Here is a 72,089-nt window from a genome sequence, read left to right as displayed (position 1 = left end):
GTATTTAAGATATCAATTGCAGAGATGAAATATTAATATGTAATCTTGTTTGGATAAGTTTCAAAGACATTCATTCAGAAAACAACTTTGTTTATGTGTTGATGGTTGGACTGCTGTCTGCTAATGAAGCCAGGAAGTGTGTGAAAATTCAGAGATAATAAAAGGTACTAACACTAATTGTAATTTTATGTTTAAATACAGCAGAGAAGGAGCTCATCAACAAGTGCTTAAAGAGTAGTTTATATAGATTTAAGTATTTCTGTGTATTATAAGGAATGAATATATCCAGGCACCTCATTAGCCCAGGAACTCCAAAATGAAAAACTTATTAGACTGAGATTGGCTTAAATAAGAGATATAAATACTTTATATTAAAATATTTGTCCTTAAGAATAAAAAAAGTAGATGGGCTGCTCAAGCACTTATTCACAGTTATGTTACAATGTTGTCATTTTAGATAGTGAGAAAGCAAAATAAAAAAATTCTTAATATAAAAATGTATTTCTTAATTTTATTTTTATTTTAATTTTTAAAAAATTGTTATAATTGATTTACGTTTCTTCAATTTCCCTTGTACAGCAAAGTGAGACAGTCATACATATACGTACATTCCTTTTTTAATACTATCTTAAATTTATGCATGATCGGTCAATTTTTAGGAACCACGATTGACTTCATAGAGCTAATGCATTCAAAAGTCCTAATAGTAAAACTTACCCAGTAACACAGTAACCCATCCCATACACAAAAGGGATGTCAGGATGGGGAAGACCAAGAATTTTAGGACATTTCAGGAAACTTAAGAAGAAAGGAGGTGATACATATTTCTGTGAAAACTAGTAGAGAGCATATTGTGCTTTAGAGACTTTAGAGAGTAAATATATTTCCTTCCTATAACGCTTTCAGCAAAGCTAATTGAAAAGGCTTCTTGGGTGAATCTACTCTATCACTGCACCTCTGAAAATAATCACACCAGCTTTATTTTGTAATCAAGAATGACTTTTGAGAGTAGTTTGATCAGAAGTAAGTAGATTTTAAAGTACAAAAATCTGTGATTCAGTGTAATAATCTGCATTGTCTAGGTTCTAGAGCACACTCTTCCATGTTTTTTCAACTTTAGCACCAAGCCACTGTGCAACCCTGAATAATTCAACTCATGTCATTATGATTCATTTTTTATCTTTTTTAACAATAAAACTATAGTTTTTAAAACTCTATGTTCTATAAAATGTATGAATCAGTAAAATTAAGCTTTTTTCAGTATTTTATTTTCAACTCAAAATATAAACATAGGAAAAAAGAAGTCTGAAATAAAGTTGACGAATATTGACTTCAAGAGATGGTTATATGTAACTCATTTTGAAATTTTGGCAGCATTTGTATGGTTTTATTCATCATATAGAATATATGTAGCTGCAGTCTAAATCGAACAGCAGATAATATGGTTGGTCCTTGCAAGTGAATTCTCTTAGGTAGGAACAATTTTGTATTGAGAGTGAAACATAAATTGCATTACATTTGGAGACTTTGGGAGACCATTTTATAATATAGTATGTGTGCTTATTGTGAAGTCAAGTGAAAATGTATTAAAATCATTTTACATGTAACAGAATATTAAAAATGAGTAAGCTATAAACACCAAAATAACTTTATATGTGTTTTAAGAATCATTCTTTTATTTTTTGTCTTTTTGTCTTTTTAGGGCTGTACCAGTGGCATATGGAGGTTCCCAGGCTAGGGGTCTAATCAGAGCTACAATTAAGAAACATTCTTAAAACATACATTCTTGACCTCCTACCACATATATAGAATCCCAATTTTAATGGCTTAATTTTGTATGCGTGTGCATGTATGTGACCCATTCTTTTATTTATTTATTTTGTCTTTTTGAGGCTGCACCCATTACATCATGGGACCACTTATACTATTTGAGAAACCTTGAGCAGATTCATGAAATCTACAAGCAGTGAGGTTTATAGATATTCAGGCATAGGTTCCACATTAAGTGAACCATTCAGAAATTCACTGAGGATGCAGACTATTATAACTTGGTTTAAATAACAATTGACCATAAAGGTTTCATTTTAGATTTCATGAAGAATGAGTCAAATAATGTGTGAGTTCCCCGTCGTGGCGCAGTGGTTAACGAATCCAACTAGGAACCATGAGGTTGCGGGTTCGATCCCTGGCCTTGCTCAGTGGGTTAAGAATCCTCAGTGGGTGTTGTCGTGAGCTGTGGTGTAGGTTGCAGATGCGGCTCGGATCCCTGCGTTGCTGTGGCTCCGGCATAGGCCAGGGCTACAGCTCCGATTGGACCCCTAGCCTGGGAACCTCCATATGCTACAGGAAGCGACCCAAGAATTGACAAAAAAGACAAAAAAACAAAAAAAAAAAAAAAAAAAACTTTAAAAGATTTCTTGGATAATACTTAGCCTTCAAATATTTGCATTTTCAAATTTTAATCTCTGGCTTAAAAAGCAAGGTAACTTTTTAAATTGATAAGTTCATCTTTTAAGAGCTATAACACTTTTAAAAAATACACATTACTTAAATAAAAATATAATTTATAGTTTTATACTTAACTCACTTGCTTTTCTATCTGCTCTTAGGAAGAATAATATGAATGACTCATGGAAAATTATAATGAAACATCAACTGATTTCATCTTATTGGGGTTGTTTCCCCCTTCAAGAATTGGCCTGTTTCTTTTTATTCTCATTGTTCTCATTTTTCTAGTGGCTCTATTTGGAAACCTTTTCATGATCCTTCTCATCTTTCTAGACATCCATCTTCATACACCCATGTATTATCTACTTAGTCAGCTCTCTTTCATTGACCTAAACTACATCTCCACTATTGTCCCCAAAATGGCCTACAATTTCCTTTTTGGAAACAGGTCCATTTCCTTCATTGGATGTGGGGTTCAGAGCTTCTTCTTCTTGACTTTAGGAGGCGCAGAAACATTGCTCTTGACATCAATGTCTTATGATCGTTATGTAGCCATTTGCTTTCCTCTTCACTATCCCATCAGAATCAGCAGAAGACTGTGTGTGTTGATGATAATAGGATCTTGGATAATGGGCTCTATCAATTCCTGTGCCCATACCATATATGCTCTCCACATCCCTTATTGCCGATCCAGGGCCATCAATCATTTCTTCTGTGATGTCCCAGCCATGTTGACTCTGGCGTGCATGGACACCTGGGTTTATGAGTACACAGTGTTTGTGAGCACCACTCTATTCCTTTTGTTACCTTTCATTGTTATCTTATGTTCCTATGGCCATGTTCTCCTTGCTGTCCATCGCATGCAGTCAGTGGAAGGAAGGAAGAAAGCTTATGCAACCTGCAGCACCCACCTCACTGTGGTGACCTTCTACTATGTGCCATTTGCTTACACTTATCTACGCCCAAGATCCCTTCGATCTCCAGTAGAAGACAAGGTTCTGGCTGTGTTCTACACCATGCTGACCCCAATGCTGAACCCTGTTATCTATAGCCTGAGAAACAAGGAAGTAATGGGGGCCCTGAGAAGATTAATTCAGAGAATTGGCTCAGTGAAAATGTAGGCAAACTTTTTGGTAAGAATTAGTTCTTGAGTATAAATCCTGTCATCAGTGTACAGTAATTTAAAACATTACTTTATTATTAAATTTAAGAAGTAAAAATTAATCTGTAGAAGAAAATCATCCATGTCTAGAAAATATTTTCTTTTAAATATATATGTTTAAAGCTTCATTCTTTTTCTGTAGTGTATTTTCACCCATTAATTTCAAATGCATTTCTCTTTTGCTGATATGTTGTCAAGGAACATGCTTCTTTGTCGTGTAGTAATGAAACTGGGATCTGTCTAAATGAAGTTTTCATTCAGTATGAGTTCCATTATTTTCAATTTATTTTCTTATATGTTTTAAACAAAAAAGTGATGTTTTCTGAACATCTAGATCAAATTAAAAGTAAGAAGACCCCACATTCTTCTCATAGTAGACTCATAATTTGTTGGAAAAAATTACTCTTTTTAATTTTGGGAACTTATGTTTGAGATCTTTAGCTGCAACTTCATCTGTGATTCTGAAGTCCTTATACTATATTTATTTTAGAGTGCTGAATCCTAGACATGTGATTTAATATCAGCTATATCTGAGGAGCAATAAGAACTCAGAAGTAACAACAGAGATCAAGTCATTTGTGAAGTGATTTATAAGATGAGTAGGTCAAAATTTAATCTAATTATTGAGGATTAGAAATATCAAAACACTGATGCAAACACTCCCCATTCTTAGAAAATACTCAGTTTATTTCCAAGCAGTCACTACAGCTCTAGTATTAGATAATGCATCTCAGATGAGATTTTATTCTCACTCACTATATTTCATCGTTCTGCTGCAATGTGTTGGGAAAGTCAACTTTTATGAACCAATTTTAGTGTTCATTTTATGGCTTAGTCATTTTCATAAACAGTCCATCACTATATTCAATAAATATCTATCAGCTCAAGTGAATTTCCTGGGTGAAGTATTATACTGTCAATGAATGATCAGTGCAGAAATGTACTTCTCAGGTGTGGCGGGGACAGAGCAAGGTCATGTCCCACTCAAATTGCATGGTATAGCAAAAATAAAAACCTCAGTCCTCTTGTTCAGTGTGATATTTGGTGCTCAAATATAGTCCTTTTCTTCAAAATTAGTTTCTTAGTTATGAAATGCATTATAATTTACAAATACCATTTTGTGTCAATTTTATATATATATATATAAGTATACGTTATTATACATTTATTTATTATGAAGCTTGAGATTTCACCAGATTTATTTGCATCAAAATTTGTACTTTTAGAAATTATATTTCTATCAATGTAATTGAAGAATAATTTCAGAAACAGGAGCTAAATGCTCAGTTGCAATTAATTTTTGATCATTTTTAATTTTTTTTGGTCTTTTTTTGCCTTTTCTGGAGCCACTTCCTGCGGCATATGGAGGTTCCCAGGCTAGGGGTCTATCATTTTTAATTTTGAAAGGAATTTTCCTGCTTATGCTGCTTATGTTCCTGGAACTATTAGGAATGTTTATAGATTGTGAAAACATTGGACTGAATTTTTGCCAATTATATCAAAATATGAATTTTAGTGCAGATAGAGCTGGTGATGTTCAAGATTTTTTTTTTTTTTTTGTCTTTTTGCCATTTCTTGGGCCGCTCCCACAGCATATGGAGGTTCCCAGACTAGGGGTCTAATCGGAGCTGTAGCTGCCAACCTACGCCAGAGCCACAGCAACGCAGGATCCGAGCCGCGTCTGCGACCTACACCACAGCTCAGGGCAGTGCCGGATTGTTAACCCACTGAGCAAGGGCAGGGATCAAACCCGCAACCTTATGGTTCCTAGTTGGATTCGTTAACCACTGCGCCACGACGGGAACTCCGTTCAAGAATTATTTTTATGAAAATGTTTATCATATAAGTCTGTTTCATCCCATTGATTCATACAAATCCATTTCATGTAAATCTGAATTAATTTTAAATACAAATTTAATCAATGGCACTCTATTCCCCTCAAATTTCTGATAATTTGTGAACTTTGTTTCAAATATCTGTTCACTCATTTATCACTATATCATCAATTATGTGGTAAATTGATGTTAAATTTTTTGTTAAAAATTATAAATTTACTTGAAATAATTTTTCTTGTCCATCAGTGATTTTCAAAATAATTTTGTCTTTATAAAATCTTAATTTATTTTTATAAGACTATGAAAATTTGCTGTACAATGCTGAAATTGTTTTTAAAACCATAGATTTTGGAGTCTCTGATGAATGCTAATCATTCCCTAGTATGCTTTGTTGAAATTACCATTTTTTACTCTTATTTTGTAATAATTTACTGAAAAAAATTTACTGCCAAACTCCCTAATATTTCCCGTCCTTGCATGCTGGTGAAATAGTTAATAACTTTATAGATTACACAATATTGGGTTATGGGTTGAAGGGTATTTTATTCCAAACCCAGCCATAGGTCATTTCTTCTTCCAGGCAAAGATTCTTCTCTGTCCGAGGCAGTGACTATTTCTACCATTGTTGATGCATCTGCAACTGCTATTTTCATCACCACCACCAATCTGTGCTTAATTCCAACCCAGACAGTTCCTTGGGGTCCTGTGGTGCCCTGAACACAGATATGTGTGTTATCATGGGGATACCAGAACTGTTGCTCCAAATGCATGCTGCCTGAGATCCACATGAGCAATTTTTGCTTCTTGCTCAAAACTGCATGATAATTCTGCCACCCCATATAGCTCCTTGCTCAAAGGCATACTCAAAGATAAAAAATTAACAATTTCAAGATATTGATACCAATACAGACCTATTTGAATGACTCTCAGCAAGCAAATGATGAGACCCAGAAGTTTGTAGAAGATAAATTATTCATTCACAAGGCAGACAAGTGAGGAAATGTTGAAAAAGTTTCAGCTCTACCTTCCCAAAGGCAAGGGGAATAGATATATTTATAGTATAAAGAAATAGGGTGGTTCTAGACTTGGAGAAAGGATATTGAATTTAGGGAAAATGTATGTTATTGGAGTTCTGAGCATGTTTACCTTGGTTACATGATTCTTCATGGAAACATAGTCAAAAATGAAAGTGCTTAGACGTGCACTATTCTGTGGGTGGAATTTTTCCATTTTCTTATGTCAAAAGTCCTTCATCAGATGAGAAGCCTGACTCAAGTTTAGGGTCAGTGGTCCTAACCTAGTTTGGCTGGCTTGAACAGAGCAGAGGCATTATCTACAATGGTGGTAATGAAGTTACATTATATTGGCTATGTGAAACAGAGAGAGTATGCAATTAAAGATAAGAATTAGCAGCTAAAGCAGATATAATTAGTAGAGGCAGGTTACATGCAGAGGCATTGTTAGCAAGCTGTATCCTTAACGGCTATTTTATAAGACGCACTCAAGTATTGTGTTAAGGCACCAGCTTCTGTTAAATCTATGGCGTATATTTTCAATGGAAAAAAATAGAGTAAGACAAGCACAGATCCTTTCTGAAGGTTAGAGCCTGTGCAAGTACACATGCTCTATGCCCTGAAAAAGGTAGAAAGAGTTAATAGAAAGGGAATGGCATTGTGCAAACCAGATAAATGATGATAATATCTATGTTTTTTGTCAGTTATCATTAGAAGTAATCTAAGGAAGTGTGGAATTGAGTAGGGATACCCATTCTAGACCCCATATCCAATTCAGGTAGTGAATAATAGAGGGAATCAGGAGATATAGATATATATATACAGCTAACCCTGACACACCATGGCATAAGGTGACCAAACTGTATCTCTGGATTTAGTTTGCTTAAAAGCAAGAAGGGAACACTTTACCCCAAATATCAGTAAATACTGTAGGAAGTGAAAAACATTTTTTTTATCTGCACACCTAGGTTTTATCTGAGATATCCCCTGTAACAAAAGTCAGTTTAATTGGAAAAAAAGAAAAATAATAATAACATGTATACCCCCTGTATACATGAGATAGATCCAGGGAAATAAGTAAATCTAGTTATGATTCCAAAATGCAATTCTGACATTGGAAATTATGCCACTTATAAAAATCATAGTAGAACTCATGGTGTGCTGCATTCTCTCAAGAGATTTAACTCTCTTTTCACAGCTCCTCACCATCAAGCAACTGATCTCCTTAAGAGTAGAATGTCAAAATGGAATGAGGAAGAAAACTAAGTAAAAAAAATGTGATACTGAAGTTGTGATCTGAGAATACTTTGGAGATTCAGCAAAAGCAGACAAACAAAAACAAAACACACACAGGAGAAACCATCACGATATATTCATATCAAAAAGAGGATCAATCAAAGTTGCAAGAACCATAGAGTATTAGCTGGAAATGGCATGGATATCTTATAATTTTGATTACACCTTTAAGTTAGCTGATTACATCTCATGAAACAGTGGGGAAAGTATTAAAAAGAAGACAAGGGACCCCAAATATAGTCCTTGTGTTAAATCCATGTCAGCAAAATGAGACTTAATACTAATTGAATTGCAGTACCAATCTCTCCAAATAGCTGTATTTTTAACTTGTCAGTTTAGAATTTGCTAGTCAGCACTAATCAGATCATCTGCTTCATATACCCCCAGATTTCCCCAAAGGAAGTTGATCTTGTTGAAACAATCCACTCTGCTGGAACACCTTTCTTGTCCAGACTTCTTTGTCTATAAAATTCTTCCATTTTGTACAGCTTCTTGAAGCTCTTACTACTTTACAGATAGGATTCTGTCCAATTCATAAAGTGTTGAGTAAATCCAATTAGATCTTCTAATTTACTCAGTTAAATTTTTTTTCACAGTCTGAACTGGCATGTGCAATCTGATTCTTACAGCTGGAATTCTGATTTGAAATCAACAGACAAAAATATATTCCCATTGAAATGAAAAGTAAATATATTTAAAGAGATTGAGTGGTCCACAAAATTTCCAGAGACATGGAAGAATTAGATTTAAGGTCTGCATAACATGAACCAAATACCCAAAGTGGTCCTAACTGTAAGTTTTGTGAAGACACCATCAGAACAGAAGGAAGATAAGTGGTATTATCTTTGAACACAGGACTATCAGATCAAGTGATCTTATGGCAAAATGCATAATTTTGAGGAAGTATTGAAGAAAGACAGGTTTAAGAATTTGGTCTAGGAAGAAATTGGATACGTGGCTGGTTGTTAAAAACTCACCAGAGACAAACACATTGGAAAGGTTGTAGTATAAAATAAATAAATTACTATTCTGTATGTAAGGCTTATGATGGTAAAGTATGTACTCTTTAAGAAGTAGGCAGCATAAGTTACCAAGAGCCAGTGTTGTAGAGAATCGAATGTACAGTTTAAGTGGGACACAGATGGTAGCAGACAAGGTAAAATGTTTGTGAGGGTACAGTAATGTACCAGGAACAATATTGAATTATAAGTTTTGTCCCAAAGACCACGATTCACTGCAAGAGCAGGAAACCACACCTGCCTCTGAAGGAGATGCCTACAGATTAGTCAGGGATTGTGTGCATTTTTAAAAAAGCAATGACTCATGACAGTAGAACCTTAGTTGCAAGTAAGTGAGTGTAACTTAATGGACAGGAAGAAGTGTACAAACATATCATTTATATTGTCACATACTTTGGCAGACCATTGTGATTCACAAACAACTCAGAATTTTATTTACATAAAAGATAATTTTTATTGGAAGAAAACTGTTGGTCTCAGAAGCCTATTTCAACCCTTGCTTCCAGGGTGGATGTATGAACCTTTCTTTTCCCCACTGGAGACTTTTAACTCTCTAGAATAAAATTCAATTCTTTGCTTTAGCTCACAGGAAAAAGCCTAAGCCACATATGACTAGATTAAGAAATGTATTTATGTTGCAACAGAAGAAAGAGTGGGGGAAAAACTGTAATTGCAATGTATACATGTAAGGATAACCTGACCCCCTTGCTGTACAGTGGGAAAATAAAAAAAAAAGAAAAAAATGTATTTACGCTTACAAAAAGTGATGGCTGATTTGTGTTTTTTATTGATGTAGAATTGATTTAAAATATTGTGTTACTTTCAGGTAAAAAGCAAAATCATTGTGCATGTATGCAACATCTTTATCCTCTTATCTGTTGAGGGATAATTTGCTTTTGTGTCTTGATTATTGTAATGTATTGCTATGAACATTTGGGTTCACGCAACTTTTAAAGTTAGAGTTGTCCCTTTTCCAGATATATCCCAGGAGTGAGACTGCTGGATCGTATGATAACTCTATTTTTAGATATTTAAGGAATCACGATACTGTTTTCCATAGTGGCTGTACCAATTTACATTCCCACAAACAGTGTAGGAAGTTTTCCTTTTTGCCACACCCTCTCTGGCATTGGTTATTTGTAGAATTTTCAATAATGTTCATTCTGAACTGGATGAGGTGATACCTCATTGTTGTTTTGACATGCATTTCTTTAATAACTAGCAATGTCGAGCATGTTTTCCTATTGGCATCTGTATATCATCCTTGTAGAAATATATGTTTAAATCTTCTGAAAATTCTTTCTTTCTTTATTTCTTTTTTATATTGAGCTGTGCGACCTCTTTGAATAATTTGGAAATAAAGCCTGTATTGTGTGCATCATTTGCAAATATTTTCTCCCATTTCATAGGTTGTCTTTTTGTATTGTTCATGGTTTCTTTTTTTTTAGTTGACTTATTTTTATTTTTTAATTGTTTTTCTCAGTAAAATTATTATTTTTTAATAGTTATTTCCCCCCCAAACTTTGTTTCTACTGTATAACATGATGACCCAGTTACACATACATGTATACATTCTATTTTCTCACATCATCATGCTCTATCATAAGTGACATAGTTCCCAGTGCTACACAGCAAGATCTCATTGCTAATCCATTCCAAAGGCAATAGTTTGAATCAATTAACCCCAAGCTCCCAATCCACCCTACTCTTTACCCCTCCCCCTTGACAACCACAAGTCTATTCTCCAAGTCAAAGATTTTCTTTTCTGTGGAAAGGTTCATTTGTGCCATATATTAGATTCCAGATATAAGTGATATCATATGGTATTTGTCTTTCTCTTTCACTCACTATGAGAGTCTCTACTTCCATCCATGTTGCCACAAATGGCATTATGTTGTTCTTTTTTATGGCTAAGTAGTTCATGGTTTCTTTGCTGTGCAAAAGCTTGGGTCCTATTATTTTATTTATTTATTTTTAAATTTGTTTTGCCTTGGGAGACTGATCTAAGAAAAAATTAATAGAATTTCTATCAGAGAATGCTTTGCCCATGTTCAATTCTAGCAGTTTTTTGACATAAAATTTTATATTTAAGTCTTTAAAGCATTTTGAGTTAATTTTTGGTTATGGTGTGAGGAGTGTGCTAACTTCATTGATTTTCATAAGGCTGTCCAGCTTTTGCAACATTGATTGCTAAAAGATCATTTTTCTCTATTGTATGTTTTTACTTCCTCTATTGAAGATTAATTGTTCATAGGCATGTAAGTTTATTTCTCAGCATTCTCTTCTGTTCCATTGATTATATGTCAGTAACATGCAGTTTTGATTACTATAGCTGTGTATCATGTCTGAAGTCAGGGAGGGTTACGTCTGAAGCTTTGTTCTTTCTCCTCAAGATTGCTGTGGTAATTCCGGTTCCTTAACTTTTGAGTAAAAATTTGTTTTCTTCTATATTATCACATTCTTATGAGTAAAATGTGTGTTCTTATGAGGATGGAATCTTGATTAATGCCCTCTATCAACTTCTGTGCCCAAAATGTATAAGCCCTCCACATCCCTAATGCTATTTCAGAGCTATCAACCATTTCTTATGCGATGTACTAGCCATGTTGATTCCGGCCTACATAGACACCTGGATCAATGACTATACAACTTATGAGCACCACATTCTTCCCTGTGATATATTTTGTTGGTGTTACATATTCCTATAGCTGTATTTTCCTTTATTTTATTTTATTTTTTATTGTTATTTCCCCAATACAATTTTTTTTCTACTGTACAGCACAGTGACCCAGTTACACATACATGTATACAGTCTTTTTTCTCCCATTGTCTTGCTCCACCATTAGTGATTAGACATAGTTCTCAGTGCTACACAGCAAGATCTCATTGCTAATCCATTCCAAAAACAATAGTTTGCATCTATTAACCCCAGGGTCCCAATTCATCCCACTCCCTCCCACTCCTCCTTTGCAACCACAAGTCTATTATCCAAGTCCATTATTTTCTTTTCTGTGGAAAGGTTCGTTTGTGCCAAATACTAGATTCCAGATATAAGTGACATCAGATGGTATTTGTCTTTCTCTTTCTGACTGACTTCACTCAGTGTGAGAGTTTCTAATTCCATCCATGTTGCTGCAAATGGCACTATTTTGTTCTTCTTTATGGCTGAGTTGTATTCCATTGTGTATATATACCACATCTTCATAATCCAATCATTGTCAATGAACATTTGGGATGTTTCCATGTCTTGGCTATTGTGAATAGTGATGCAAAAAACATGCGGTGCATGTGTCCTTTTCAATGAGAGTTTTGTCTGGATATGTGCCCAAGAGTGGGATTATACCTTTTAAAATATCAACCCAAAAAATCAAATTCCTGGGAATACACCTGACCAATGAGACAAAAAAAAAACTTATATGTCAAGAACTATAAAATATTCATCAAGGAAATTAAAGAAAATGTAAAGAAATGGAAAGATATTCCATACTCCTGGGTTGGAAAAATTAATATTGTAAAAATGGCCATACTACCCAAAGCAATCTACAGATTCAATGCAATCCCTGTCATATTACCCAAGACATTTTTCACAGAAATACAACAAACAATCCAAAAATTTATATGGAATAACAAAAGACCCAGAATTGCCAAAGCAATTCTGCGGAACAAAAACCAAGCAGGAGGCATAACTCTCCCAGACTTCAGGCAATATTACAAAGCCACAATCATCATAAAATGGGAAAATGACAATCTTTTCAGCAAGCATTGCTGAGAAACCTGGACAGGTGCATGCAAAGCAATGAAACGAGAACACACCCTCACACCATGCACAAAAATAAACTCAAAATGGCTGAAAGACTTAAATATAAGACAAGACACCATCAAACTCCTGGAAGAGAACATGGGAAAAACACTCTCTGATATCAACCTTACACATGTTTTCTCAGGTCATTCTCCCAAAGCAACAGAAATAAGAGAAAAAATCAACCAATGGGACCCAATCAAACTGACAGGCTTTTGCACAGCAAAGGAAACCAAAAGGAAACAAAAAAGACAACTTACAGAATGGGAGAAAATAGTTTCAAATGATGCAACTGACAAGGGCTTAATCTCTTAATATACAAACAACTTATACAATTCAACAGTAAAAAAAGCCAACAACTCAATGGAAGAATGGGCAAAAGACCTAAATAAACATCTCTCCAATGAAGTTATACAGATGACCAACAACCACTGGAAACAATGCTCAACATCTCTGATTATAAGAGATATGCAAATCAAAACTACCATGAGATACCACCTCACACCAGTCAGAATGGCCATCATTAATAAGTACACAAATAACAAATGCTGGAGGGGGTGTGAAGAAAAGGGAACCCTCCCACACTGTTGGTGGGAATGTAAGCTGGTACAACCACTATGGAGAACAGTATGGAGATACCTTAGAAAACTACATCAAAGTAACATATGATCCTTTTATTTATTGCATGCACTCAGCTGAAGGGAAAAAGAAGGCCTATTCAACCTGTAACATGCAGCTTTTGTTGTGACTTTCACTATGTTCCCATTGGTAATCCTTCTGTAACCTATGTGCCCATTTCTTATCCTCCTTTACACCATCCCGACTCCAAAATTTGACACCATCAACTAGATCCTGAGAAAAAAGGAGTTGATGGTGGCCCGAGAAAAGTGATTCATAAAAACTGTTCTAGAAGAATGGAAAAAACTCTCTGCCTTATTCCATGAGACTTAGATATATATCAATTCAGCTGTGTATTGTTATGAAGAAACTATTTCATGCCTAAATGGAATAAACTGAAATTAATATAGACTATTAAATAGTTACATTGTATATAATAAATGCATATTCTGAGGTATATATTTCTTTCTTAGTATTTCTTTATTACATCAATGTAAAAGAAATATATTTTCAGGCAACTGGAGGGCAAAAAGATTTTAGAACCCATGTATGATTACAGAAAAGATAGGGGAGTAAAAAGACTTGAGTTCACCCCCTCTCATGAAAACACCAAAAGAACACCTAACTGATTATCATTGAAAAAACAGACTGGGAACCATAAAAAAAAAAAAATCCTACACCCAAAGACAAAGGATAGGCCACAATTAGATAGTTGAGGGGTTCTTCAATGATAGAAGCAAATTCTACACCTGCTGGGTGGGTGACCCCCAATCCAGAGAACATTAATATTCCACCCAGTAAGGCTCTCATTCATATTCTCTGGAGAAACCCATAGCTTTACAGACAAAGAAAAGCTAAGAGAGTTCAACACAATTAAATGACAACTGACAAGGACTTAATGTCCAAAATATACAAACAACTTATACAACTCAACAGTAAAAAAAAGCCACAACCCAATGGAAAAATGGGCAAAAGACCTGAATAGACATTTCTCCAAGAAAGATATACAGATGGCCAAGAAGCACATGAAAATATGCTCAACATTCCTGATTATTAGAGAAATGCAAATCAAAATTATCATGAGATACCACTTTACACAGTCAGAATGGCCATCATTAATAAGTACACAAATAACAAATGCTGGAGGGGGTGTGGAGAGAAGGGAACCTTCCTGCACTGTTGGTGGGAATGTAAGTTGGTACAACCACTATGGAAACCACTGTGGAGGTACCTTAGAAAACTATACATAGAATCCCATATGACCCAGCAATCCCACTCTTGGACATATATCCAGTTAAAACTCTCCTTGAAAAAGACACATCCACCCACATGGTCATTGCAGCACTATTCACAATACCCAAGACATGGAAGCAAGCTAAATGTCCATTGACTGGTGATTGGATTAAGAGGAGGTGGTATATATACACAGTATAATACTACTCAGCCACAAAAATGAACAAAATAATGCCATTTGCAGCAACATGGATGGAACTAGAGACTCTAATACTGAGTGAAGTCAGTCAGAAAATGAAAAACAAATACCACATGATATTGCTTACATCTGGAATCTTGCATTTGGCACAAATATACATTTGCACAGAAAAGAAAATCATGGACTTCGAGAGTGGGTGTTTGTTTATCAAGGGGGAGGGAGGAGGATGGATTGGGAATTTGGGATTAATAGATGCCGATTATTGCCTTTGGAATGGATAAGCAATGAGGTCCTGCTGTATAACACTGGGAACTATATCTAGTCACTTATGATGGAGTAAGATAATGTGAGCAAAAAGAATGTGTACATGTATGTGTAACTGGATCACCATGCTGTATAGTAAAAAATTGACAGAACATTGTAAGCATGCTATAAAGAAAAAAATAAAAATCATTGCATAAGAAAAATATAAACTCATCTCAGGAAACAAGAAAAATCTCAAATATACAACCTGACCTTATACCTAAAGCAACTAGAAAAAGAACAACAAACCTTTGCAAATTTAGTAGAAGGAAAAAAAAAAAACCTTAAAGATCAGAAAAAAATAAAATAGAGAAGAATAAAACAATAGAAATGAACAATTAAACTAAAAGATTTTTTTTGGAAAGATCAACAAAAGCAATAAACATTTAGCCAAACTCACCGAAGACAAGTGGAGAAGGCTCAAATAAATAAAATAGAAATGAAAAAAGAGAAATTACAGCTGACTTTACAGAAATACAAAGGATCATAAGCGATTACTATAAGCAAATATATGCCAATAAAATGGACATACTAGAAGAAATGGAAAAATTTTTATAAAGGTACCGTTTTCTAAGACTGGTCAAGGAAGAAATAGAAAATATAAACAGACCAATTACATGTACTGAAATTGAAACTCTGATTTTAAAACTTCCAAACAATAAAAGTCCAGGACTGGATGGCTTCACAGGAGTATTTATGAACAGTTTAGAAAGGAGTTAACAAATATGCAGCTGAAACTACTCCAAAAAATTTCTGAGGAAAGAATTCCCCAAACTCATTCTACAAGGCCACCAACAACCTGATATCAAAACCAAAGATATTACAAAAAAAAAAAAGATGAAGAAAAATAAGAATAAAGAAAGAAAATTACAGGCAAATATAGCAGATAAACTTTGACTCAGAAATCCTCAACAATATACTAGCAAACCAAACCATAAAAGAATCCTGCACAATGATCAAGTTGTATTTTTCCCAGTGATGCAAGGATTTTTCAATGTCCACAAAAATATCAGTGATAAACCACATTAACAAATTGAAGAATTAAAACCATCATACTATAAATAGATTCAGAGAAATCTTTCTCGAGAGCCAAAAATCATTATGATTAAAATGCTCTGGATAGTGAGCATAAAAGGAACCTATCTTAATGTAATAAGAGCCATATATGACAAATATACAGCTAACATAATTCTTAAAATGAAAAGCTGAAGTAATTTCTGATTTGATCAGGAAGAAGGCAAGGATATCTACTCTCACCACTTTTATTCAACATAGGTTTGAAGCCTTAGCCATGGCAATCAGAGAAGATGGATAAATACAAGGAATCCAAATTGGAAAAGAAGAACTAAAGCTGTTGCTATTTGCAAATGAGATGATACAATACAAAGAAAATCCATTAAAATTTACCAGAAAACTGTTAGACCTCAAAAATGCATACAGTAAAGTTGTTGGATAAAAAACAAAAAAAAAACACAGAAATCTCTCACATTTATATACAGTAAAAATGAAAGCTTTGAAAGAAAAATTAAAATAAAAATCCCATTTACTATCATATCTATAAGAATAAAATACCTAGAAATAAACCTATGTAAAAAGGCAAAAGCATGTACTTTGAAAAGTATAAGTTGCTGTTGAAAGAAATGAAAGATGACAAAAAGAAATGAAAAGATAGACCATGCTCATGGATGGGAAGAATCAATATTGTGATAATGCCTTTGCTACCCAAAGCCACCTATAGATTCAATGCAATCCCTAAGAAATTACCAATAATATTCTTCATAGAACTAGAACAAAATATTTAAAAATTTCTGCGGAAGAAAATACAAAAGATGCCATATACAAAAAGTAATATTGGAAAATAAAACAGGAGGAATCAGGTTTCTTTAATTTAGAACATACTACAAAGCTATACTCATCAAAACTATATGGTAGTGACACAAAAACAGAAATATAGATCAGTGGAACAAGACAGAAAGCCCAGAAAAAACCTTAAGCACATATTGCCAACTAATCGATGACAAAGGCAGCAAGAACATACAGTTGAGGCAAGAGGGATTTTTCCTTAAATGGTGCTTGGAAAACTGGACAGCTACATTTAAAAAAGTAAAATTAGAACATTCTCTAACATCATACATGAAAATACAACCAAAATGGATTAAAGACCTAAATGTTAGATGGGATACCATAAAACTCCTAGCAGAAAACATAGGCAGAAAGCTCTTTGGCAAAAATCACAGAACTACCTGGTTTGATCCATCTCCTAGACTAAAGACAATAAAATAAAAATAAACCAATGGGAACTTATTAAACTCAAAAGCTTTTGCACGGCAAAGGGCAATAATAATAACAATAAAATGCAGAAAAGATAACCTACATTATATGCGAAAATCTTTGTAAACAATGCAACTAACAAGGGCTTAATCGCCAAAATATAGGAAAGCAAAACATACAAATCACCAACAACAAAACAGCCTAATCAAAAAATGGTCAGAATATCGAAATAGACCTTTCTCCAAAGAATATGTCAGATGGCCAATAGGCAATGAAAAGAAGCTCAACATCACTAAACATCAGAGAAATCAAAATCAAATTAAAAGGAGGTGTCATGTCACACTGAGTAGATTGGCCATCATTAATATTTCTACAAATAACAAATGCTAGAAAGTGTTTTCAGAAAATGGAACCCTTATAGACTGTAAATTGGTACCACTACTATGGGAAACAGCATGGGGGTTCCTCAGAACATTAAATATAGAATTATCATATGATCTTGCAATCCCATTCCTGGGCATATATACAGACAATACAATAACTCAAAAATATACATGCAACCTTATTGTTTATAACAGCACTATCCACAAGAGAAAAGACCTGGAATACTACTCTGCCTTAAAAAAAGAACAAAATAATGTCATTTGCAGCAACATGGATGGAACTAAAAAGTCTCATACTAAGCAAATTAAGTCAGAAAGAGAAAGACAAGTACCATATTACATCACTTATATGTGGAATATAAAATGAAGTACAAATGAACCCATCTACAGAACAGAAAGAGACTCACCAGTATACAGAATAGAATTAAGATTGCCAAGGCAGTGGGTGGGGAAAGGAATGGCATGGACTGGGAGTTTGGGATTTTAGATGAAACTATTACTACTTAGAATGGATAAGTAATGAGGTCCTATTGCATAGTACAGGGAACTATATCCAATCTCTTGGAGAGAACATGATGGAAGATATGAGAAAATGAATGTATATATGAAAATGAAATATTTTATGTATATATGTATTATTTGATCACTTTGCTGTACCTTGAAAATTTATAGAACACTATAAATCAACTATACTTTAATAAAATTAAAAAATAAAAAATAAAGATAAAATAAAATAATACATAAAAACTACTTCACAAAAAAAATCAGAATACTTGCCTTAAGTCTTAGTGAGCTAAAGAGAACATAGACAACATAAAAAAATCAGAAAAAGAAATTTTGAAAAAAATGAAATGTTTAACACAAAGTTTGGTACTTTAAGTTAGGGGAAAAAAAAACCTGCGGAGAGAGAGACAAGATGCTGGAATAGGTCTTAAGCTCACCTTCTCCCATGAAAGCACCAAAATTACATCTAACTTTGAAAACAACTATCAACAAATAAACTGAAAATTACCAAAAAAAAAGGAATTCTACATGCAAAGACAAAGAAGAAACATCAAGACATTAAGAATGGCAGCTTCACAATATAAGCAATCCCATACCCACTGGGTGGGAAACAACAGACTGGAAAATGACTATACCACAGAGGGTCTCCCAAAGGAAGGAGACTTTCTTACTCTGACATCAGGTTCCCCAGCCTGGGTGTCTGGCATTGGAAAGAGGAGACTCCATAGCATTTGGCACTGAAGGTCATGGGGGCTTTTGCACAGGAGCTCCAAAAGACTTAGATAAACAGAGACTCCACTCTTTGTGGGCACATACAAGTTTTCATGTGTACCAGGTCACAGGGCAAAGTGGAGACAACATAGGAGTTGGTCTGACCTACCAGCAGATTTTGGAGGGTGTCCTTGTAATCAGGGGACATCTATGGCTTGCCCTACAGGGAAGGATATTAGGGGGATGTTCCAGGGAATAATCATCAACAGGAGCTCCACTTCAGCCTGTTACTTTCAAAAAATCTAGCCCCACATATCTGGGTTGAGATCCCCAGGCCAAACAACAAAACAAGTGGGAACACAGCCACCTTTCAGCAAATAGGCTGCCTAAAGTCCTCCTAGGCTCACAGCCAGCTCTAATAACACCCAGAGACAAATCTCCACACACCAGAAGGACAAGCCTACCAGTGGGCAGGCACAGTCACTCTCAGCATAAAGCCTGCTGTAGCCCCTGTATCAACTTCACACACAAGGGAACAGACACCAGAAGCAAGAGAAGATATACCCCTATAGCCTGTAAAACAGGGGATCACACAGTCAGCCAAAGAAAATGAAAAGGCAGAGTAATATGAAGGAATGAAGGAATATGAAAAATCCCCAGATGAAACAGCTAAATTTATTGGAGATAAGCAACTTCCATGAAAAGTATTTTAGAGTAAGGATAGTAGAGGTGATGGAAGATATCAGAGGAAAAAAAAAAAAAAGAGCAGAGCCAACAATTGACAAACTAGAAGAAATGTCTAACAAAGAAATAGAAGGTAAAATTTAAACAAGCAAAGATGCAAAATACAATAACCAAAATAAAAAACAATACTAGAAGGAAATAATTATAGAATACAGAAGCAGAAGAATGAATTAGCAAGGTGGAAGACACACTGGTGAAAAATACTTATGCTGAACAGAATAAAGGAAAAAGAATAAAAATAAATGGGCACATTCTTAGAGAAACCTAGGACAACTTCAGATACATCAACATTGCCATTATAGGAGCCATAGAAGAAGAGAGAGAGAAAGGCCTGGAGAAAATATTTGAAGAGATAATACTTGAAAACTTTCCTAACATGGGAAAGGAATCACTCACTCAAATCCAGGAAGCAGAATGAATACCATATAGAATAAACTCAAGGAGGAACACCCTGAGGGTCATTAATCAAACTGACCAAAGGTAAAGACAAAGTAAAAATACTGAAAGCAGCTAGGAGATGAGCAACAAACAATACCTCTGAACCCAATAAGGTTTTCAGCTGATTTTTCAGGACAAACTCTGCAGGCCAGAAGGCAGTGGTATGAATTACTTAAAAGTGATTAAAGGAAAAGAACTACAATCCTGAATATTCTATGCAGCAAGGCTCTCTTTCAGACTTGAAGGAGAAATCAGCTTTACAGACAACCAAAAGCCAAGAGAATTCAGCACCACTAAACTAGCTTTATAGCAAATACTAAAGGAATTTCTGGAGGTGGAAAAGGTAAGACTGTCGGGAGCCATAGGGCTGCTCCAGTAAAGAAAGCAAAGCCACAGTCGGCACCTGCATGAGGCTTGTCTGGTTAGCAGAGCTACAGACAAGCTGAAGAAAGAAGAAGGATTGCAGAGCAATCCCTTGAAAGACATCGGTTCCAGGAAAATAAAAATGATATCCCCTAAAAATATGTTAATCTATTTCTCTGTGTTTATCTTTCCTTTTCTATCTCTATTCACAGCTTTCTTACTGCTAAAGATTTGCCCTGGGTACGTAAAACACTTGAACCAAAACAGAATGAAGTTGTTTAAACAATGTAATGGAAAAAGCCTTTGTTTTGGAGTAACAATTTATGGCACCTATTTTGTGAGAGTATACAGGGGAAACTTATGATTTCAGTCCCTTTACTTAAAAAGAAGTTTGAGACTGGGAAAATGTTGTTTGGCCTATAAATTGCTATTTTCTATAATAGATATATTTTTTAACAGTGTCACTTGTAACTTTCATCCCTTGTGGGGGCATTTGTTAATTTTTGGGTATAATACTCCTTTCTATTGAAATTGGTGGTTTGGAACTTACGTAAATCAGTACAATAGGTTGAATGCTTAGCTTGCTGGCACCAAATAAATCGTGGTTTTAAGAATGCCATGAGCCCAAAGCTTTCATGCGTTTTGTTAACCACTTACACCTTTAGTTAAAGAATGTTAGGTATCATAGTTTATTACTTATTAAAGCTTTGTTCTTAATATAGAATAGAATAGCTACTGTTGTTGACCTTTTAAGAAAAATACAGTGTGAAACTTTAAGTTTGTAATCTTGTAGGAAAATCTGAAGTTGAAAGGAACATGTTTTAACTAACCTTATTTTTTGTATCTCGGGTGGAGGGAACAAAAGGGCTTTAAATCAAATGTTAATGTTAAATCTTACACGAAATCTGATTGTGAAATGGTATAAAAACTGATGATTTTCATTTAATAAATTGGGTCATCTGCAGCATGCAGCTGAGGAGTTGGCTCCAATTCTTTCCGCGCCATTTGTAGCCCATCCTCTCCTTCGGCACTCCCTGGCTGCTGGGGCTGGACCTCGGCATAAGACCACACCTAGGAGTAAGAAAAAATTAAAAATGAGAAGGCTCACTTGTAAAGGCAAACATAAGGTAAAGGTAGGAAATCATCCACACACAAATATATCAAAACCAGAAGTCATCAAAAGAGGAAGGTACAAATGCAGGATGCTTCAGATGCATTTGCAATTAAAAGAGTGCCAAGTTAAAACAATCTTATGCATATATATAAATTTTATATAACCACAAACCAAACACCTATGATACACACACAAATAAGAAAAACCCAAACATGACATTAAACATAGTCATCAATCCACAAGAGAATTGAACAAGAGAACAAAGGAAGAATAAAGACCAATTCAAAGCAAAGAACAAAATGGCAATTAGAACATACATACCAACAATTAACTTAAGTCTAAATGGACTAAATGCCCCAACCACAAAACATAGACTGACTGAATGGATGCAAAAACAAGACCCATATATATGCTATCCAGTGACATGTAAAAACTCAAATTTAGAGAATGGAAGAAAATCCATGCAAACAGATATCAAAAGAAAACTGAAGTAGCGTACTCACATCAGTCAATATAGAGTTTAAAATAAAGAATATTATGAGAGACAAATATGGACATTACATAATGATAAAATGATCAATCTAAGAAGAAGGTATAACAACTGTGAATAAATATGCACCTGCCATAGGAGCACCTTAATATTTATGACAGCAACTAACAGCCTTAAAAGGAGAAATCAACAATAAAATAATAGTGGGGACTTTAACATCCCACTTACAACAATAAGAAGATCATCCAAACAGAAAATCAACAAGGAAACACAGGTCTTAAATGACGCATTAGACCAGGTAGACTTAATAGATATTCGTAGAATATTGCATCCAAAAGCAACAGAGTACACATTCTTCTTAAACACACATGAAATATTCTCTGGGACAGACCAAATTTTGGGCCGTAAATTAATCTTTGGCAAATTTAAGAAAACTGAAATCATATCAAGCAGTATTTCCAACAAGAAAATTGATGATAGGAAAAAAAAAACACACAGATAATCAACAGAATGCTACTGAACAACAAACTGAACAACAAATGGATCATACTATGTTAAGTAAGTTAGAGAAAGACAAACATCATATGATATCACTTCTATATGGAATCTTAAAAAGAACCAATGAAGTCATTTGCAGAACAGAAACTGACTCACAGACTTAGAAAATAAAATTATGGCTATCAAAGGGGACAGGTGGTGGGGAGTGGGATGGACATAAGCATATACCAGGTTTGGGATAGTCATAAGCACACAGAAATATATGGAATGACTGGCCAAATGGTACCTGCTGTTACAGCACAGAGAGTACCACGTATTTATGTGGGAAAGGATCTGAAAGAGAATGGATGTGTGTATGTGTATAACTGAATCACTTTGTTATACAGCAGAAATTATCAAAAAATTATAAATCAACCATACCTCAATAAAAATTAAAAAAAAATAAAAAATACAGAAAAAAACAGTGAATGAACTGAAAAAAATCTGTAAAGCCTGAATAGAAGATTTGTTCAAGCTAAGGGAATATTCAAAGAACTCAAATGCAGAGTATTTAACATTAACTAGTCAGCAGAAACAAAAGAAAATAGAATTAAAAAGAGTGGGAGGGAAATAGCCACAGAATTTATGGGAGTTCCTAAGTATTAATATATGCATATGGAAATTCCAGAAGGAGCAGGCAAAGAGAAAGGGTGTAGAAGGTTTACTTAAAGGAATAATGAGAAACCTTCCCAAATCTTGTGAGGGCAATGAACATCCAGATCTATGAAGCCCAAAGAAATCAAAATAAAGTAAACAGAAAGTCTTCACTGAGATTCTTTAAAATAAAAAATTCAAATAATTTAATGTTTTAAAAATTTAAATTGCACCAATATTACTCCCTCCTAAGTAAAATTATAATTAATTCAGTTAGTGGAAAGTATGAGAAATATAAAATTACTTAAGATATTACCTGTAATAAAATCACACTCTTGAATATGCTCTAAATTTGCATGAAATTTGAATTTTAATTATTTAGTTTAATAACTTAAAATTGTTTTAGATTTTAATGGTTATTTCTATCAGAATGAAAAGAATTGAAAATGTATAGTACCTAAAATATATTAATTAAAACTCCCAAATTTTTGATATTTTAATAATTTTGCCTTGCATGTTTTTATTAAACTAACCCTATTCCATTTAACTTAATTAACCTTTTAGCAAATATAATCAAATTTGGGAAATAAATTGATATGAGTAACTAGGAAATAAATTAATATAAATACATATAATTACTGTGCACTGACTGAACAATAGTACATAAAATATATTATCCATAAAGTTTAGAGACATAGTCGTATTGAAAGAAATTCAAAAATACTTATTTTTTTTCCCCACTGAATTGGTCCTGAACACACCTGTGAAAATATCTATAGAAGTTACCAGAATTCCTTCTGCAACATTGGCTTCTGGCCATCCTGTCCTATTAGTGATTTAACCTACTTGGTCTAAATCTCAGTGGTCATTCCTAAGAGAATACCAGGAAGGAAAAATATATATATGGGTTAGAATAAATCTCCAGGTAATTAAGAAGTAGAATCAGTTTTGTTCCTAAGTGTCCAAGGAGGTATTTAAAATGTTAGTATCATAGTCCAAAATTCATATGTATATTTATTAGAAAAATTTTGAAGTTTACTCAGAAGACGACTTTACTGGATGATGGTTGGACATTGTCAAGCCAGTGATTTTTTGAAAGTGCAGAGATAATAAAAGGTACTAATCTTATTTGTATTTTTATTTACCACAGAATATGAGGGACTCTTCAGCAAGTGCTTAAGAGAAATTTATTCAGAATTAAGAACTTTTGTTTACAATAAGAAATGAAGACATCCAAGCATGGTATTAGTCAGATGATTCCAAACAAAATTTTATTTGACTGAAGTTATTTTAAATAAGATATATAAATGATTTGTACTAAAATACATATACTCAGAAATACAACTAGATGGGCAGCTTGAATACCAATTCACATTTTTTAAGGTATGAAGCTCTATTAACCTAAACATGTTATTATACAATTGTTAGAATTGATTTAATTGTGAAATGATAGCAAAACCTAGCAAAACTTACAATAAATGCAAATGTTAATTTTTTTGCCATGAACTACTATTCTGGCTTTATTATGATGACTATTTGGGCCTTTCATTCAATATACCATCATCTAAAGCATGATTGAAAATAATTAGGATATTCCATGACAAAATATACAACAACAGTTATATAAATTAAAATGGTACTCCAATTATGATAATAATTTATTTGGTCCTAATCAAAACTCAATATCCATTATAGAAGGTAGGATTCATTGTCACACAGCCTGTGATGGATCCTTGGAAATAGGAAAAAAAGTGCAACCATGTAGAGAGTGCTTTAAAACAGCACATATGGAGTTCCCGTCGTGGCGCAGTGGTTAACGAATCCAACTAGGAACCATGAGGTTGCAAGTTCTGTCCCTGGCCTTGCTCAGTGGGTTAACGTTGCCGTGAGCTGTGGTGTAGGTTGCAGACGCGGCTTGGATCCTGCGTTGCTGTGGCTCTGGCGTAGGCCGGTTGCTACAGCTCTGATTCGACCCCTAGCCTGGGAACCTCCATATGCCGCAGGAGCGGCCCAAGAAATAGCAAAAGGACAAAAATAAAATAAAATAAAACAGCATATATAACACCAATTATAATCTTTAGGAATAGAGGTGTTTTCATGTAAGCACATCATGTAATCACATATCTGCTGATTCTACTATATTAACTCTTTTGGCAATGTTGGTTACTGTTTAAATTAAAATAACTCAGGAGTTATGGTAAATAATTTAGAAAATGAGTGATGATTTCTATGGTTAAGGTAAGAAACAGACAATTTTAAGTGATGATTGCTTTTGAGTGAGTGGCTGCACTTTTCCTATATTGTTCTTTGAAAATGGTAGATTAAATGGACAGCAGAAAGTTTTGGGGCCGACACAAAAATGTGCTTTTTGAATGGGAAGTGAGATGAAAGTCTTAAAAGCTGCTTTGGATGAGCTCAACTGATACTCTAAAAAAAGCCTAACAACTAAGGATTCCTATGCTCAAAAAGGAATATGGAAGTCAGTATTTATTTCTTGTCTTTATAATTTTTTTTTTCACAGATGAAGAGTGGTTATGCTACATCCATGGTAAATGTTAATGTTGCTTCCTGTTTGTTGCTTTAACCTATATAACTCCACTCTTTCTAATCAAAACTTAGAAATTACAAGTCTAGATATATCAAAATATAAAATGGAATATACAGTGAAGTTAAAAAAATAATGGCTAATATTGCTTCTCATTCTTGTTCTTCCTTTTTTTCATACACACACACACACACACACACACACAATGAAGGATAACTTTTAGAAACAATGCAGGTAACTAACCATAAGTTTAGTTGAATACTCCATTTTTTTTAACACAAATTATGGGAATTAGGTGTCTTATGCTTTTAAGTTTTTTAAAAGTTAAGTTTTTTAAAAGTTAAGTTTTAAGTTTATTTTATTTACTTTTTTTTTTACTTCCTATTCACATAAATAAATTTCTACTGACAGATAACAATATCTGAATAAACAATATGGCAGAGATGTGAGAATGTGGGCATAGCACACAGGGAAAATAGAAACTATATTATTATGCAATTGTGGTGGATGACAAGTAAGGTAAATGTAAATGATGGTGATGATAATGATATTAATAAAGATGCCAAATTTTACAGCTACCCTTTAGCGATATTTTATACCAAGGTATGTGCTGTTTCAATGTTTTCTTTAATAGATTGTTTGTAATAGTCTGTATTTCTTTCAATCTATTCTATATAAAAGATAGGTTCAGGTAAATTGTTTAATCTTATGTTTCTTATAAGTAGGTGAGCTGGAATTGTATCTAGTTTTAAACCTAAGCTACCTCTGGTGTACTTCTGCAATGAAGCAGAATAAACACTTTCTCACTGTAAAACAATATTTGAAGTACATATAATCAGTTTCTGTCTTTGAAATCTGTCTACCTAATTACCTACTTAATAATGCTGATTCACCACTGTAAAACTTTCTGGATTTATATGAATTAGGAGCATGGAAACATATACACAAAAACATTCACCATGTATTCTATATCTCTTTACTGTCAAATAAATTGTTCTCAAACTGTATAGCTTCAAGTATTGAAAATACACATTAATTGACTATTAAATATTATTAGTAAAAATCCTAATTTGGTAAATTAATAGAAGGAATTTCACAATCTTTGTCCCTTCTTTAGTACAACCAGTTGTGGAAATGCTTAATGAATGTGGACTCTCATGTAGATCTCCATGTAAGGATACTGTGGAGAATTATGCCTGTCTAGAATCCAGAGGCTGCTCTTCTGGGTAATCTAATTTTGATTCTATAAAAACTATTTTGCAGTGCTGAAGCTCTGATTTGAACCCTAGGAACTTTTAGTGGCCCTAAAAAGAAAAAAAAAAAAAATTCTCAGTGGAAAAATTTTGCATTATCTGGAATTCAGACGACACTTCCAGGTTTCCCAACTTCATCACCAAGTCACTATACAGTCTTGAATAACTCGCTTCATATACTTTGACTTTTAAAACTTTTTAATAATGAAACCCTAGTTTTAAAACCACATGTTCTATAAAATATGAGTCACTAAAATGAGGTTTTTTCAGAATTTAATTTTCAACTGTAAACATAGCAAAAAAGGTCTGCAATGAAATTGATGCACATTAATTTCAAGAGATGCCCATATGTAATTCATTTTGTAACTTTTGCAGCATTTGGATGGTTTTATTCATAATAATGAATATGTATATTTGCAATCTGTGTTAGTAAATAATATGGATCTTTCTTTACAATTGAATTCTGGATAGAGACAAATTTCTATTGGGGGCTTTACATGAATTGGAATTCATTTAGAGGCTTTGAGAGACCATATTTATATGATAATTAGTGAAATAACTTTGTGTTTTAAGAAGCTTTTAGCATGCATTTTTTATTTTCTACCAACTATGTAAAATTCCTGTTTTAATGACTTCAAGTACAGTTTTTTCTTTCCTTCTTTTTTTTTTTTTGATCACACCCACAGCACGTGGAAGTTCCCAGGCCAGAGATTGGACCTGCACCACAGTTCTGGCTTGTACCATATTTGTGGTAATGCTGGATCCTTAACCCACTGACTCACAAAGGAATTTTCTACATATTTTTTCTTGCTTTTCATTTCTTTCATTTTTGTTTTGATGAAAAAAATCCACCCACTCTTGTTTCATATTCATTACTTCAAAATATTTAATATTTTATAGATAAGTTAAGAGTGATAAGAGATTCATTTAAATAAATCTGGAAGTCTAGTTCTCCAAATACATATATATTCTCTCTCTCTCTCTCTCTCTGTGTGTATATATATATATGTATATATATATATATTTAAGGTAAACTCAGTTTAAATCTCTGAATCTCATTTCAATCATCTATAAAATGTCAGCTGTGATTTCAAAGACTTAGTGGTTAAGATTAAATTCAAATTAATCCTGGTACATATTGTGACATATTCTAGGTGCCAGTCTGTGGAGATCTTCATCAAAGGCTTACATCTTTTATTTTCTCTTCTGGGTATAAGTCAGAGTCGAGATTTAAGGATTTTTTTCCCTTTCATAAAAATATCATAAAAATATTCTGCTGGGAGCTCCTTCCTCTTATGTAGCATGTCATTAGCTGACAAATAGTTTGCAGCATATTTTTTGTCTTTTTGTCTTAGGGCAGCATGCACGGCACATGGAGGTTCCCAGGCTAGGGGTTAAATCGGAGCTGTAGCTGCAAGCCTATGCTACAGCCACAGCAATGCAGGATCTTAGCCATGTCTGTGACCTACACCACAGCTCACAGCAATGCCGGATACTTAACCCACTGAGCAAGGCCAGGGATCAAACCTGAGTCCTCATGGATACTAGTTGGTGCCGGGGACAGCTCAGCAGGATGGGGCTGAAGAACTGGGTGCTGTGGAACTTAAGGAAAAATAGTTAACATAAAACAAGACACAGAGACATTTATCTTAAGTAGAGGTGGGAACCGGGGACTCAAGGTCTCAGGGACAAAGAGCCCCGCCTCTCAAGAATCCACACTGCTTTTATTGTGCTCTTTAGATGAGATCAAGTGAGAAGTGGCTATGGGTGGATGATACAGGGTTTGTTTACTATTATATAAGTTCTTTTACTATTTAAAAAGCCACTTAGGTGGTAAAAGGTTAAGCTCTTACTCTGACCTCTAGGCACATGAGTACTTAAGCTTAAGTCACTTATGCCTTTAGGTCTTTGCTCTTAAGCTTAAGTCATTTACCAGCACTGTGACTGTTTTTCAAAGCAGGAAGATGGGATAAAGTAAGACAAGAAGATGGGATAAAGTAAAGAAGGACAAGATGGAGTTTTCAAGGAAACATGTCTTGCGACAAGTTGGTTTTGTTAACAACTGAGCCACGATGGGAACTCCAGTGTGGAACATTTTTAAAAGAAATTTTAAAAATCAAAGATTGAAAATGTCTTATAAATTGAAATAGGTTATTCCAGTGTATAAAACTAGAAGACAAAAATAATCAATTTGGATTTATTTTACCCAAGAAAAAAATGTCATCTTCACTTTAAACCTTGAAGTATGCTGATATTCACCATTGAGATTGCTTCTCTGTCAGATACAAGGGGCTTTTATATACTATCGTAGGAGAGCATACTAGAACAGTGCATGAATAACAAGTCATCAAAACGCTCCACATACAGTCATGATATATGGAATAAAAAATCAGATATGGTGTGTCATTGATTGTTTCTGTTCAGAGCTTAATTTTTTTCACTGTTAGTGTATAATAATATTAATCACCCCATGGAAAAATTTTCAGAGATATCCCTATACAAAATGAATTTGATCTGAATGATCATAATTTCCTTAATAATTTCAAATATATTTTTAATTTATAATTAAATTTCCAGTGTAAAGTGTACACTATAGGATAGTCTAATATGCTGTATTGTGTTGAAGCCAAATGACATTTATAAAAAATGGATGTTATTTTTTCATAGATGAATTTCATAGGCTATATATTATTGGAATATTAATTCCTCTGTGCATGTTTAAGGCCCTTCAGTAAGTTTTGAATAATATATTTGAAATTCCAAATATGACATAATTTTTGTTACTTTTAAATCCTATTTTTTAATTATTTGTTTTGATAAGCATACATACTATAATATTTACCATTTTACCAATTTTTTAAGTGTGCAGGTTAGTGCCATTAGTACACTCACAGTATTGTGCAAGCATAATATTCCACTTTCATCTCTATGAATTTGACTAACCCATTTAGGTGGAATCAAGCACATGGCTTCTCATGACTGGTTTATTTTACTTAACCTCATATTTGCAAACTTTATCCTTGTCGTAGCAGAATTTCCTTCTTTTTCAGAACTGGGTAATGTGTACATGTGTATTAAGCATTAAGCTTCAGTGGACATTTGTGTTATTTCCATGTTTAGTTATTGAGAAAATAACTTCTAGGAATATGGGTGTACAAATATCTGTTCAAGACTCTGCTTTTACTCATTTTAGTGTATACCTAGGTGCAGTTCCTGGATAGTCATTCATTTTCCTTAGATATTGTTATTTTCACTTTTTTAAAAATAAAAACTGCTAACCAAAGGTGAGATGGGCTATCACATTGTAATTTTGAGTTGAAAATTTCTAATAATTAGTGATGTGGATCATCTTTTCTTGTGTTTATTGGTCATTTGTATATCTTCTTTGGAGAAATGTTTATTCAGGTACTTCCCCTATTTTCATGTTAATTGTGGTTTGGTGAGTTGTGTAGTTTTTATGTATTCCCTGTAAATATGCATCATCTGATATGTTTTCTGCTAATTTTTTCATTCTGTGGCTTGCTTATTCACTCTACTGAAAAAAAAATTTGATGCAGAGAAGTTTTTAATTTTAATAAAGTCCAGTGTCTCAGTACTTTTGTTTGTTGCATATACTTTTGGTGTTAAATCCAAAAAACACAACTAAATTCAAACAATATCAACCTTTTCTGCTATGGTTTTATCTAAGAGTTTATACTTTTAACTTTATATCTAGTTCTTTGACCCACTTAATTCTTATGCATGGTATAATGTTATAGCCCAATTTTATTAATTGCATATGGATATCCAGCATTCTGAGCAACATTTGTTGAAATGGCATCTCCACTGAATGATTCTGAGCTCTTTATAAAAATCATTTGATCATGTATGTGAAGATTTATATTTTCTGTCATCTCTATTTTATTTGGTTGGTTTATGTGTATCTTTAGGTCAGTACTACACTGTTCTTAGTATTTTAGCTTTGCAAAAAAGTTTTGAATCAGAAAGATTGAATTCTTCAACTATAAGATTCTTTCCATTATCCTAAGTATTTTGAGATTTTATAAGAATGTTAGGATATTCTTTAATATTCCTATACAAAAATTATTTGGGACTATGATAGACATTGTATTACATCTGTAGGTTTCTTATTGTAGTACTGACATCTTAATAGTGTTTAGTTTTCCAATCCTTGAGCACAGAATGCTTTTTGATTTATTTGTCTTTAGACATTGTATTACATCTGTAGGCTTCTTATTGTAGTACTGACATCTTAATAGTGTTTAGTTTTCCAATCCTTGAGCACAGAATGCTTTTTGATTTATTTGTCTTTTCAATTTCTTTCATCAGTGTTTGGGGATTTTTAGTGAACAAGTTTTTCACCTCCTTTTTTATGCTTATTCCTAGGGATTTTATTATTTTTCATCATTTGGTAGTTATAATAATTTCTTAAATACTTCATAGTATGATATGTTATTAGTGTGTAGAAATACAACTAATTTTATATTCTTCAACTTTTTTCAATTTGTTTATTAGTTCCAACAGGATTTTGGTAAATCTTGGAATTTTATATGTATAAGATTATGTTATTTGTGAACTAATTCAATTTTATTTCCAATACCTTGTAAATTGGACATGTCAAAATGAACATCTTTGCTTTTTCTCCCCCTAAAAGAAAGCTTTCAGTCTTTCACCATTAAGTATAATAATAATAATAATAATAATAATATTATTATTATTATTATTAATTTAGGGCCGCACCCTTGGCATATGTTAAGTTCTGCAGCTAGGGGTGAAATTTGAGCTGAATCTTGCAGCCTAAACCACAGCCACAGCAACACCAGATCTGAGCTGTGTCTCTGACCTACACTGCAGCTCACAGCAATGCTGTATCCTTAAACCACTGAGTGGGGCCAGGGATCGAGCCCGCATCATCATCGATAATAGTCAGGTTGATTTCCACTGAGCCACAATGGGAACTCCCATTGAGTATAATGTTAATTGAGTTATCAAGTTCAATTTTTAATTGTGATATCAGTTTTCCATGTCTTTAATATTTTATTCAAGTAAAGTGAGAACTTGCTCTCAGTAGCCCACAGGCAAAAACAACTATTTCACATCTCACTACTCCTGATTCACAAGGCAAATATTTTTAATATTTTAACATGTTTTTTCCCCAGTCATATATTTTTTTACAAATATGCTTATCTTCTAACACTTAAATACTACATATCAAATACTTTCTCTTGACTCTTACTCCAGCCGCTATGGATGAAATTTTCCCCTAACCCCACATACCATCACCTCCTCCTAATTTTCTCTTTCACCATCCTTTCAACATAGTCATGCATCACTTTGTGTCTGGGGTGGCAAGGATAATAGAATTTTGTTATTGTCTGGTATATATTGCTAAAATATGAAAACATAAATTGTTCTTAAATCTAATAATACTTTAATTAGAATTTCATATAAATAATTCTCCTTATTATTTTCTTGATCAAGACACTTTTATGACCACATATTTATGAGCAATACTTAGGATATTCACAAATTGTCTCAAGAAGACATTTAGAATTTTCAAGAAAATGTCATCAATAAAATATTCCTTATTTATTTTTCTGTGCTCTAACCATGCACTTTGAATATGGTGGTTCAAATATATCAATTCTATTTTTTTTAATTTTTAACTCCATTATTTTTCTATATGCATTTATAGAAATGACAAAAAGCATACATTGCTTCCCTTATATTAATTCTCTACTTCTCCTATCCATTCAAAGTGGCAATCCTTCTCTGTTTTTGTTTATGTTTTTTTAATTTTTATTTCTGGTAGATATTTTTTCACATTGCCTTTGAAATTTTTACTTAATCTTTCATCAATTATTATTTTTTAGTTTTTAAGAGGCAGTTACCTGACTTTTATATATCTAACAATGTTTATATAATGGAATGATGATAGCTCAAACATATTTGAAGATATAAATACAATCTTAAAAAATATACCATTTTCTACCTTTTTCAATCATTCCACCTCACTATATATTTGTTTCTGAATGTGTATATGAATATGTATTTTGTTTGTGTGTGTCCATGCGTGCACACATGTGAGCATCTTCCTCTTTCATGCTGCAGACCATCTTAAATGTCTGGTAATATTTGACTTATGGATAAGCAATGAGATCCTACTATATAGCACAGGGAACTATATCTAGTCACTTGTGATGGAATATTATGGAGGATAATATGAGAAAAAGAAGATATATATACATATATCACTGGACTCTTTGCTGTACAGCAGAGACTGACAAAACATAAATCAAGCACAATAAAAAGTAAAATATAAAAAAGAAAAAACAAAGGGGCTTGAGAGAATTTTGGGGAAAATTATCTTGACTAAAAAAATAATATTTACCGCTAAAACACTAAATACTTTGTAAAGCTTGTTTGTTTATAGTTTCTATGGAGATTTCCCCCTCCCACCTCCATGAAGAAGACTCCTAGAATGTCATTTTTTCCTACTTAATAACTGACCATTCCTTTTTCCAAATTCCTTTATTCAAAGGAATATTGTATCTCTCATTATGCTTTAGGATCATCTGAAATGTATTAATTAATTATATATTTATTAATACCATTATGACAGTAGGTTTTAACAGGGAGATATTTTAAATGAATGTGTTTAAATTTAACCAATAACCTAGAATTGAAGTGTTTTAAATACAAAAAAAGGTAAAATTAATGAGTAGACAAAGTGCCATAAAGCAAAATATATCATGTAAGTGTTAGAAAAGCATAGAAACATAAAACATATGCTATTTAAGAGAGCGTGCATGGATTTATCAAAGAAACAAGGATGTGGTTTATAGATAGTCAGACAAAGGTCAGCTTAGCCCAATGCGGATGCAGAAGAAAATACATTTATGTAAGTGGTACTTGACAATAGAATTCAGCCTCTATTTCACAACAGATAGAACAAATAACATTATCTGAATTCAAAGATGCTTATTTTGACATTTCTGAGCAAATAAACCTCAAGGAAGTAAAATAAGTTCACAACATGAGCTGAAAGGCTACTGCAGACTTTGAGATAATCCTTAGGCCTTGAATATGAAAGAAAAATCATAAATTAATGGCAATACACATTTTTTTCACAGTAGAATTCTATAATGTAGGCATTTGCATGATTTCCTATGAATTATATGTAAGTATCAAATCTATCTGTGAGGTTATTTGTGTTTGTGTAGGGTAGTAAAACATACTTATCATAATGCTGTCAGATTTTTTTCTGTAACTTTAAAGATTTCTTGGAAAACACTTTGGACAAAATGTTTGCATTTTCAAATTTTAATCTCTGGATCAAAAAGCGATGTCTTTTTCAAATTATCTAACATTGGTAAGTGTAAATCTTCATTTAAGAACTGGAAAATTTTAAGTAATATGCAGTCATACTAAAATGAAACTTAAAAACAACTTATTGTTTTAAACTTGAATTACTTATTCATGTGTTTGCATTTAGGAAACTTATATGAATTCCACATGGAAAAATATAATCAAACATCAACTGATTTCATCTTATTAGGGTTGTTACCCCCTGAAAGAATTGGTTTCTTTCTTTTTATTCTCATTGTTCTCATTTTCCTAATGACTCTGTTTGGCAACCTCTCCATGATTCTTCTTATCATCCTTGACACCCAACTCCACACACCCATGTATTTTCTACTCAGTCAACTCTCCTTCATGGACCTGAATTACATCTCCACTATTGTTCCCAAAATGGCCTACAACTATCTTATTGGAAACAAGTCTATCTCCTTCATTGGGTGTGGGGTTCAGAGCTTCTTCTTCTTGACTTTAGGAGGTGCAGAAGCACTGATCTTGGCTGCAATGGCTTATGATCGTTATGTGGCCATTTGCTTTCCTCTTCATTATCCCATCAGAATCAGCAGAAGAGTGTGTGTGTTGATGATAATGGGATCTTGGATAATGGGCTCTATCAACTCCTGTGCCCACACTATATATATCCTCCACATCCCTTATTGCCGATCCAGGGCCATCAATCATTTCTTCTGTGATGTCCCAGCCATGTTGACTTTGGCCTGCATGGACACCTGGATCCATGAGTACACAGTGTTTGTGAGCACCATCCTCTTTCTTTTGTTGCCTTTCATTGGTATTGCATGTTCCTATGGCCGTGTTCTCCTTGCTGTCTATCACATGCGATCAGATGAAGGGAAGAAGAAGGCCTACTCCACCTGCAGCACCCACCTCACTGTGGTGACTTTCTACTATGCACCCTTTGCTTATACTTATCTACGCCCAAAATTTCTTCGTGCTCCAACAGAGGACAAGGCTCTGGCTGTTTTCTATACTATTCTGACACCAATTCTCAATCCTCTTATCTATAGCCTGAGAAACAAGGAAGTGATGGGGGCCCTGAGAAGAGTAACTCAAAGAATCTGCTCTGTGAAAATGTAGACAAAGGTTTTTCATGAGTAGAAACAGTCATATATAAATCCTTCATCAGAGTATAGTAATTAAAAATATATCATTAAATGCAAGAAGTAAAATTAATCTAGAATTGAAGAAAATAATATTTTGACAAAATTTTCTTATAATATATATGCATGTATACATATATATATAACATACATAAATTTTTAATAACATATTATTTTTATTGGTGATTTTCTCCATCAATTTCAAGTTCTTTCTCTCATTGCTGATATATTGTCAACAAAAATGATTCTTTGTCATGTAACACAATGGAAACTCTTTAAATGAATTTGCCATTCAGCATCACAATCCTACTATTTTCTACCTATTTTCCAATATGTCTAAAACATGTTTTTTCAATGTCTGAATCAATTTAAATGTCAACAAACATTTGTTCTTTCATAATCAACCTATTACGAGCAGTAACAGTCTTCTTTTTTTTTCCCATATAGGGAGATTTTATTTCAGAAGTTTAACTGAGACTTCACCAGGGATTTTGTATTTCTTATTCTGCTCTGTATGGAATGTGACAAATTTAGGTTTTCTTTTAGTGTGGTATATTTAGGGAAGTCTTTTAATATTAGCTATACCAAAGGATCAATATAAAGGACTTGGAGATGCCAACACAGATGAGGGGAATTGTGTGGTTAATAATACAACAAATGGATCTACTCCCAACATTCTTGCAGTCATCTTCAGCACTCAGCATATATCATTTTACCTCCTAAGTAATCACTAAACTCTTGTATTACATAATGCTCTGAAATGAGATTATATTCCCCAGTCACTACATATTTTATTTCTAGTGAAACTGCCTGAGGAAAGTTAACTTTTATGAACAAATTTCAGCTATTCATATGATGGTTTCATCACTTATCTGAACAAGTCCCTTCAAAATTTCCATTAAACCATCAGGTCAAGTGAACTTCTTGGTTGAAGTGTTATCACTGTCCATCAGTGATCAGTGTAGAATTATCTTTACTTCTAGTTGTGGCATGGAGGAGAAGGATCATATTGCACATAATTTGCAGGGCACAGCATAAATGAAAATATAAAGCCCTATCTTGAGAAATCAGAAATATATGCCATTCTTTTTTTTCAAAATTATTGGTTATAAAATGCAATAAATATTATAAATAATACTTTGTTTCATAGTTATATGTATACTTAGTTATATTTTATTATGTGATTTCTTCATTGAGTATGAGGTTTGTGGGCCCACTTTTCTCCAAATTTATTTTCATGAAAATTTATAGTTTGAAGAGTTTTATTCTCTATCAGTGCAGCCACTGGCAATAAATGTTAGGTTGAAATTAATATTAGACAGTTTTTAATTTTTTTAACTTTAGAAGGAACTTTCTGCTTATGTTACTATAGTGATTAGGAGTGTTTATGGGTTGTAAAAACGTTAGGCAGATTTTCTGATTAATTATATCAAAATATAAATTTTAGTACATGGTGAACTGGTAATTATCAAGGAGAATGGTTTTCTTAAAAGATTTATCTTATAACTTAACTTCAAAACATAGATCCATCCAAGTCCATTTCATATAAATATGAATTTAATCTTAAATATAAATTTAGTTAATGGCATTTTAATGATTCTTCTCAAATTTTTGGTGATTTTTGAACTTTGTAAAAGGACCAGAGGTGGCTTTACATTCCAAATACCTGTCTACAATTTGATCACTAAATTTTCAATTATAAGGTGGGTTGATATTAAATTTTATTTTGAAAAATATTTTTGAGAAATTCCCATCGTGGCACAGTGGAAGCAAATCTGACTGGGAACCATGAGGTTGCAGGTTCAATCCCTGGCCTTGCTCAGTGGGTTAAGGATCCAGCATTGCTGTGAGCTGTGGTGTAGGTTGCAGATGTGGGTTGGATCTGGCATTCCTGTGACTGTGGCATAAGCTCTGATTGGACCCCTAGCCTGGGAAACTCCATATGCTACAGTTGCAGCCCTAAAAAGACAAAAGACAATGAATAAATAAATAAATATTTTTGAAACTTTACATGAAAAGAATATTAATTTTCATCACTAGTCTTTCAAATTAATTTTTTTTTGTCTTTTTTTGCCTTTTCTAGGGCCGCACCCGCGCCATATGGGGGTTCCCAGGCTAGGGGTTGAATTGGAGCTGTAGCCGCCGACCTAGGCCAGAGCCGCAGCAACGGGTGATTCGAATCACGTCCGTGACCTACACCATAGCTCATGGCAACGCCAGATCCTTAACCCAGTGAGAAAGGCCAGGGATCAAACCCGCAACCTCATGGTTCCTAGTTGGATTCGTTAACCACTGTGCCATAACGGGAACTCCTTCAAATTAATTTTAAATATTATTTTATTTCTGAGCTTGTAGATGTTTGCTATTCAAAACTTCAAATGTTTTTAAAACCATTTTTTGAGTACAATTTGGTGAATGTTAATGGTACTCTGATATGCTTTACAGCAACAAATGTTTGTTTAGCAGTATTAAAAATAATATTTCTTATAATATTACAAAAAAAATGTAATGATTTACTGAAATGCTCACTTGCCTAAGCATTATAACATCTCCCGTTCTGACACTCAAGTGAGATATTTAATAGATTTGTAGGTGACCTAGTTGCAGATTTGGGTTGAAAATGTAAGTCAACTGCCACCTCTACCAGGAGCCATTTCTCCTGCCAGGCAAAGCTCCTCTCTCCTAGGCAATGGCCACTCCACCATGATTGAAACTACCGCTACCCTGGTCATCGCCACCACCAGTCTGGGCACAGTTCCCAGTGTGGACACTCCATTTGGGTCCAGTGTCCTGAACTCTAAAGTGTGTGTGAACATGGGGTAGCCAGGCAAACTGCTCTACTTGCATGCTAACTGAGCCATCATGTACAAGTCCTGCTCTTGGACCAAAACCACATGGTAATGCTGCCACCCAGTATAACTTCTGTGCTCACATGTGTATTCAGAGACACAATTATTAAGAATTTCAAGAAGGCAACAACAGTGCATTGAACCCAGCAAGGATTTGTTCTGAATGTAAAAGCCTATGTAAGCATATACATCCAATAAAGGTAAAATGCTCTGAAAAGGGTAAAATGAAATAATGCAAAGGGAAGCGCATGGTACAAAGCCAGGAAAATGACGGTAATATCTGCTGTTTTAGTCAGGTGTTATCATTGGTAACCTAGGGAAATGTGGAATTGAGGAGGCATGTCCATTCCAGACTCCTTATCCAATTCATACAGTGAAAATAGAGAAAATCAGGAGACAGAAATCATTATTGTCTCTAACATATCATATTTTATTAGATTATCAGTCTGTTTTTAACAAGAAATTAGTTTTTTTCTTCCTTTTTAAGTAAACTGTCTAAAAAAACTAGGATTTTGTGTTATGATAAATTACTTTCCTGTGTTGTTTTCATCATGTCTATGATTACCTAAGAAAAATGAATTATGTATTAAAAGGCTTAAGTAGCATATTTTAATATTTTGGTTTTTTAAATAAATATTTAACAGCCAGTACTTGCCTGCAAAGTATTTGTCATTATGAGTACATTGACAGCTAAGTATTTTTTCAGTGACCTATAATTTTATTTGATTGTTATAAAATATATTAATATTTTGTATAAACTTCCCAAAATCAATGCTAAATATGATATTTTGCCTAAATTAAATTTTATTATTTCACACAAGGACCCTGTAATATTTCAAAAGATTTTTTACTCTCACTTTTAAAAAGGAGAGATGATAAACTAATTAGGCTAATTTGAAGTGCTTAATTTCATGCTAATAATTGCCAATAGTTAATAATGAACATATTCTATGTTGTGTTTGTGTATATATACATATATATGGTATGTATTTCAGAAATTATATGAAACTTTTTAGAAATCTGATGTGTTATTGTATAATGTTATAATTTTTAAATTCTAGTTTCTGTACTATTAATATTTATATGTTTCAGGTTTGTCTGAAATAGGTTTTGTACATCTAATAGTTTGTACTTCTTACTTCTCTAATATTTTATTATTCCCCCTTTTCTCTCCTCCTGGCAACTGCTACTTTGGTTTCTTCCATTGACTATACCATATTCTGAGATATATTTTAAGATACCTGTAATATTTTATGATAAATCTTATAATAAATATTTATATGAATTTACATGATACTTTAATTATGAGAATAATTTATTTGGCACTGATTGCATCAAGACATTTATAAAAAAATAAGAAGTTAGATAAATAGTGTTTATTAAAGAAGGGGAGATTCATTGTATCCACAACTTGTGATGTGTCCTCTGGAAATAGGAAAGATTGCAAAAAGTAGAGAATGCTTTGAAAACAGTAGCAGTAACATAATTTTATTCCTTAGGAGTAGAGATGATTTCAAGCAACCACACTATATAATCACATAGTTACTGATTCTATTAATGCTTTGGCAGTTTGGTGTTGGGAGACATGTTTCTACAATATTTTCTTAGCCTCTTTGTTCCTATTTTCTATGCTGAAAACTCTATCTTGTCCTGCTTTACTTTACCCCATATTCCTGCATGAAAAACAGCTGCAGGGCTGGTAAATGACTTAAGCTTAAGAACAAAGACCAAAAGGCATAAGTTATTCATGTGGTCAGCTGAATGAGGATATAATACATTGATCTAGGCATGCCATTTGCACAGCATGATATGTCCTGTTAAAATAAAAAAGAGGAACCTCATGGCCCCAAGGGGTTTATGAGTGGTCGTTAGCAGAATATGCATCAGCAAGGAGAACCTAGGTGCAAACCTAGGCACACTGGGCTGCCACAGATAGACATGCCATTTTCAGAAACACAATGATGATTCTCCAGATGCTATGCAGAGATAGGTGACACCAAGCTTCCTCAGTGCTAATGATTGTTAAATGCCTAAAGGTCAGAATAAAAGCTTAACCATCTACCAGCTATGTAACTTTAAAATAATAAAAGAACTTTTAAAATAATTTAAAAAAAACCTATATGCTGTACCTACAGCCCCTTCCTCACTTGACATAATCCTAAAGAACACAATAAAACCAGTGTGGTTTCTTGAAGCAGAACTCTTGGTCCCTGAGACCTTGAGTCCCATGTTCCAACCTTTAATTAAGTGCTGGACGGAGTATGGAAAAAGGGAATCTCCTGCACTGTTGGTGGGAAGTAAGTTGGTACAGCCACTATGGGGAACAGTATGGAGGTATCTTAGAAATCTATGCATAGAACTACCATATGACCCAGCAATCCCACTCTTGGGCATATATCTGAACAAAAGTTTCCTTAAAAAAGACACATTCACCCTCATGTTCATTGCAGCACTATTCACAATAGCCAAGACATAGAAACAACCCAAATGTCCATCGACAGATGATTGGATTAGGAAGAGGTGGTATATATACACAATGGAATACTACTCAGCCATAAAAAAGAATGATGCCATTTGCAGCAACATGGACTGTTGGAGGCATGAATGTGTGACATGACAAAGAATGGAAAGAAAAGACTGGTGCCATAGAGTGGCTGTAGAAGATCAGTCTATACTTTACAAAGTCTTGTGAATCTCTCATGGCCCTTGAGGCAAAACAAATGAGAACAACTTCAAAGAATGGCATCTTGAAAACAAGATTGCTGAAGTATTGATGATGCTGATGGAAAACTATCAGCTCTGACATTCTCAGGACTGGAGCCTTGGGGGATTTTTGGAAGAGGCCATAGATGGCTTGAAGCAAACAACAAATTTTGGCATGGGAGGGCTAAAACATTTATCATTATTTTATGTGCTTACAAATGACTGTCTTAGCTTATCTTGTTTCTAATCTGTTTAAAGTAGAAAATAGTAAATAAAAACCATGAGTTGGCGCAGAGGGTTGCTGTTGCCTAGTGAAGGTGGTAGCCCCCTGAACCTCACTCTATTTCTTTAGAGCGTGTTTTTGAGCCTATATGACTATAGACATGGTGTATTTCAATGAAGTTACATGGCAGAAGAAATCCACATCTTCCCTTTACCACCACTTTTTACATACATCCAATATGAGACTGTCAATTAAGAAGGAGAAAGGGGAGCTCCCATCATGGGTCCATGGAAACTAATCTGACAAGTATCCATGAGGACACAGGTTCAATCCCTGTCCATGCACAGAGTGTTAAGGATCTGGCATTGCTTTGAGCTGTGGTATAGGTTGCCTATGTGGCTCATATACCAGGTTGATGCAGTGGTGATGTAGGCCAACAGCTGCAGCTCTGATTTGACTCCTAGCCTGGGAAATTCCACATGCTGAGGATGTGGTGATACAAAGCAAAAAGAAATGTGTGTATATATATATACTATATATATATATACACATATATATATATTATATATATGTGTGTGTGTGTGTATATATATATACATATATATATATATTTAAAACTAAAACGCTACATATTTTGCAGAGATTATTCACTTAACTGTCTCTGGAGAATTTCTCTTCCCACATCCATGAAAAAATTCCTGGGTGCCATTTTCTCTTTTCTATTTAAATCACTGATCATTCCTCTTTCCAAATTTCTTCCTTCAAAGGCTCTTAAACTATTTCATCTCTTACTATATCTTATGCTTTCTGCTCTGTTTTAATTTACTACTTATATATTTTTGTATCATCATGATAGTTGGGCTTTAGCAGAGAGAGATTATAAATATATGTATTTAGATTTACACCCTATTCAAGGATTGGAAAAGAGACTAAAGTGTAAAAATTAAATGTTTAAAACAAAACACCAGAAACCAATGTATATTATGTAAGTGTTAGAGAAGCAAAGACATAAAACTTGTGCTATTTGGGAAAGCTGTATAGAATTATCAAAGCTGTGAGAAGCTCAGTGTTTAGATATACAGGCAAAGGCTCTATTTTAACTACATTTTCAGAAACTCATGTAGAGGCAGAAGAGAGTAAAGTCTTGTAAATGATATTTGACAATAAAGATTCATTTATTTTATTATGAATAAATTTTGTGTTGTGTATATATTTATGGCTGTACTGGTAGCCATAAATTATTATTTTTATTATGTATATATTTATGGCTGCACCGGTGGCCATAAATCATTATTTTTATTATGTATATACTTATGGCTGCACCAGTAGCATATGGAAGTTCCTGGGCTAGGGTTGAACCTGAGCCACAGCTGCTACCTACACCATAGCTGCAGCAATGCCAGATATTTTAACCCACTGCACTGGGCTGGGAATTTAGCCTGCACCTCCACAACCACCTGAGCCACTGCCCTTGGATTTTTAACCCACAGTGCCACAGCAGGAACTCCAGGATTTGTTTTAGATTTCACAAAAGGTGAACCAGATTAATACCTAATTCTAAGGAAGCTTGTTTTGACATTTCTGAGCAAAGAAAGCTAAGAAAGAAAAATAGATTCTCAACCTGACCTGATAGGTTGCAATCATTTTAGTATCAAACAGGGCTTAAAAATGAAAGAAGTTATTCATTAATAAAGAAGCTTATTTTGTGTAATAAACATGTACACATAATAGAATTCTTTAATGTGTGCATTTAAATTGATGTCCTATGAAATATTTTGAATGTGGTATTTGATTTTGATATTATGTGAGTTTTTGTTGTACAGCAATGTATATTTATCCTATAAAATATTATCTTAAAAATACATATATCTTAAATAAATACATATTTATCCTATAAAATATTTATCTTAAAATATTATTATAACTGTAAAATTTCTTGGGAAAAAACTCAAGGTTTTAAATCTTGGCTCAAAAACTAAATTTCATTTTTTTCTAAAAACAATAAACCAGTTCTGCATTTAAGAGTTGAAAGGCTTAAAATCATACCAAGTCTAATAAAAATAATACTTTAAACTAGCTTATTATTTTAAACCTAACTGACTTATTCTTTTGTCTGCCTTTAGGAATATTCATATGAATGCCACATGGAAATATAGATTCAAATATCAACTGATTTTATCTTATTGGTGTAATTCCCTCCTTTAAGAATTGGCTTTTCTTTTTATTCTCATTTTTCTCATTTTCCTAATGACTCTATTTGGCAAACTCCCTGTGATTCTTCTCATCCTTCTGGACATCCATCTTCACACAACCATGTATTTTTTGCTTAGTCAGCTATCCCTCATGGACCTGACCTACATTTGCACTGTTGTCCCAAAAATGGCCTCCAACTTTCTGTTTGGAAACAAGTCTATCTCTTTCATTGTGTGTGGGGCTCAGAGTTTCTTCTTAATGACTATAGAGGTACAGAAGTATTGCTCTTGGCTTCTGTCTTATGATCATTACATGGCCATTTGCTTTCCTCTTCACAACCCCATTAGAATAATCAGAAGAGTGTGTATATCTATGATAATGGGATCTTGGATAATGGGCTCTATCAACTCCTGTTCCCAGACCACATATGCCCTCCATATCCCTTTTTGCTGATCCAGGGCCATCAATCATTCTTCTGTGATGTCCCCCAGCCATGTTGACTCTGGTCTGCAAGGACACCTGGATATATCTTCCTCTTGTTACCTTTCAGTACTATTTCTTGTTCCTATTTTCATATTCTCCTTGCTATCACACAAACTCAGCAAGAAGAGAGGAAGAAGGCCTACTCCACCTGCAGCACCCATCTCACTGTGGTGACTTTCTACTATGCACCCTTTGTTTACACTTGTCTATGTCCAAGATCCCTATGATTTCCAACAGAAGATAAGGCTCTGGCTGTATTCTATACCATCTTGACCCCAATGCTCAACCAGATTGTCAATAAGGGCTGAGAAATAAGGAGGTAACAGGGTCCTTGAGAAGAGTAATACAGAGAATATACTCTGTTCAAATGTAGACAAAGTTTTTGTATGAGTACCAGAATTGGATATAAATGCATTCATTGTCATTCAGTAATTGAAATATTATCTTATCTTTAAATGCAAGGACTACAATTAATACAAAGGAGAAGAAAATAATTCATTTTATCTGGATGAAATTATCATTCTTAAATATATATGATATAACTTCTATATCTCTTCCTATCTCTCTATCTATCTAGATGTAAATGAATAATAATGCATAACATTGTTACTTTTCTTTTCTTTTTTTTTTTTTTTTGTCTTTAGTATTTTTACACCTGCATCTGTGGCATATGGAGGTTCCCAGGCTAGGTGTGGAATCAGAGTTGTAGCTGCCATCCTATGCCAGAGCCACAGTAATGTGGGATCTAAGCCACATCTGTTAATGCACACCACAGGTCACAGCAATGCTGGATCCTTAATGCACTGAGCAAGGTCAGAGATCAAACCCACGTCCTCATGGATACTACTTGGGTTCATTAACCACTGAGCCATGATGGGAACTCTATTGTTATTTTTCTTTGTAGTGTTCTTTTTCCCCATCAATATAAAATGCTTTTATTTCTTGCTAAAAAGTTGTCAAGGAAAAAGTTCCTATATAACATAGTAATGAAATGGAAACTATCTAATGTTTCCATTCAGCCTAACTTTTCTACTGTTTTCAATATATTTTCCAATAGGTCTAAACATGTTTTCTGAATATTGAGATCAAATTAAAAACCAGAAGAATTCTGTTATTCTCATAGTAGAACAATAATTACTAATAACAGTTATTTGTGCTTTCTATATAGGGAAATTTCATTTCAGAGATTTATCTAGGCTTCATCAAGGATTTTGAATTTTTATACCACCGTGAAAGGAAATGATAGGTTTATATTTCTTTTTAGGATGGTGCATCCTCTGGAAGTAATTCAATATCAGATATACCTGGGAATTAACACTTAGGACATGAGCTGTCTACACAGATCAAGAAATTTGTGAAGTTAATTATAGGACTACTTTGTCAATGTTTAGTCTAACTAGTGGAAATTAGAAATATCAAGGACATTTTTTTCCTCAGCCACCCCATGGCATATGGAACTTCGACCCACCATACCCGACTGGTGCTCCACAGAGACAACCCAGATCATTAACCCCCTGCACTACAGTAGGAATTCTAAGGACATTCTTGCAAGCATTGCCCATACTCAGAATATATACAGTTGACCTTCTAAGTAGCCAAAAAAACTCTTGTATTGGATAATGTCTCTCAAATGAGATTTTATTCTCCACTCACTGCATTCCATATTTCTGCTGAACTAATTTGGGGAAAATTAACTTGTATGAACCAGGTATATCCATTTATCATTATGGCTTAGTCATTTTCCTAAGCAAGTCTCACTACTACATTTAATAAAAATCCATCAGTTCAACGGATGGGTAAATTATTATCACTACCTATCAATGATAAGTGCAGAAATGCTCTTTACTTCTCAAGCATGGCAGTGAAGAAAAGGTTTATATTCTACATTATTTGTAGAGTACAGCAAAAATTGAAAATAAAAGGTTTTTTTCTTTAAAAGCAGATAAAATTTCCTTTTTTGGTGCTCCAATATAGTTTTTTTCCTGAAAATTAATTCATTAGTTATGAAAGGCAATACAAATTACAAAAAGTATTTTGTGTCAGAAAGTTGTACATAATAAAAACTGTACTTCATTATGTGATATCTTTATTGATTATATGATCTATAGGGCTCAATTTTCTCCAAATTGCTTTGTATCAAAATTTATACTTTGGAGATTTTATATTAATGAGGTAAAAATATTTTCAGTCACTTCTGATAAACACCAGAAATTAATTTTTGATTTTTTAAATTTTATAGCATTATATATATGCATTACTATATATAAGATAGGTAAATAACAAGGAACTATTGTATAGAATTCAGAAACTTGCTCAATATTTTGTAATAACCTATATGATAAAATAATCTGAAAAAGTTTATATATATTTATATATAACTGAATCATCTTGCAGTACACTTGAAACTAATACAACATTGTAAATCAACTATACTTCAATAAAAATATTATTCTGCTTATGTTACTGAAGTTCCTAAGAGGGTTTATAGGTGTGAAAAGCTTAGGCTGAATTTCTGATAAATTATATCAAAATATAATTTTTAGTACATGTAGATCTGATGATTCTCAAGGAGAAATTTTTCTAAAAAAGATTTATCTTGGGAGTTCATTTCAAACCCTCAATTCATACAAATCCATTTCTGATAAGTTTCAATTTAAATATAAATTTAATCACTGGCATTTTAAGGATTCCTCTGAAATGTGTGGTAATTTTTGAACTTTATATAAGAAAACAGAACTTCCCATCATGGCTCAGTGGTTAATGAACCCAACTAGCATCCATGAGGATGCAGGTTTGATCCCTGGCCTCGCTCAGTGGGCCGAGGATCCGGCATTGTCATGAGCTGTGGTGTATGTTGCATGTGCAGCTTGGATCCTGTGCGGCTGTGGCTCTGGTGTAGCCAGTCAGCTATAGCTCCAATTGGATCCCTAGTCTGGAAACTTCCACATGCCATGGTGAGGCCTTAAAAAGACAAAAAAACAACAAACAAAAAAAAAAAACAGAAGAGACTTTATGTTTCAAATGCCTACTCCTCTATTCTATCACCATAGATTCAATTACAATGCAAAATATTGTTTAAATAATATTTGTTTTCTAAAACTTTGCATGAAGAATGTCTTTTCCATTAGTGGCTTTTTTTTGCTAATTTAAAATTTTAACAATCTTCGAGTATTATTTCTCTTTATAAGCCTTTAGATATTTGCTTTGCAATGTTGAAACGATTCTTATATTTATAAAATGTTTGCTTTTGATAAATGATAATTCCCTGAAATATTTTTTTGTAATAGTCATTTGTGCACTCTTATGGTCTAATAATTTACTGAAAAAGCTCACTACACAAGCTTTCTAACATTGCCTGATCTGACACTCAGGTATAATATTTAATAATTTTGTAGATGACGTAGGGAGGGCTATGGATGGAAAGGTAAGTCATATCCCGATTCAAACATGTGTCATTCCTCCTGCCAGACACAGTTCCTTCTCTCTCCTGGGAACCATTTTATCATTCCTTATAGTGTCTTACCATGCCCTGAACACTAATAAATGTGTACACATGGGTAGGTCAGAATAATTGATGCTTGTTCCTGCTGCCTAGAGGACATTGAGGAAGGATGCTCATTCCATACTCTACCCATTTCAAGTAGTGACTAACAGAGAGAATCAGGAGACATTGATTTATTGTTGGTCCCAATATAACATTTTATGATCTTTCCTTAATTAAGAAATTCCAATTTTTTTTCTTTGCTTTTTAAGTAATCTGCCTAAAAAACAAAGAAGTTACATGAAATTAATTTCCTCTATTATATTCATGAAGTTTTTGATTATTTAAGACAACAGAGTCTTCTGTATAAAATATAGAAGTTGTTTAAAAAAAAAAAACAAATATTTAGCATTCTCTATTTGCCTGAAAAATCTTTGTCTTAATGGTCTGATAGATGTTCTTTTTTTTATATATCTAGTGACCTATAATTCTTTTTGACCAAGTGTTTTAAAAAATGTTATTTTTTCCAAAATTCCCAATATCAAATCTAAATAAATATTTTTGACCTTAAATAAATTTAGAGTTTTCCATAAGATCCTCAAAATCCTCAAAAAAAATCTCAAAATATTTTTCTCTCACCTTATAAAAATAGATATGTTAAACTTTAATTATGCTTATTTGATATATTAAATTACATTGGAAAAGTTTTTGAATAAGAAGTACTATTGGCGAATTCCCATCATGGCTCAGCAGTTAATGAACCCAAATAGTATCAAGGACCTAGGGGTTCAGTCCCTGGACTTGCTCAGTGTGTTAAGAACCCAACATTGCCTTGAGCTGTGGTGTAGGTCACAGACACAGCTTGGATTCAGTGTTGCTGTGGCTGTGGCCTAGGCCAGTGGCTATAGCTGATTTGACCCCTAGCTTAGGAACCTCCATATGCCTGTGTGCAGCCCTAAAAAATTTATACACATACATATATGATTTGGATTTATCTTGTGATATAGTGGGTAAGGATCCAGCATTGATACCAAAAAGCAGCTTGGCATCACTGCTGTGGTGTGGGTTGGATTGCTGGCCTTGTAACTTCCACATAAGTATTATTGATCTCAGGAAGGTGGCTTAAAGCAAGATCTTAATTCTAGGCTAAAGATTTGATCCTGAGAAGCCTGAGTGAAAACCAGGAATCCTATTTGCTAGACCCTTCAGGGATAGTGGCTGGAAACAAAACTCTTAGATCTTGTCTATACTGTAAAAAGAAATTTACAAATAGACAGACCTATAAAAGAGTCAGAGAGTTCATTATAAGGTCAGAACTTGTGGGAGAGCACACAGAGGAGCAGCTTAAAAGCAAAACAGCACACACAGAAAGGGGTGTGGACTAGCCTGCTAGTGGGGAACATGTCAAAGTGGTGATTTAAATTATTTATATAGGGTCAGTTCTTCCAGATTTTTGCTCTCCTTTAGCCAATTATGTTCCTTTATTTTATTTTATTGTTTTTCACACCCGATTGGACCTAGGGCCTTCCCTGACACGCATGTGCATATATTCAGCAAAGATGGATTTCAACTTGGGTGTTTATGGGAGGCTAATAAAACATAATGTGATCTGGTGTCCCCTCCCATTTGATACTTGAGGAGCCATCCTGCACATGAGTAATCAGGTAAGTCTTCTTGACCCCAGGAGTGACAGATTTACTCCAGCAGAGCTCAGCTCCTGCTGTTAATTTCCTCCTTAATGTATCAAATGAAACAAGCTCTAATTACTCAGCTAGGTAAGTTCCAGCTATTTTCATCCCAGGGGACCATCTACATCGTTCTGCAATACTAAACCTTCATTGCTGTGTTTTTATAGATGTAATTTACATCTTACAGAAATTAAATGAAATTTTTATAAGTATGTGTGGTATGATGTTTTCAGTTATAACTGCAATTATAATCTTAAAATGTTACATATCATAGAAATACATTTTCTTATCAAATAAATACTAATCAGATCTTTAGCAATAGAAATTTTATTTGTCATTAAGAAAGAGTTATTTTATTTTATTTTTTTTACTCAGAGGCTTTGGAAAAGTGTCCTTGCAAAACTGCTCTATCTTCAAGGATATTCATGAAAAACTAATGATAAAACTGGAGTCAAGCAGACAAAATATTAATTATCTGGAACTGAAAAAACTAGAAGGAGGTTTGCAATTTTTTAAAAATGTTTTATTTGAAGCATTGATAATTCCTTGAAAACTTGTTTTTGAAATTTAATAAATCTTTTTCTCCTATGCCATCTGTGATTTACAAAGTATATCTTTGAAAACAAAGATAATTTTTCTTCCAACCTAATCCCTCAGGAACTAGAAATTCTTGAGTATTTTTTGCATGTAAATATGATTAGTTATTTGCATAAGTTCAATATGAATCTGTTATTTTAATGGTACACAATTGGAACAGTTGTCTATATAATCAAGATTTTGACTGGAATGCCATTTATGTAGACTCAGATATGATCAGACAACTTGAGTAACTAATATTGACTTTATGTAGCCAAAAAACGTCTTTGGAATAATCAAACTACTACTTTTAATAAAAGATTCCAAAAAAGCAATTTTGAAAAGACTTCATATGGACAATCATCATCCTTGATGCACTTATATAAATAAGTTTAATGCGAAAAAAAGTTTTACTATATTTATATTTGTAAAAAAAAGTGGGAGTAAAAGTAAAGGGAAAAATGATCATTAGTGTATTTGTAGACATTAGATTCTAGTCCCGTTAAATCTCTTAATGTTTGTTATATAACTGTAACCAGACTAGATCCTGAATGCTAGTTTCCACAAATACCTGACTGCAACTCTCTGAACTAACATTTCCAAATTTCTCCTACCCTTCTGATTTGTAATCTTTAAGAAAAAAGTCTGCTCTTGAATCTCGTTGGTTGGGATTATGTCAGGTTTTTATTACTAATCAGACGACAAATTTAGGACTAAACCTTGAGCCTATAATCCCCATTTAAAAGTCTTCTTCAGACTCTAGAAACTGCACACCAACTGGAGAAATCCAAATAAAAAAGATAAGGAAGATAACTAGCTGACATAACTGCCTGTGCTCAAGTCACTATATCAAGACTTCCTGCTTAAACTAAACATAAAGCCCTTCCTTCACCCCCACCTCAGAAATTAGCAAGAATGACAATATCATTGCCTCTATCTCCCAAGCCATCCCTAAAGAGATAACTTTCACAGTGCTGGAAATGTCTATTAACTATGCCACCTCAGCAAAATTAGCATTGTAATAAGGAATAACAAATCTGATTCCATAATAGATTTGTAACTTTTGCTTTTACTTCTGTATTCTATTGCTTTTGCCACAATTTAATCACTCAAGAAATATTGCCTATAGCTTAGATAATACTTAATGAGCTATCTCCGGGAAACTTGACCCCAAGTTAAACTAAAATAACTTTTTTTAGCCTATGGGGAACATCCTGACCCAACCCCCCAGAGGATGACTGGTGGCATCTGAGTCTGACATGGCTACTCTATTTTTACTTCGAAAGGTATTTATCTTCTCAATGGCCAAGAAGATATCACATTAACGATTTTATTTTATTTTATTTTTTGATGAGATGATGTAAGAATTTTCTTTTATAAAAATCCTTACCGACTTATGAAACCATTTTGCCTTCAGCCCCTGCCTCAGCCAGAGGTTTCATTTTTAACTGAATATTTACAAATCTAGAAGCTTGTGAAGGGAGTGGGGTGGGGTGGAAATAGTGGCTTCTTCTTTTCCAGGGATTTATTTAATGGGAATGTGTTCAAGGCAAGAGCAAATTCAGAAGGATATTGGCATCGTGATCCAGAAGTCCAGAGCCGAGAAGGACTGTCTGTTTGCAGATTTCAGATACTCAGACTCCACTTTTACTTTCACTTATATTGGCAGCACCAACTCTATTGTCTGCAAAAAGATCACCACACAAAAAACATATAAAAATGAAAAGACAGAGAATTATAACTCAGATAAGGGAGAAAAAAAAAAAAAAAAAAAACAGAAAAACAGCTAAGTGATTAGGAGATTCTCAGCCCCCAGGGAAAAGACTTTAGAATGCTGATGCTGAAGATGATGCAAGACATTGGAAATAAATTGGAAGCAAAGATGGATAACTTACAGGAAACACTGACCAAAGAGATACAAGATATAAAACTTAAGCAAGAAGAGATGCAAAATACAATAACTGAAATAAAAAATTCATTAGAAGCAGCCAACAGCAGAATGGAGGAGGCAGAAGAACAAATAAGCAAGGTGTAGGACAGATTAGAGAATTATGGAGGAGGAATAGAAAAGAGAAAAAAAGATTGAAAACAAATGAAGAGAGTCTCAGAGAAATCTGGGACAATGTTAAACACCCCAACATCTGTATTATAGGGGTACCAGAAGGAGAAAAGGAAGAGAAAGGGACAGAAGAAAATATTTGAAGAGATAATAGCTAAAAACTTCCCTAACGTGGGAAAGGAACCACTCACTCAAAGCCAAGAAGCACAACGAGTAACAGATAAAATAAACCCAAGGAAGGATACCCTGAGACACATATTAATCAAATTGAACAATTAAATACAAAGAGAAAATATTGAAAGCAGCTATGGAAAAGAAACAAATAACATACAAGGGAACCCTGATAAGGTTATTGGCATATTTTTCAGCAGAAACTCTGTAGACCAGAAGGGAGTGGCATGATATACTCAACGTGATGAAAGAAAAAAACCTCCAACCAAGATTACTTTACCCAGCAAGGCTGTCATTCAGATTTGAAGAAGAAATCAAAAGCTTCACAGATAAGCAAAAGCTAAGAGAATTCAGCAACATGAAACCAGCTTTACAACAAACACTAAAGGAACTTCTCTAGGCAGAAAAGAAAAGGCTGCAACCAGAAACAAAAATACAACAAATAACAAGGCTCACCAGTAAAAGTATATATAGAGTAAACATACAAAATCATCCATGCACAACTATGCCACCAAAATCAGAAATCATGAGAAGATGAGGGTACAAATGCAGCACACTGGAGACCAACAATTTAAAACAATGTCATATATATAGAGACTCATATCAAAACTTCAGGATAACTGCAAATCAAAAATCTATAATTGACACACAAACAAATAAGAAAAATCAACTCAAATACTATACTAAATATAGTCATCAAACCAAAAGAGGAGAGAACAAGAAAAGAAGGGAAGAAAAAAAGCAACAAAAACAAATCCAAAGCAATTAATAAAACAGCAATAAGAATATACTTATCAATAATTACCTTAAATGTTAATGGACTAATCGCCCCAATCAAAAGATATGGACTGGCTGAATGGACACAAAATTAAGACCCATATATATGCTGACTTCAAGAGAACCGTTTCACTTCTAGCGACATGAAGAATATTTTAAGGGACAAGGAAGATCACTATATAATGATCAAAGGATCAACCCAAGAAGAAGATATAAAAATTTTAAATGTCTATGCACCCAACATAGGTTCACCACAATATATAAGGCAACTGCTAACAACCTTAAAAGGACAAATTGACAATAACACAATCATAGTGGGGGACTTTAACACCCCACTCACAGCCATGGACAGATCATCCAGACAGAAAATCAATAAGGAAACACAGGACCTGAATGATGCATTAAACCAGATGGACTTAATAGATATTTTTAGGACATTCTATCCAAAAGCAACAGAATACACATTCTTCTCAAGTGCACATGGAATATTCTCTAAGATTGATCACATCCTGGGCTACAAATCAAACTTCAGTAACTCTAGGAAAATTGAAATCATATCGAGTATCTTTTCCGACCACAACACTATATGACTAGAAATCAACAACAGGAAAATAACTGCAAAAAACACGAACACGTGGACACTCAACAACATGCTACTAAACAACCAATGGATCACTGAAGAAATCAAGGAGGAAATTAAAAAATACCTAGCAGCAAATGACAACAAAGATATGATACTCTAAAACTTATGGTATGCAGCAAAAGCCATTCTAAGAGGAAAGTTTATGACAATACAAGCACACCTCAGGAAACAAGAAAAAACTCAAAGGAACAAGCTAACTTTACATCTAAAGCAGCTCAAGAGACAAGAACAGATGAGACCTAAAGTCAGTAGAAGGAAAGAAATCACAAAGATCAGAGTAGAAATCAATGAAACAGAAATGAAGAAAACCATAGAAAAGATCAATGAAATGAAAAGCTGGTTCTTTGGAAAGATCAACAAAATTGATAAACCATAGCCAGATTTATCAAGCAAAAAAGAGAGAGGACTCAAATCAATAAAATTAGAAATGAAAAATGAGGAGTAACAACGGACATCACAGAAATACAAAGGATCATAAGAGACTACTATATGCAACTATAAGCCAATAAAATGGAAAACCTGGAAGAAATGGACAAATTCTTAGAAAAGTACAGTCTTCCAAGACTAAACCAAAATGAAATAGAAAAGACAAATGGACCAATCACAAGCACTGAAATTGAAACTGTGATTAAAAAACTTCCAACAAACAAAAGTCCAGGACCAGATGGCTTCACAGGTGAATTCTATCAAACGTTTAGAGAAGAGCTAATACCTATCTTTCTGAAACTATTCCAAAAAATTGCAGAGGAGGGGACATTGCTAAACTTATTTGATGAGGCCACCATCACCCTGATACCAAAACCAGACAAAGATACAACAAAAAAAGAAAATCACAGGCCAATTTCACTGATGAACATAGATGCAAAAATCCTCAATAAAATACTAGCACACTGAAACCAGCAATACATTAAAAGGATTGCACATCATGATCAAGTGGGATTTATCCCAGGGATGCAAGGGTTCTTCAATATCCACAAATCAGGAAGCATGATACATCACATTAACAAACTGAAGAATAAAAACCATGTGATCGTCTCAATAGACACAGAAAACGCCTTTGACAAAATCCAACACCCATTTCTGATAAATACCCTTCAGAAAGTAGGCACAGAACTTGCCTCAACATAATCAAGGCCATATATGACAAACCCACAGCTAACATCATTCTGAATGGTGAAAAGCTGAAAGAATTCCCACTGAGATCAGGAACAAGACAAGGATGTCTGCTTTCACCACTACTATTCAACATAATTTTGGAAGTCCTAGCCATAGCAATCAGAGAAGTAAAATAGATAAAAGGAATCCAAATTGGAAAGGAAGTAGTAAAACTATCACTAATTGCAGAAGACATGATACTATACCTGAGAATCCTAAAGACTCTACCAGCAAACTCTTAGAGCTCATCAATGAATTCGGCAAAGTCATAGGATACTAAATTAATACACATAAATAGACCACATTTCTATATATTACCAATGGAAGATCAAAAACAGATATTAGGGAAGCAATCCCATTTACCATTGCATCCAAAAGAATAAAATACCTAGGAGTAAACCTACCACAAGAAACAAAAAACCTGTACTCTGAAAACTATAAGCTGCTGATGAAAGAAATAGAAGATGACACAAATAGATGGAAAGACATACCATGCTCTTGGATCAGGAGAGTCAGTATTATCAAAATGACTATACTACCCAAGGCAATCTACAGATTCAATGCAATCCCTATCAAATTACCAAGGACATTTTTCACAGAACTCAAACAAAATATTTTAAAGTTTGTTTGGAAGCACAGAAGACCCAGAATAGCTAAAGGCATCCTGAAAAAAAAAACAGATGGAGCTGGAGGAATCAGTCTCTGGGACTTCAGACTATACTACAAAGCAACAGTCATCGAAGCTATTTGGTACTGGCACAAAGACAGAAATATAGATCAGTGAAACAGGATAGAAAGTCCAGAATTAAACCCACAGACCTACAGTCAACTAATCTATGACAAAGGAAGAAGAATATACAATGGAGAAAAGACAGTCCCTTCAATAAGTAAGTGGCGCTGGGAAAACTGGACAGCCACATGGAAAAGAATGAAATTAGAACACTCCCGAACACCATACACAAAAACAAACTCAAAATGGATAAAAGACCTAAATATAAGACTGGATACTATAAAACTCTTTGAGCAAAACAGGCCATACACCCTCTGACATAAACCATAGCAGTATCTTCTCAGATCCCCCTCCTAGACTAATGACAATATAGACAAAAATATATGGGACTTAAGTAAACTTAAAAGTTTCTGCACAGCAAAGGAAACCCTAAATAAAACAAAAAGACAACACATGAAAGGGAGAAAATATTTGCAAATGAATTGCATGACAAGGGGTTAATCTCCAAAATTTATAAACACCTCATATAGCTCAAAAACAAAAAAACAACCCCATCAAAAAATGGGCAGTAGATCTAAACAGACAGTTCTCCAAAGAAGACATATGGATGGCCAAAAAACACAGGAAAATATGTTCATCATTCACTATTAGAGACATGCAAATCAAAACCACTTTGAGGTACCATCTTACACCAGCCAGAATGGCCATCATCAAAAAGTCTACACACGATAAGTGCTGGAGAGGGTGTGAAGACAAAAGAACCCTATTACACTGTTGGTGGGACTGTAAATTGGTGCAACCGCTGTGGAAAACATTATGGAGATGCTTCAGAAAACTAAAAATTGAACTATCATTTGATCCAGCAATCCCACTCCTGGGCATCTATCCAGAGAAAAACCATGACTTGAAAAGATACAGGTACTGTAATGTTCATTGCAGCACTATTTGCTATAGCCAAGACATGGAAACAACGTAAATGTCCATTGACAGAGGATTGGATCAAGAAGACATGGTACATATAGACAAGGGAATATTACTCATCCATTAAAAGGAACAAAATACCAGCATTTTTAGCAACATGGATGGACCTAGAAATTATCATGTTAAGTGAAGTCAGCCATACAATGAGACACCAACATCAAATGCTTTCACTGACATGTGGAATCTGAAAAAAGGAGAGAAAGAACTTCTTTGTAGAACAGATACTGACTCACAGACTTTGAAAAACTTATGGTTTCCAAAGGAGACAGTTTGGGGAGTGGGGGGATGTGCTGTGGGTTGGGATGGAAATCGTATAAAATTGGATTGTGATAATCATTGTACAACTATATATGTAATAAATTCATTGAGTAATAATAAAAAAAAATCCTTACCTGAAAATATATAACTCTCTGGAGGTCTGTTCTGCTGCTTTTTCCCAGAATACAGAGTGCCTCATTTCTGATCTCTACTCCGAAATCATTTCAGTGAGTATTGAAAGTCAGTCCAATGATTTATTCATTTTAGTGGAAGATGACAAGTGCCAATTTCCAGCTGGCAGAGGCCCTTCATAGTAATAAATTTGACCATAATTTGGGGGGCCTCATATGTCCATTGGGTCCTACAGTGCTAGGAAAGTTTATTCCCAGGTCTGGTAGAGATTTCATTTATAGGCCACTCAGTGTATTATTAATGGACTAGGCCTTATTAACAGTAGCCAAGGAGTTCCGGTCGTGGCGCAGTGGTTAACAAATCCCACTAAGAAACATGAGGTTGCGGGTTCGATCCCTGGCCTTGCTCAGGGGGTCAACTATCTGGCGTTGCCATGTGCTGTGGTGTTGGTTGCAGATGTGGCTCGGATCCCGCATTGCTGTGGCTCTGACATAGACCGGTGGCTACAGCTCTGATTAGACCCCTAGCCTGGGAACCCCCATATGCCGTGGGAGCAGCCCAAGAAATGGCAAAAAGACAAAAAAAAAAAAAAACAGTAGCCAAAATTCTCTGGACTACCAGTCTTGTAAGTCTCTTATGGTCTAGGGAATGTTTCTTTTCGTTTTTTATTTTCATATCTAGAATTACACTATTATAATTATCTATTTCACAAGTGACTATATACCATTTTATAAGAGGAACAATCACATATTTGGTCATGTAATAAATAATGATTTTGTAAAATAAGCAAGACCAATAATAAAGCTAGCAGTGGTAGTAAAGTTATAAGTAAAAATTTAAGTCAAAATTTGTCATTATGTACAGCCCAGCATATCCCCAGATCCTCTAGTTTAATCTGTTTTACACCAATTCTTACCTTTAAGAGAAATTATTTATTGTTGTTGTCCATAAATCATTTAGCCCTATTTCCTAGTGTTACTAGTCTGGTCATCCTTTGGATATTCTAATTGTTCCTTTAGATTTAAAAGACCATAGCCTGGTGTTAATCTCCTGGTTGTAGATCATGAAGCATCATGTCATTATCCAAAGATTGACTATGAAGTTCAGCTTCATAAACAACAAAAAAGTGCCTTTAATAATTCAGTAAAGTTTAACAGTACAACATAATATCAAAGAACAATCTGAGAAGTGAGTCTAGTAAATATAGCCTTCAATTAACAAAACTGTAAATTAATGCTTAGTGAAACATAATGCTTTTTTTAAATTACCCTAATTTTTAACAAACACAATCAAATAAAGGCTAATTTGTTTTCAAAATAAGTCTAACCATTGACCATATCGTTTTTGTTTTGTTTTTTTTTTTTCTTTTTCCACATTGATTCTGGTGCAGTTTCTCAGTAGTAGTCTCAGGCTGAATTCCCAAAAGACCTCTCAAGGCCAAGAAAATCATACCAAAGTCCTACCATCAGATTTCCCATAGGTGGATATTTTTTATTTCTATAGTTTCCCCAAATAGTTTGAGATTCCTGTACAGGTCAGGAGACACACTTGCATTTACCTGATAAGGCTAAATGTATCCAACTTAGGGAGGGACCCAGCAGAGAAAAAACAAAAATGTTTTAACTCTAACCACAGTAGTAAATTACCAAATTGTTGTAAACGTAAGTAGCTTGAGAAGAAGGGATTCTCTATATCTGAGAAATAAAGATTAGAAGCCAGGAATATGTCAGATAAGAAGTCATAAAATATTATAATCATATTTATCATTTCATTTAATCCCAGGCAATTCATTTCTGTTCTGAGTTTAATCTTTCTATTAGTTTTATTGACCTTGCCTGATAATAGAGGATGATAATGACAGTGCTAATTCAAGAATACTGAAAAGTTTATGTTAAGGTTTGCATAAATTGTCCAGTGAAGTGGGTCACTTGATCAGGAGAGACTGTAAAAAGTGTGCCCCAAGTAGAAAATACATTTTTAACCATTTCATTTTTTTCTATTGTGAACGTTCCAGCCCTAAAGCCAAGGAAAGGTTTGACCCATCAAATATAAATAAGATTTTGCCAAGAAGCTGGGGCAAAACAAAGGGACATCATGGAATTCCCATAGCCTTGATTTTTTTCTTTTATAGCTATTGTTTACTTATTTTAAGGTCCCTGATTAAGGTCCCTGATTTAGGAGTAGACTATTATCATGATACAAAGATGTCAAAATGGTGAAACTTACAATGAGAGGTTAATTTATTTATAGAAGTGAAATGAACCATGTAACATTATCTACATGTACCATAATCTTTAGAGATTCTGTTGTCACCTTGTATTTGACAATATTCCTCCTGTAATTTGATCTAGCAAATAATTCCAGATAGTATAACATATTTCTCAGATGACTCAGGGGCCCACTGAAACACCTCAAAGCTAGCCAGACATCAGAAGAACTTATGGATGTGGATCTTTTAGCCGAGATAGATTCCAATGTGAGGGATTAGGGGATCCCCTTCCTTTTTGATTCCCAAGGAGCTTTTGTGTACATATGTAGTTGGGGAAGTCTCCTTGACTGCAAGAGTGATACATATAATCATCTTGTTTTTTTGCTCCAGCAGAACTCAGATCCTGCCATTAGCTTTCTTCTTGAAGTGTCAAAAGAAACAAGCTCCAATTTACTCAGTTTGACAAGATCCAGCTATTTTCAACCCAGGGCCCCATCTATTACCTATCTAAATATCACTTTATTTTTCTTGTTGCAAAATTTGCAAATGGGAGTTCTCATTATGGCTCAGCCGTAATGAACCTGACTAGGATCCATGAGGATGCAGGCTCGATTCTTGGCCTTGCTCAGTGGATTAAGGATCCAGCATTGCTGTGAGCTGTGGTGTAGGATGCAGATGTAACTTGGATCCTACACTGCTGAGGCTGTGGCATAGGCCCAGCTACAGCTCTAATTTAATCGCTAGCCTGGGAACTTCCATATGCCACTGGTGCAGCACTAAAAAGACAAAAAAAAGTTTGAAACAGATATAAGAAAATTTTATTTAATGTCTATTAACCTTAAGTGCAGTAAAAGTATTATACTTAATGCTGATGACTCTAAAGACATGTCTATATTAATTAGATCAACAAACTTAAACTAAGCTTAATACCAGATATTAACTTAACATTGAGTATTCCCTTGTTCTCAGGAATTTTTTTTTTCAGTTTCAAGAAACACAGATGGATTAGATAAACTCCCAAGAGCTCAGGTAGATCATTTACATCTCAAAAGCCACAGGGAGAGAAATGCAAATTCTTCCTCTAACTGCTTATACAAAACCCAGCCATCCTGAGCTATTTTCAGGAATTTCTTCTTTTTCCAGTCCCTACGTGTCTGTTTAAGTTTAAGTAAACATAATAATAATGGACAATAATACATATTATCTGCTTACATTTGAATTACCTACTTTCAGCAAAACCAAGAGGAAAGAAAGGGATTTGGACTCAAGTATGGAGACACTCATTCACATACACACATATACCCCAAAGATAAAAGCAATTGCAAAAGACCTACTTTGATATACTATCAAATCTAATAAGGGCTGTTGTTCTCCAGATCTCAGAGAGTATTGAGGCATTTTTTTTTATTATTTATAGAAGCATAGCTAAAGATCTCCCAGTTTTTCAAAATTACCCCAAGAACTATAAGATAGAACAGAGCTCCGATCCTATATACTTAATTATTCATGGCCAGTGTTATCAAATATGAAGCATACAGCAATCCAATTCAGTCTCCTGGGGTCGCAGTTCCCTAGCCCCCAAAAGGAAGATTACCAACGAATGCCTGGCCAGTCCAGAAGAGGAGAACCCCCATTAGAGATGAAGCTGAATGAATGACCAAAGCTGTCCAAAAGGGAAAATTCCAACAAATGCTTCACTGCAGGTGAAACAAATGAAATAGGGAAGAATGACCTGTTGTCATATGCAAGCTATATTATTCACCAAGGATGTCACAACTGGCCAATTCAAACATACATACAGACAAGAAACGTAAGGTCCCCAAAACAAAGGATCACATGAGATGTAGTCCAGAAATTCCAATTTCATTTCCACATAGAGGCCTCAGTGAGGTATGGTTCCTGAAAGAGTATGGACCACAAGTTGCTCACCCTAAAATGATACCAAAAAAAACCACAAAATAACAAATAAGCTACAATTGCACAGACAGAAATTCAGAGGAGGTATAGTTTAAAATTCAACTTCCATTCCCAGACAGAGGCCTCCAAACAGACTGGCCCACCTCTTAAAAGAAAACAGACTGTGTGTTTCACTTCCCATGAGGGTATGAGTTCAAATGATGTGGAGAGAATTCCCAGGATATGCCAGTTGGAGCTACTCATAGCCAGTGACACTGAATGTGGACCATAGCCCCTGACATTTCTTGGATCCAAGCAGCCTCAAGCCGTGGTCAGCTGATTATCTGTCAGGAATAGTCCCTCTGAGATCCCTGGAGTTAAATGAACTTTAAGATTTCTGAAGCAAAATGAAATCCAGAAGCTACTGAGGGCTCAGGGAAGGGGATACCCTTGGCTGGGTTCCAGCTGTCATGGGCATGGACTCCTAACTGGCTTGCCAAAATTGTCAGCACAACTTTGTGTTCCCAACACACAGTGAGGACAAACAAACTGAAATGTTGGAATTTGGAACAGAGATATGTTTATTGCAGGGCCATTCAAAGAGATGGGTGGTTCTTTGCCCACCAAATCCCAAAATTTCCTGAAGGGTTTTGGCAAAGCATTTTAAAAGCCAGATTAGGAAGAGGGATTGCAGGGTGTGTAATTAGATCAAGTACAATTCTGATTGGCTGAGGCTGAGATAACAGTGTCATGGGGTTAACATTATCAGTTCTTAGGCTCCAAGAGGCCTAAGGGCTATGTGTTTATGATCATTAAGTAGATAATATCTTCCATTTGGTGCTCTTTTTTTTCTTCACATTGGTAAAACTACTCAGATACTATTATCTATGTATTTGAGCTAAAACAGAGGATATAGAAGAAAGTTCTATCCTAGGAAGACCTCATAGGTTCCTGCTCATATACAGCATTACTTCCAATAGTATTTTTTCTCTCATGGTTTTCATTCTCCTTGTGCCTACGAATGCCTAGATGCCTGATGCATAACTTGGCAATTCTTCTTAAGTTATCTAACTGAACCCCTGTCTGTTCACAGATAGACTGAGACACCTCATTGGTTAAATCCCCCACATCTGCACCATCAAGTTGAAAAGGCCTGCTGAGAAATGTTTATAAGCCAAGATTTGCTTCCTTTGGCAGGTTCATATTTCCCTGATTAGTAGTAATATAAATGGTGCTTTGATTTAGCATTTCTCTTTAACACTTGAAAGTATTTCAGGGTCTGCTTCTAAACCAAATGTTGCCCAAGACAAAAACATTAGACTTTTTGGTCTATGCTTTTCTTGATAGAATACTGTTTGATCATCTTTTAGATGAGCAGAGAGATGTTTGTGTTTTGACCAACACCACTTGTTACATATGGATTAATATGTCTGGGTAAGTTTAAAAAAAGATACATAAAATGACTGAGCATGCCACTTGGCTTAAGAATGCAACTTGCTATTTGTGCTCTTTATTATTATTATTATCATTATTATTATTATTATTATTATTTTGATTGTAAATCATTTGGGTCTTTGGAATCACGACTCCAATGGCAGTCCGGATACTGAAAAATAGCCTGCTTTCAATAATTGTGGTAGACCCCATGGTGTTATGGGTTCTCTCAAGAGCTTTAATTCTTTTCATAGCTGCTCACCACCAAGTGAATCATCTCCTTAAGAAAGGAATAAACAAAAAACCCACACACATATAAAAATTAATTAATATGCAATAACTGTTGAGCAGTAGCTGGAAATAATGATAATGACATAAATTTTAATCCCACTCCTAAACTACACTGAGATTCTGATCAAAAGGGGGAATAGTTTAAAAAGAGAAAGAAGGGAGTTCCAGTTGTGACTCAGTGGTAACAAATCTGACTAGTATCCGTGATGAGACAGGTTTGATCTTTGGCTTTGCTAAGAGGGTTAAGTATCTGGCACTGTCCTGAATTATAGCGTAGGTCAAAGTCATGGTTCAGATCCTGTGTTACTGTGGCTGTGGCATAGGCCAGCAGCTGCAGCTCAGAATCAACCACTAGCCTGTGAACTTCCCTATGTTGTAGGTATGGCCCTGAAAGAAAAGAAAGAAAAAGAAAGAAAGAAAGGAAGGAAGGAAGGAAGGAAGGAAGGAAGGAAGGAAGAAAGAAAGAAAGAAAGAAAGAAAGAAAGAAAGAAAGAAAGAAAGAAAGAAAGAAAGAAAGAAAGAAAGAAAGAAAGAAAGAAAGAAAAGAAACGAATGGAGGGAGGGAGGAAAGAAAGAAAGAGAAAGAAAGCAAACCCCAAATGGAGTCACTCATGGTAAGCCAATGTCATCAAATTGACTTAATGCTTAACCTAATTGCAGTTTCAAACTTTCCAAGGAATGTAATCTTAAACAATTCCTCTGGAATTATCTGGTCATTACTAATGAGATAATCTGCCTGATAGACCCCCCCCTCCCCAAAAGCGTGGTCATATTTTCTGAAACAATTTACACTCTGCTGAGATAAATTACTTGCACTGATTTTTTTCTGCTTATAACATTCCATTTTATACAGTTTCTTGGAGCTTCTTTCTACCTTATAAGTGGAATTCTGCTCAATTCATGTAATGTTGAGTAAAGCAAATTCAGTCTTCTAGTTTACTCAGTTCACTTTTGATTTTTTACAGTCTAAACTGGCATTTGCTACCTTACTCTATCAGCCAAAATTCTATATTTAAAGCAATTAAAAAAATGTATGAACAATACAATGATTTTTTTTTTTTCCTTTTTTGGCAGCCACCATGGCACATGGATATTCCCTGGTCAGGGATCAATTCTGAGTTAGAGTTGTGACTGACAGCACAGCTCCAGGAACACCGGATCCTTAACCCACTGCTCCTCCACAGAGACAAGCCGGATAATTAACCCACTGAACCACAGAGGGAACTCTGAGAAAATAAATATATTTAAAGTGATTTATTGGTCCACAACATCTTCATGAACACAAAAGAATATGATGTAATGTATGTATAATGTAATAGATGAATGACATGAGCAATAGCCAAAGTGCACCTGAAAATAAATATGAAGACAAACTAGAAAAAGAGCAGATAAATAGTATTATCTGCCAACCCAGGACTATCCAATCAGAGACTTCATGTCAATACGTGTGGCTTTGAGGAATTGCTGGAAAAAGACCAGCTTGAGAATTAGGTCCAGGAAGAAATTGAGCATGTGGCTGGTGACCAGAGGCAAACATATTAGAAAAAAATGGGAATGTAAAAATAAGTAAATCACTATCCTGTAAGATGAGGCATTTGATGATAAACTTAAGTGCTATTTGAGAAGCAGCATACATAAACCACTGAGAGCCAACAAGACAAAGACTCTAATGTCCAGCTTAGGTGGGATATAGATGGTAGCAGTCTAAGTAAAATATCTCTAAGGAGAGATTATCAAAGAGATCACCAACCAATCTGCAGTAGTCATTCTCATTTTTCAGTCTTTCTTTGCCCTAAATGTAGAGAGGGCAGTTTATGAACCAGCAATTGGTGAGCCAGCCCAAAATAACACATAAATGAACCTTAGTTCATTTCATATGGGAAAAAAGTATCCCAGTATCCATGAGGGAAATCACAAGTTCTCCAACTTCTCTGTGATGAAGGGTAACCCATTATCAGATGCTTGCGGAAGCCTGAATCAATACGGGGAGACCCCCATAGGCAAGTTTTTTTTTTTTTTTCCCTTCCTCTAATTGTTGTATAGCATACTGTTGCATAGAAGAGAAATGAATGGGTCTCACAGTATGCTAGCCTCTAATGTGGACAGTGTTGCTACCCACTGTTGCCCAATCAGAGCCTGAATGTTCAGTTAGAAAACTGAAAGGACTGAGGTTAGAGTTGGATTTGCAGTTGTCCACTACTCTGCTAATTTCTGGGCTGACAGACAAGATAGGAGAGGAGCAAAAAAAATTGGAAATTTTAGCATACCATTTTGTAAATCTAGGAGGGCTCAAGCTGCCACAGATTAAAATCCAAGCACTTGGCACAATGCCTGATTAGGACTCTAAGATATAAAAATCCATGAGATAATGAAGAGAGTAAAATGAAGTATATTGTGGTAATTAAAATTAAAATAGATGAATGGAATGCCCCATGCAATTTGATCTCTAATACAAGGGACATATTTAAGAGTAATTACACTAGAATTTTAGTAATAGAGAAATATTCCTTAAAACTACTAGGAGACAACTTATATTCTGTCTCTATCCCTTAAAATTATAAATCTTTTCTACACACAATTGCTTGAGACAGGAAAAAAAAAAAAAAGTGGGCAAAAGGCTTTTTAAAATACAGATAACTATAGAGGTTTCTTGCCAAAAATATAGTCCACGTTTTCAATAAAATTTCTTGTCAAGGGCTAAAGTTCTGGAATGAGGTCTATGGGACTTCTGTGTGTGTCATTATATGTGTTTATAGATATGAATTATGTATATAAGATTTTTTCTAATTTTGGAGGGTATTGACAAATTAAATTTTCAAAGAACCTGGGAGTTCCAATTGTGGCACAGAGGAAACGAATCTGACTAGGAACCATGAGGTTGCTAGTTTTATCCCTGGCCTTGCTCAGTGGTTAAGGATCCGGCGTTGCTGTGAGCTGTTGCATAGGTCACAGATGCAGCTCAGATCTGGAGTTGCTGTGGCTCTGGTGTAGGCTAGCAGCTATAGCTCCAATTAGATCCCCCTAGCCTGGGAACTTCCATATGCCACGGGCATGGCCCTAAAAAAGACCAAAAAAAAAAAAATTAAAAGAACCTAATTTAATGGGCTTAAAAATAAATTTTAATGTCAGTAATGTACCTATATAAAATTAAAACAGTTTCCTGTGATCTGGTAAAATGACAGTTTTCTTGGACTATTGATCTATTCTTGACAAGATTATGACAACTTTTTCTTTAACTTTTAGGTGGCTTTTTGCTTTCTTATCCATTATCCTATTTATATGATCAAAAAATGTATGTTATTTTTAACAGTCTTAGATAATGATCTGTGTTGATTCTTGTACCCACAGTGCATATGCCTTTTACATTTCCTTATTGCCAATCCAGGGCCATAAATCTTTTTTTTTTTTTAATTTTAGGGCTGGATTTTCTTAAATGTTTCTTAGGTCTACATTGTCTAGATTATAGTTCATGCCCCATATTTCCTTAATGATGTTCTATGCCTTTTGATTGGAGAATGTCATACATTTTTACTTAGAGTAATTATTGATAGGCAAAGACTTACCATACCATCTTGTTCATTGTTTTCTGGCTGTTTTGTAGTTTCCTTGATCCTATATTTCACTTTTTCTTACTCTCTTTGTGACTTAACTGTAATTCCCTTGTGGCATACTTTGTTTCCCTTCTTTTTATTGTTTGTGAGTGTTTTGTTGGCTTATGTTTATTGGTTGCTGTATAGTTCTCATAAAACATTTATAATAGTCTGTTTAATCTGCTAACAACATTAATTTGATCACATTAAGAAGCCTTATCCTTTTACTTTCACACTTTTATGTTTTTAATGACATAAATTACCTGTTCTTTATTATGTGTAAAATAAAAAATTATTTTAACTATAATTATTTTAAATATTTTGTTTTTATACTATAATATATATGCTCTAAACTGTACTTTGTATACCTTATACTATATTTAAGCAATAACAAATAATCTCATTACAGTTTTATTCTGAATTTGACTATATACTTATTTTTAACATTTTATATTTTCATGTTACTAATTAATATCTTTTTACCTCAGCTTGATGAACTTGTAGTAAGCTTTGTAAGATTTATTTACTAGTGATGAATTAACTAAGTATTTGTTCAAGATTTTTTTTTTTTTTAATCTTACCTTCACTTCTGAAAATCAGCTTTGTGGGAAAAGTACACTTTCAAGGCAGCTTTTTATTTCAGCACCTTTATGCTCACTGAATTTTGGAGACCAAATTTTGAACAAAGTGAGATTGCCACCAAGAGATTAAAAAGTATTAAAAAGTGCTGACAAAAATGGATATGATATTATAATAATTGATCTAAAAATATAACCGAAGTTTTCAACAGCAGACTAAAATAAGCACCAAAAGAAAGACTAGGAAACTGTGAGAAAGGTCATTGAAAATTATTTGGTCAGGAAACAAAAAGAAGAATGAAAAACAGTAAAGATAGCTCAAGAGACTTATAGAAAGCAGTGAATGTTCCAATCTACAAAGTATGGGAGTTTCAGAAGGAAGATAGAGGCAGAAATTGCACAGAAATCTTATCCAAAAATAATGTATAAACATTTTTTCCAATCTTGGAGTGGAAATATGCATACAAATCTAGGAAATGTGAAGACATCTCTATAAGAGAAATAGAAATAGAAAAAAGTCTGAACGTACATGCAAGTTGTAAGGACATTGAAATATCAAGAAAAAGCCTTCCAACAACAACAAAAATGTCAAAGACAAGATGGCTTCCCTGGTACTTGATATCAAATACTCAAAGAAATAATATCAGTCCTTCTCAAATTCTTCCCAAAAGTTAAGAGGAGAAAACATTGACATACTTATTTTATTAGGCTCATGCCAAAGTCAGAAAATGATACCACAGAAAAGAAAAGTAGAGGTCAATATCCCTTATAAACAAAGATGCAAAAATTTTCAACAACATACTAGAAATTGATATCAACTTGATATTTAAATGATTTACACCATGAAAATATAGAATTTATCCTTGAGATTTGAGAATTGGTTAACATACAAAAAATCAATTAATGTGATATATCACATTAAGAGAATAAACCATAAAAATCACTTGATCTAAATAGGTACAAAAAAAAAGCATTTGAAAAATTCAATATTTTTTGATAACAGACATTCTCAACAACTAGGATTAGAAGGATTTATCTCAATAAATTAAATGCCATATATGACAATCCCACAACTAGCATCAGTCTTGAGCTTTTGACTGAGATCAGGAACAAGGTAGAGATGTTCTGTTTCACCGCATCTATAAAAGTTTTTAGCCAGAACAATAAAGCAAGAAAAATGAATTAAAAATTATCCAAATTAGGATCAAAGAAGTATAATTTTGTCTGTGTGCAGATGACATAATCTTGTATGTAGAAACCTGAGAGACACCTTCAAAAACCTGATAAAATTAACAAATGAAATATGTAAATTTGTAGGATACAAAAATCATAAAAATTTTATGATTTATATATACAAATAATAAATTGCCTAAAAATATATTGGGAAAATGTTTTATTTACAATTGTATAAAAAATTAAATTCTTTGGAAAAAATTTCCCGAAGGAAGTGAAAGCCTTCAAAACCTTAAAAGTAAAAAAGATGAAAATAAATAAAAAGATCTTAGAGTTTAATGATTAGAAGACATATTTTTAATATGTTTTCACTACTCAAATCTATCTGCAAGTTCAAGGCAATCCCCCCAAAAATTCTAATATCATTTCTTATAGAAATGAAAAATAATGAATAAAAATAATTCTGAAATTCATATAGAACTTACAAAAAAAGTTAACATAGCCAGAACAATCTAGAAAAATAGAACGAAGCATCATTTCCTTATTTCAAAATATATTTACAAAGTTAGAATAATTAAAACATTATGGGAGTTCTCGGAGTTCCCGTCATGGCTCAGTGGTTAACGAATCTGACTAGGAACCATAAGGTTGCAGGTTCGATCCCTGGCCTTGCTTAGTGGGTTAAGGATCTGGTGTTGCTGTGAGCTGTGGTATAGGTCGCAGAGGCAGCTCTGATCCTGTGTTGCTGTGGCACTGGTGTAGGCCGGCAGCTACAGCTCTGATTGGACCCCTAGCCTGTGAACCTCCATATGCCACAAGAGTGACCCTAGAAAAGGCAAAAAGACAAAAAAAAAAAAAAAATTACGGGAGTTCCCAAGTGACATAGTCACTGATGTGGTTGGGGTTCATTCTCTGGCCTGGGAAATTCAGCATGACATGGGTGCAGCCAAAAGTAAACAATCAAACCAAACCAAACAAAAACATTGTGGTACTAGAACAAAGGCAGACACATTGACCAGCAGAATGGAAAAGAGAGCAGTACATAAATCCATAAGTATAAGGTCAACTAATATTCTACAAAGTACCAAGCATACACAGTGAGGAAGTGATGGCCTTCTCAATAAATTATTTTGAGCATATTGCATATCTACATCTAAAAGAATGAAAGTGGGAGTTCCCGTCATGGCGCAGTGGTTAACGAATCCGACTAAGAACCATGAGGTTGCGGGTTCGGTCCCTGCCCTTGCTCAGTGGGTTAATGATCCGGCGTTGCCGTGAGCTGTGGTGTAGGTTGCAGACGCGGCTCGGATCCCGCGTTGCTGTGGCTCTGGCGTAGGCCGGTGGCTACAGCTCCGATTGGACCCCTAGCCTGGGAACCCCCATATGCCGCGGAAGCGGCCCAAGAAATAGCAACAACAACAACAAAAAAAAAGACAAAAAAAAAAAAAAAAATAAAAAATAAAAGAATGAAAGTGACCCCTCAGCTTACACCATACACATGTATTACCTAACTATGAGTAAATGACTTAAACATAATACCTCAAACCGTAAAAGTCCTAAAAGAAAATCTTCTTGACATTGGTATTAGCAAAGATTTCATGGATATGACTCCAGAAATATAGGAAACAGAAGAAAAATTGGTAAGTGGGACTCATGTTAATGCACATCAAAACTACAGTGAGTTATCACCTTATACTTTGCACTTTGTTAGGAAGGCTATTATTTAAAGAAAAATTGTGCTATGGGAAACAGTATGGAAAATTAAAAATAAACTAATGTGTGATCAGGCAAACTCACTTCAGAGTATTGCTCCAAGAGAATGGAAATCAGGATCTCTAGGCACTATATCACCTACATGTTCCCCCCTACTCTGTTTACAGTATCGAAAATATGAAAAATGAAATGTGCATCAATGGATGAAAAGATAAAGAAAATGCAGTATTCTCATGCAATGAAATGATTTCAGTCATTAAAAACAAAAATATCTGAGGACGGGATTAAGATGGCAGAATAGAAGGACTGGAGCTCAACTTCTCCCTAAAAACAACAAAATTCACAACTAAAGACTGAGCAATCTCCACCCAAATGGATCAGAAACCCATACCCTACTCCAGAAGAAAAAGAGGAGGCCACATCCACAGGTAGGATGGGTGATTTCGTGATATAAACAACCCCATACCTCCTGGATGGGAAGCTCCACAGACTGAAAACTAACTGGCTCACAGAGACTCACCTACAGGAGTGAGAGTTCTGAGTCCCACATCAAACTCTCACATGCTGGGATCTGGCACTGGGAGAAAGAGCCTCTGGAGCATCTGGCATTGAAGGCCAGTGGGGCTTGTGTGCAGGAGCTCCACAGGACTGGGGGAAACGGAGACCCCATTCTTAAAAGGCGCACACAGACTTTCACGTGCACTAGGTCCCAGGGCAGAGCGAGGTCTCCACAGTAACCTAGGTCAAACCTGACTGCAGTTCTTGGAGGACATCATGGGAAAACAGGGGTGAATGTGGCTTGTTGTGAGGGAAGGACATTGAAGGCAAAACTCTCGGGAATATTCAGCAGTTTCCTTTCTCTGGAGGTGGCCATTTTGGGAAAATCTGGCCCCACCTGTCTGTCAGTGCTGAGAAGCCCCAGGGCAAACAACAATCCAGGTGGGATCACAGCCCCACCCCTCAGTAAACAGGCTACCTAAAGAGCCTCAGGAACACAGCTGCCTCTAATCCCATTCAGAGACTAAGCCCCACCCACCAGAGGGATTAGAATCAGCTCCACCTACCAGTGGGCAGGCATCAGCAAACCCCCCATACCGACTTCAGCTACAAGGGGGGCAGACACCAGAAGTAAGAGAGGCTACAGCTCTCTATAAAAAAAAGGTCACCACACCAAAAACCTCTAAAAATGAAAAGACAGAGAACTATAACTCAGATGAGGGAGAAAGGAAAAACCCCAGAAAATCAGCTAAGCAATGAGGAGATTCTCAGCCTCCAGGAAAAAGACTTTAGACTGTTGATGCTGAAGATGATGCAAGACATCAGAAATAAACTGGAGGCAAAGATGGATAACTTACAGGAAACACTGACCAAAGAGATACAAGATATAAAACTTAAACAAGAAGAGATGCAAAATACAATAACAAATAAAAAACTCACTAGAAGCAGCCAACAGCAGAATACAGGAGGCAGAAGAACAAATAAGCGAGGTGGAGGACAGATTAGTGAAATTACGGATTCAGAACAGAAAAGAGAAAAAAGATTGGAAAAAAAATGAAGAGAGTCTCAGGGAACTCTGGGACAATGTTAAATGCACCAACATCCGTATTATAGGGGTGTCAGAAGGAGAAGAGAGAGAAAAGGGGACAGAAAAAATATTCCAAGAGATAATAGCCGAAAACTTCCCTAACATGGGAAAGGAACCACTCAAATCCAGGAAGCGCAACGAGTACCATACAAAATAAACCCAAGGAGGAACACCCCAAAACACATATTAGTCAAACTGAGTAAAATTAAAGACAAAGAGAAAAATCTTGAGAGCAGCTAGGGAAAAGAAACAAGTAACACACAAGGGAATCCCAATAAGGTTATCAGCAGATTTTCAGGAGAAACTCTGCAGGCCAGAAGGGAGTGGCATGATATACTTAACGTGATGAAAGGAAAAAACCTCCAACAAAGATTACTCTACCCAGTAAGGCTCTCATTCAGATATGAAGAAGAAATCAAAACCTTCACAGATAAGGAAAAACTGAGAGAATTCAGCAACACTAAACCAGCCTTACAACAAATTCTAAAGGAACTTCTCTAGGCAGAAAAGAACAAGAGAAGAAGGAAAGAAAAAAGAGCAACAAAAACAAATCCAAAGCAATTAATAAAATGGCATTAAGAACATACATATCAATAATTACCTTAAATGTTAATGGACTAAACACCCCAAGCAAAAGACAAAGACTGGCTGAATGGATACAAAAACAAGACCCATATATATGCTGACTTCAAGAGACCCAATTCACTTCTAGGGACACATACAAATTGAAAGTGAGAGGATGGAAGAACATATTTCATGCAAATGGGGATCAAATGAAAGCTGGAGAAGCAATACTCATATCAGACAAAATAGACTTTAAAATGAAAAATATTTTAAGAGACAAGGAAAGACATTACATAATGATCAAAGGATCAATCCAAGAAGAAGATATAAAAATTTTAAATGTCTGTGCACCCAACATAGGTTCACCACAATATATAAGGCAACTGCTAACAACCTTAAAAGGACAAATCGACAATAACACAGTCATAGTTGGGGATTTTAACACCCCACTTACAGCCATGGACAGATCAACCAGACAGAAAATCAATAAGGAAACACATGACCTGAATGATGCATTAAACCAGATGGACTTAATAGATATTTATAGAACATTCCATCCCAACAGAATACACATTCTTCTCAAGTGCACATGGAACATTCTCTAA

At 34.5% G+C, this 72,089-nt stretch overlaps 2 protein-coding genes and 1 pseudogene across 2 annotated transcripts; all 3 read left to right on the top strand.

The window, feature by feature from the left end:
* On the top strand, nt 2,631-3,569 carry LOC100521433 (olfactory receptor 2L3-like). Its single transcript, XM_003123585.1, has one exon. It carries the CDS (start codon nt 2,631-2,633, stop codon nt 3,567-3,569), a length of 939 nt encoding a protein of 312 aa, XP_003123633.1.
* On the top strand, nt 34,388-35,326 carry LOC100521607 (olfactory receptor 2L8-like). Its single transcript, XM_003123586.1, has one exon. It carries the CDS (start codon nt 34,388-34,390, stop codon nt 35,324-35,326), a length of 939 nt encoding a protein of 312 aa, XP_003123634.1.
* On the top strand, nt 43,269-44,173 carry LOC100521774 (annotated as a pseudogene).

The sequence above is a fragment of the Sus scrofa genome, chromosome 2 (genome assembly GCF_000003025.6).
Source record: "Sus scrofa isolate TJ Tabasco breed Duroc chromosome 2, Sscrofa11.1, whole genome shotgun sequence".
Taxonomy (NCBI): Eukaryota; Metazoa; Chordata; class Mammalia; order Artiodactyla; family Suidae; genus Sus; species Sus scrofa.
The sequence above is the reverse complement of the archived record's forward strand: the minus strand, read 5'-3'. Positions and strand labels throughout refer to the sequence as shown.

Bases quoted from the DNA above. Each gene is read 5' to 3' on its own strand.
- LOC100521433 (XM_003123585.1), top strand. From the start codon at position 2,631: ATGGAAAATTATAATGAAACATCAACTGATTTCATCTTATTGGGGTTG.
- LOC100521607 (XM_003123586.1), top strand. From the start codon at position 34,388: ATGGAAAAATATAATCAAACATCAACTGATTTCATCTTATTAGGGTTG.